The sequence below is a fragment of the Entelurus aequoreus genome, linkage group LG24, assembly GCF_033978785.1.
Source record: "Entelurus aequoreus isolate RoL-2023_Sb linkage group LG24, RoL_Eaeq_v1.1, whole genome shotgun sequence".
Taxonomy (NCBI): Eukaryota; Metazoa; Chordata; class Actinopteri; order Syngnathiformes; family Syngnathidae; genus Entelurus; species Entelurus aequoreus.
Genome location: NC_084754.1, coordinates 26,699,593 through 26,771,681, shown reverse-complemented (window position 1 = coordinate 26,771,681; position 72,089 = coordinate 26,699,593). Strand labels below are relative to the sequence as shown.

Here is a 72,089-nt window from a genome sequence, read left to right as displayed (position 1 = left end):
ACAGTTTTTTTAAAAAGGGGGGGAAAAGGCTGGCTTCCGCTGGAGAGACATGTGTCTGCTAGTTTGAGCGCCCCCACTTCTCCCAGTGTGGCGAGTCCAAGTACTGCAGAGGCATTGAACTGCAAGTTGACAATATATCGCCCCCTACCATGAGGCAGAGGCACTTACTGCCTCATGGCCTGCCTTTTCCCCGTGGCAACAAGCACACGCCCCCTCGCACGCACACGCTTAATACACTTTGTGTGGGGCCGTGGAGGCACCACCTGTGTCTGCCTCACTTCTCTGCCGCGTTATTTTCATCAGGAAACACGGAATTTCCGCGATTTTGACCTTGAAAATGATCAAAATATACAGGAACCACACCAAAATCACATAGAAAGCATAGACCAAAATAGAAATATTCAAACTTATTTTATTACTTCGTTTTTGAACATCTCGTGGTTAAGCCACCTGGTGGCAAAGTGAGGCACTGCCTCACTTGCCTCTCCTGACAGCACGTCACTGCATTGTATGCATTATGAATGAGAATATTCACAGGCATTGTTTATGCATTATATTATTACAGTGCAACCTGCTTATCTCGACAATGCTCAGACTGGCTGACCAAGTCATGACATGGCCAAATTGAAACCAAAACAAACTTGCCTGCATGTTTACTCCAGAGACACAAAGATAAATATTGTAGCAACGGAGTATCATGTGTGGTTCTGAGTTGTGATTCATGGGTTTAGCTTAAGGGGCAGTGGCGCTTTCCAGCTAGTTAGAGCGACCAGCCCAGGAGAAAAGATTTGCCAAACCACACTTTTGGCCACGTTGTTGTGTGAAGTGTGTCTTTCTGTGAGGTATACAGCGCTGTCTTTAGTGCCAATAAAAAGCTGATTTGTGCAGTCATTCCACCGACACTAAAATATGTTATACTCCTATCTAAACAGAGCTACTGTGGTAATTTAGTTGTATGTATACAATGACAAAGCCTCTATCCATCCCATCCATCCATCTTCTACCGCTTGTCCCTTGGTCAAGGAGTGGCTGGAGCCTATCCCAGCTGGCGGGGCGGGGTACACCCTGGACAAGTCGCCACCTCATCAGAGGGCCATAAAGCCTCCATACGTGCCCAAATCATCCCAAAACTTAGAATACGCAGACTTTGTTTTCTGCGAGAAGGCTTCAATAGAGCGCACATGAGATCAGTGCTAACTTTGGGTGATGCAGCTTGTTGTATTGTGCTGTGGTCTGTGTTTGGAGGGAACAGCGGAGTACTGATGGAGAGAGATGGCTGAAGGAAAAACGACAAGGGGGAATAAGAGCAATGGACCCACAGAAAATGAGAATTGTTGTCAAAGGTTTTGCAATCATTTAAAAGTAAGACAGACATTGCATTGAAATGTTTTTACTGTCAAACGGAGCCAGCATTTTACAACAGCATTAGATACATAATGCAGCACATACCGAGAAAGCATGCTTTATATTTAAAGACCAGCAAACAACCAGAAACATATTACAAGTCTATTTTGGCAGCTAATACCATCTCGTATGTTTGACTTGCATAACAAATGTTTTATTCAAGCACAGGCATGTGTGAACATGTTAAGATCTACAGTTTGTATGTTAATACAAATTACCGTATTTCCTTGAATTGCTGCCGGGAATATAGTATTCGCCTGCCTAGAATTACAGCCGGGTCAAACTCGTTCCGCAAAATAATTAGCGCATGCTTGGCACTTCCGCCGGGTCAAATATGAGTCATTAAATGACTCCCGCCTCCTGGTGGTAGAGGGCGCTAGTGATCCTTCTTGCGACTACCGGTACTACAGAAGACCGGTGCTGCAGAAGAAGACAACAAGCAGCAAGCGTGAGCAGCGATCGTTTGCTTGCACTTTTAACATGGAGGATTACATATCTAGAATAAAACAGTTTTCTAAACTGGACTTTCAATCGAAGCAGGAGGTAATAATTAAAGGAATATCTCCAGAGACTTTTAAAACTGAAGAAAGATAAGGAAGACTGCCTTTGATCAGAAGCAGCTGCACATGTACATCATTTATAAGTAAAGGTAAGACCATAATAACGTTTTTTTTTTATTAAATGTGCTTTTCATGATAAGGTAAGCGCCGGAGTGAGAAGATGTTTTAAAATAATTAGCGCATGCTTGCCCATCCCGCATGCTTTTGGTAAGCGCAGGAGTGAGAAGAGGTTTTAAATTAATTAGCGCCGCTGCAGCTATTCAAGGAAATACGGTAGTTGTTTTTCCAAAAATTAAACACTGCTCCCCTTTTAATAATTTTCCAAATGTATGAGTATGTGTTAAAATGGTAAATACATTGTACCTCGATTTAGAGTAAGTATGTATATATCAAGGTTACAGAATGTGGTTTCTTCTTATTCAACAAATGTGTGTCAATTTAAAAAAATAAAAACATAGAAATTAATTATATATACGTATATATACACTACCGTTCAAAAGTTTGGGGTCACATTGAAATGTCCTTATTTTTGAAGGAAAAGCACTGTACTTTTCAATAAAGATAACTTTAAACTAGTCTTAACTTTAAAGAAATATACTCTATATATTGCTAATGTGGTAAATGACTATTTTCGCTGCAAATGTCTGGTTTTTGGTGCAATATCTACATAGGTGTATAGAGGCCCATTTCCAGCAACTATCACTCCAGTGTTCTAATGGTACAATGTGTTTGCTCATTGGCTCAGAAGGCTAAATGATGATTAGAAAACCCTTGTGCAATCATGTTCACACATCTGAAAACAGTTTAGCTCGTTACAGAAGCTACAAAACTGACCTTCCTTTGAGCAGATTGAGTTTCTGGAGCATCACATTTGTGGGGTCAATTAAACGCTCAAAATGGCCAGAAAAAGAGAACTTTCATCTGAAACTCGACAGTCTATTCTTGTTCTTAGAAATGAAGGCTATTCCACAAAATTGTTTGGGTGACCCCAAACTTTTGAACGGTAGTGTATATATACACATATTAGGGCTGGGCGATATGGCCTTTTTTTAATATCTCAATATTTTTAGGCCATATCGCGATACACGATATATATCTCGATATTTTGCTTTAGCCTTGAATGAACCCTTGATACATATAATCGCAGCAGAATGATGATTCTATGTGTCTACATTAAAACATTCTTGTTCATACTGCATTAATATATGCTCATTTTAAACTTTCATGCACAGACGGAAATCACAACTAAGTCAATTGACCAACGCTTTATTCATTAAACAGTTATTAAGCAGTGGCACAAACAGTCATGTCATTTCCAAAACAGAAAGTGCAAAATTGTCAGTCATTTTAAAACAAGCTATTAATGCACTTTTGTGCATGATGTCACTAAGATGACATACAACAACACTAAATTAAAGTGCACTTTTTGTACAGAACGCCACTACAATAGTTTAAAACAAATAAAGTGAACTTTTGTGCATGATGTCACACAAGATATTTCAATAACTGTCAAATAAAAATTAGCTGCATAATAGGAAATCAAATTGTGTACGTCCTTCACTATGTGGTAGGTTCCTGCGGACGTTATCTCCTTTTGTTGTTGACATTTTTTTTCATACGGTGTTGATCTGAAAATGTTTGCCTTGGCATTTTGATGGTGTGGGCGTGTGGCACCGAACGGAGATGTTGACATGCGGAGTAAGCACTCTTCATTCTCTAGCAGGGGACTTTTCAAATGATGCTACATATTAGCAGTAATGCTACTTTTTGTAGCAATGCTTTTTCCCCACACTTGACAAATTACGTTTGTCTGTTCGACATATTCCCACTTGAAGCCAAACCACCGCCAGACGATGGACTCCCTGCTGTTTTTCTTGGGAATTAATTATTCCTTCATTTTTTACCAGATTCGCACCTTCTTTCTCTCGTATTACCGCTCGCACCACTCCGCTAGCATCACAGCTAACGTTACCCATGCTGCTACCTCTCTGCTCCGCGAGGGCGTATACGTATGTGACGTATGACGTGACAGTATGTGACGTGTGTAAGAAGGTGCGCTTGCTGTCTGTGAGAAGGACAGACAAGAAAGAGTGAGAAGAGCCTGTTGTGTAATGCCCGCAGCTAAAAGCAACTGCGTGAGAACGTATACTCGAATATCACGATATAGTCATTTTCTATATCGCACAGAGACATACCCGCGATATATCGAGTATATCGATATATCACCCAGCCCTATCATACTTAATCAGAGAATCTTTTTTATATAGATTGGTTCTTTATTTTCAATTACCTGTTTTTTAGGTTAGACTTGTAACTATAACCTTTTAAAAAAAATAACATAGACTGCTTTTCAAAAGGTAAATGTGCAATTTCAATTGTACGTGCATTTAAAAGAAAAATAATGAAGGTCATCAGAAAAATCCTTGTTTATTTCAACAGTTTTTCCTATAAAACACATAGAGGCTATAAAGTGTGTTTTAGTTGATTACTCAATTAAATTTACTTTTTAAATGAATTTTTGTTGACCTAATTTATGACTTAATAAATAATAATGGGGTTGTATTGTGTGCAATAAATGAAGGAAACATCCATTTTGTTTTGTTTTATTAATAACAAAACAAAAATAACTACAGTGTTTCTCCTAAATCGTTACATAGGGTCTATTGCCGCTCGGTGTGTCAAGTTAATCTAATTAAAATATTTTCTTTTCAAGACCAGCTCACAGATACAACAGGTCTCTCTCTACCTTGTCTTATTATTAAACAAACTAAAGAGAAAGATTAAAGATTAAAACGTGACAATATTTCTTGTTTAAGAGAAAAGCTGTAGGGCATAGGGCAAAAGCTTTGGGCTAAACTTTTCGAGTCACACACAGGGGCAAACATAGCTGAGGTTTTACAAACAGCTTTCACTGACTTGAAACCATGGCATCGCTGATAAAGCACGTAATATGGAATGGGCTTGGATGGATTATACGTGTAGCTACTTTGTTCCCAAGTAGCAGCTACTGCAGTGTTCATGTCGAAGCGGAAGCAGCTACAACTGCTAATACATACATTAATCGAGATCATTAAGACGCGACAAAACAGCATTTTGGATATAATGGTTCATTACCCTGAGGGGAAACAGCAGTTTACAACAGCTCAGAAATAAGACAAATTGCCCAAAGTTTTGATACACTTGACAGCTGCGATATAAGAGATGTCTAAGACCTTGTGAAGCTGCAGCGTTGTGTGAGAATACAAGCCCCACAGTGTAGTTCAATGCGCTACTAAAGAGCATAGGAAATAACTTTAGTTAAAAGCGCATGATTAAGTCATATATGCAAAGTTACAAAACATTTCAAATTGCACTTGCATTGTTTTGTGACTCAATAAAATAAAAAAGCACAAAAATCCAGACATTTTGTCATTGTAGTTTTCTTAAGTCATAAAATATTGTCAAATTTTTGTAAACCCTATATCGTGTATCGTCTCGTCTTGTAAGCTGAGTATATTGTCAGACCCCTACTTAATAGCCTTATTTAATTTATCTCATTTACAACCTACATGTCATTTTTGTCCCTACATAGTCACACATTTACAGTTTTCCTCTGTTCTCAATATCAGGCTTGGCAGACTGCAATAATCACATGACACATCTTTAGAGGAGAAATGTACTCCAAGTGTCTTCTATTTATGTTTTTATTAAGAAAGTGAGGGTTATCATGTGTAACTGAAAAGGACAGATTGCAGTGCTGTCATTCTATTCCTCAGCTGCATTGCTCACATGTACACAGTACAGTGGACAAGCCTAAAAAAGGAGGAAAATTATAACTTTTGAGTCTGTAATGATATGAAAAATGCATCACAGTATAGCTTTTGCCAAATGCCAATGTGATGTTTGCAAACCCCCTGATAACTATAATGCAGACAGGAAATAACCAGTATATACAATGGACACTACATTTAGGGAGTGTACCTTACAGTATGTTTCCAGTTTTACTCAGGTTCTGTGTTTATTGTTCTTCATTTTCCTGTAGTCCTCCTCTTTTAGAGACTAGACAAACCAGTTTTTTCGTCTTCTTGGCTCTTTATCTCTCTCCCACACACCCCTCTTGAATCATTAATTTACACCACTACAACCCCACACATATACACCCACCCACCCATCCCCCGTCTGACAGGTCTACCATATCACCAGTGCGCCCATCCCTGTTCCTCTTTGACGTTACAAGAGTGTCAATCCAGATCCCTCCCTGTGTTTCCTTTCACCAACACTTCATTCACTCCCCTACAATCAATAGAAACTAGGAAAAGGAGGAGAACAGGTACCTGCTCCCTGCCGCCTTGCAAGAAACACCCAGTAAAGTAATGTGTTTGAAGTCAAGGACCTTGAAGGACGTTGAAGGACATTGAGGCTTGGCTGCGTTTAATAAGGAATTTGGAACGCCGTCCATTGCCAGATGTTCAGGTGTTATTGTGGCTTGCTATCTTATTTACCCATTTTATTTTGTTGCCCCCATGTCTATCGACACCTGGCGCAGCAATGCACTTTGTGACTGGGGAAAGTACTAGCAAGACCGATTTTAGACTTGTATCTGTGGAATAACATTTGTATACTTGTTACTCAACAAACAACACATACAACCACACAAAAGTCTTTAAAGGCCTACTGAAACCCACTACTACCGACCACGCAGTCTGATGGTTTATATATCAATGATGAAATCTTAACATTGCAACACATGCCAATACGGCCGGGTTAACTTATAAAGTGCAATTTTAAATTTCCCGCTAAACTTCCGGTTGAAAACGCCTTTGGATGATGACGTATGCGCGTGACGTAGCCAGTGAAACAGAAGTATGACTCCCCCATTGAAGCCAATACAAAATAGCTCTGTTTTCATCTCATTATTCCACAGTATTCTGGACGCCTGTGTTGGTGAATCTGTTGCAATTTGTTCATTGCATTATGGAGAAAGAAGCTGAGCAAGCAAAGAAGAAAGTTGTCGGTGCGAAGCGGAGTATTTTGCGAGGCAAGTCAGCAACACAACACAGCCGGTGTTTCATTGTTTACATTCCCGAAAGATGCAGTCAAGCTCGAAGAACTCGGACAACAGAGACTCTTACCAGGAGGACTTTGACTTCGATACACAGACGCCTGTAGAGAACTGGGACAACACAGACTCTTACCAGGATTACTTTGATTTGGATACAGAGACGCAGACGCGGTACCGTGAGTACGCAGCTGCGCTTCCAAACATTTGATCACTTGCCCGCACGTGCGTGTCACGTACGTAACTTTGGGTAAATATATAAGCTTTATGAACCTTGGATTAGGTGAACGGTCCTTTGGGCTGAGTGATTGTGTGTGTTGTGCAGGTGTTTGAATTGTATTGGCGGGTTATATGGACGGGAGCTAGGAGCTAGGAGCTAGCATAACAAACACCTGGGTGTTTGTTATGCGGGATTAATTTGTGGCATATTAAATATAAGCCTGGTTGTGTTGTGGCTAATAGAGTATATATAGTCTTGTGTTTATTTACTTTTGTAGTCATTCTCAGCTGAATATCAGGTCCCACCCGCCTCTCACAGCATCTTCCCTATCTGAATCGCTACCACTCCCCACTAGTCCTTCACTTGCACTTTCCTCATCCACAAATCTTTCATCCTCGCTCAAATTAATGGGGAAATCGTCGCTTTCTCGGTCCGAATCGCTCTCACTTCTGGCCGCCATCACTGTAAATAATAGGGAACTTTGCGGAAATGTTCAACTGACTACGTCACGCTACTTCCGGTAGGGGCAAGGCTTTTTTTGGTCAGATACCAAAAGTTGCGATCTTTATCGTCGTGGTTCTCTACTAAATCCTTTCAGCAAAAATATGGCAATATCGCGAAATGATCAAGTATGACACATAGAATAGATCTGCTATCCCCGTTTAAATAAAAAAAAATCATTTCAGTAGGCCTTTAAGCTGATACTGGCACACTAAAAACACTTACTAGCCTGTTTAGATGAATATTAGAAAGTAGGCCACGCCAACTGTTGTTCCAAACATACTTTTTTTTTTCCTTAGACAGGGTGAAGACTTTACAAAACTTGTTTTTCAGCCTTTGCTTTGAGTTTGTAAAGCCTTGTCTTGGCTTGTCTGTTGTTAGGCATGGGCATTCGACCAAATTTCCTTGTTAAAACTGAAAATGAACAATTGTTTTTAAATATTAATTCTAAATTGATATGGGAAAGTATTTTTCGTAATGTTTTGAAACACTGTTACTAACATATTGTACTGTGGAAAAATAATGCTTCTAAGAAGAGCTGACAGTCTATCAAGCTTATGCCATGCAGTTCTTCTTCAGACCATGATCCTATTAAGACTGACTTAGTAATGGCTTTGTCCCCTCACATAAGTCTGTTAACAAAACATTCAGGAATAACTTCACATATCACTCCATGTTTCAGAAAGACCTGACGATCACAATATTATCCGCTTCCTATTTTCCTTTTTAATCGTGATTTGCAATCAATCACGTCTGTCCCTGCCCTACTTCTCAGTGTAAACGCACTTATGCACTCAAAATCCCAAGTATGAAAGTGTAAGAATTGAGAATTTTTTTTCCAGAAAACAAGGACTTTCAATTAACATGACTTTGCACATGTGGAGAGATTATATTTGATTGAATAATGTATACAATTGTATGTATACAATTTTGCAGGCCTTAGATGATGTGAAGACACGAATGCCTTCTAATGCGCTTAGAAGCATGCAAACTATTCTGGTCTGGACTAAAAAAGTAACCTGGTGTGGGCTGGGCGATATATTGAATATACTCGATATATCGCGGGTTTGTCTCTCTGCGATGTAGAAAATGACTATATTGTGAGTATTCCAGTATACGTTCTCACGCAGTTGTTTTTAGCTGCGGGCATTACACTACAGGCGTTTCTCACTCTTTCTTGTCTCTCCTTCGCACAGAGACATAAAACAAGCGCACTTTCTTACATACGTCACATAATATTGCGCGTGCAACGTCATACGCCCTCGCGGAGCAGAGAGGTAGCGGCATGAGTAACGTTAGCTGGAGTGCAAGCGGAGCGGTGCGAGTGGTAATACGAGAGAAAGAAGGTGCAAATCTGGTAACATGAAGGAAGAATAATTAATTCCCAAGCAAAACAGCACGGGGTTCATCGTCGGCGTTGGATTGGCTTCAAGCGGGAATATGTCGAACAGAACCGTAATATGTCAAGTATGCGGCAAAAGCGTAGCTACAAAAAGTAGCAGCACTACTGATTTGTAGCATCATTAGAAAAGTCACCCGCTAGAGAATGAAGAGTGCTTGAAACTCCGCATGCCAACATCTCCGGCCGGTGCCACCAACAAAATGCCCAAGCAACCAGCACTGACCCAATTAAGGCTGCAGCTAACGATTATTTTTCTATCGATTAATCTATAGATTATTTTTTTCGATTAATCGGTTAATCTATAGATTATTTTTTCGATTCATCTATAGATTATTTTTCCTTTTACCGATTATTTTTTTATTTAAAATGAAGATGAAAAAATAAATGTAGGCCTGTTTTTTCAAAAGGCATGGCTTTTATTTACAAAAAAAAAGAAGTATGGCCACTCAGTCAACATTGACAACAACATGACAAAATATTCTGTAACAATGTAAACATTTAAAACTTTTAACATTTAACAAAATTAAAAGTAGCTTATTTGCTTTTTAATGTGCAAATATAAAAGTAAACATCCAGTGCAAATCTTAATATTCTGCAATAGTATAAGCATTTCAAAAGTAAAAGTATTGCTTATTTTGCTTTAAAATGTGCAAAAATAAAGATAAACATCCAATACAAAAAAGTGCAAAACGAAATATTCTGTAACAACAGTGTAAACATTTCAACAAAAGTGAAAGTATTGCTTATTTGCTAAAATGTGCAAAAATAAAGATAAACATCCAATACAAAAAAGTGCCAATCTAAATATTCTGGAGCACTGTAAACATTAAGTATTGCTTTTAAAATGTGCAAAATAAACACCCAGTCCAACACAGTACACAATAACCAATTCTACTCATTCCAGTGAGTGACCAACAGTTGTAATGAAGAAAGGTTAGCATGTCTCCAAGCTTTGGTTCTTTTCTTGTTTACAATATTCCCAGCAGCTGAAAATAGGCGCTCAGAAGGGGTCGATGTGGCTGGAACTGAGAGGTAATTAGCCTTCACCTCAAGCCAGGACTGCGAGTGAGCTGAGCTCCAGTTTATATTTCTAGAAAGTCAACGGGCTCATAGTGATGTTACTAGTAGTTGACTGGGAGGTGTTTATTATCATTTGGGGAGAGTCCGCTGCCTGATGCTCACCTGCTAAACACCTATCTGCTCCACGCTGAAGCGCTGACTACATGCGCTCTGAATACGCACTGCTGATTGGCTGATAACGCTTTGTATAACGCTTTGTGTGTACCAATCAGATGGTTGTGTGGGTGGGACAATGCTGCGTGCCGAGACACAGGCAGCCGCAGAAGTAGCAAAGCAGCTTGTTAACACTTTAGCAGCTAAAGTTAGCTTTAGCTTAGAAACTCGTTCGGTACACCCCCGTACCGAACCGAAAGCCCCGTACCGAAACGGTTCAATACAAAACACGTACCGTTACACCCCTAGCAGATACAAATGACACATTCATGTTTTTGTGTAATGATGACAACGTATACTCGCGCGGACGATTGACTAGTTGATGGTTTACTTTTCAAATGTTCGTTCATAGCCGTTGTGCTCCTATGATAGGCCATTTCCGCTCGACACAGTGTGCATACAACATTATTAGGCCGTGTATTGAAATACTCCCACACTTTTGACCACTTTTGGCGTGATTTTTTCCCCCTCGCTCGCACAGTCTGCTTTGCGCTCCGCCATGACGGTAGTGTGACGTAAATATGCGACGCGTCGACGCACAAACACGGCGTCGACGTATTTACGTAACCGATGACGTCGACTACGTCGACGCGTCGTTTCAGCCTTAGACCCAATTGAGCCTGGCGTCTTCCATTTCCACATCAACACCGTATGAAAAAAATCGTCAAAAACAGGTGATAACGTCCGCAGTCACCTGCCACATAGCGAAGGACGAACACTATTTGATTTCCTATTATGCAGCTCATTTTTATTTGACAGTTATTGAAATATCTTGTGTGACATCATGCACTAAAGTGCACTTTATTTGTTTTAAACTATTGTAGAGGCGTTCTGTACAAAAAGTGCACTTTAATTTAGTGTTGGTTTTGATATGTCATCTTAGTGACATCATGCACAAAAGTGCACTAATAGCTTGTTTTAAATGTCTCTGACAATCTTGCACTTTTTGTTTTGGAAATTACATGAATGTTTGTGCCACTGCTTAATAACTGTTTAATAAATACAGTTTTAGTAAATTGACGTAGTTGTGATTTCCTTCTGTGTTTAAAATTAGCATATATTAATGCAGTATGAGCAAGAATGTTTTAATGTAGACACATAGAATCATCATACTGGTGTGATTATATGCATCAAGTGTTAATTCAAGGCTAAGGCAAAATATTGAGATATATATCTTGTATCGTGACATGGCCTAAAAATATCAAGATATTAATAAAAGGCAATATCGCCGTGCCCTAACCTAGTGTCATTTTAGTGCAGTGTGGTTTGCACGCTTATATTTTTGTCAGCGGACCAAATACTGCTCTCGGTTAAGTTATGCAAAAAATTGTGCCTCGATTGGACTGTGGATGTGATGTGTACATTATCCAATGATCTCACCCACCCTAAACCATCATGACGTCATCCGGGTTACATACCTTTTCAGGACTTCCCGTTTTAAGGCAATGTGACATTTTACATGTGAAGATGTAAAGAGGATATATATTGTATGTTCCTAGAAATGTACTGCAGAATGATTTGTAACGACTTCATCGGAATGCAATGAGCAACACTTTATTGAATAGAGTCAGGTATGATAGGTTGATTGGCAACACTAAATTGGCCCTAGTGTGTGAATGTGATTGTAAATGTTGTCTGTCTATCTGTGTTGGCCCTGTGATGAGGTGGCGACTTGTCCAGGGTGTACCCCGCCTTCTGCCCGATTGTAGCTGAGATAGGCTCCAGCGCCCCCCGCGACCCCGAAGGAAATAAGCGGTAGGAAATGGATGGATGGATGTTTAACTACTCGCACTGGGTGACATCATATTTAGTTTTTCAGTCAGATGGTGTGGTCGTCATTCAGACTTGCCTCACACAGGACTCAGGACTAAAGCCCACTGGTTTCACAGCCCAAAACTCATGTCTCCAGCGGTCTTGGTCCACCTGTTTTAGTTGGTCCTGGATAGGGATGCACGATAATGGAAATTTTAACAAATACCGATAACAGATAACTTACAGACCTTTACAACCGATAGCGATAACCGATATTTATGTATACATATATTTACACAAGACATTGTGAAATTAGAAATTAAGTACAGTACACAATTTGCCCAAAATGTATACACTCTAACAAAACTATACAAATATACTGTAGAGATAAGGATAATGTCAACTGATATATTTAACTTAACCAAAACTTGAAAACAAATACACTTCCTACTATAACTGGATTTATACTGTTATCAGCAAATCTAATGTAATGCTTTTTATGCCACTTAAAAAAAATTAATGCCCATGTCCAACTGCATATGGTTATTTTATATAGTCAAAAGCTTGCAATTGTCTGTTTATACACAATTGTAAGCATTTGACAATGACAATGTTGAATAGCTGAACATTTTACAATAACTGTTACTATCTAGTGAATTAGAAATGGCTCGCAAGACTGTTTCATCTGAGAATTTATTTTTATTTATTTATTTTTTTGTAGTGGTAGAAGCAGCTGACAGTTGTGGTGGAGACAGCAGAAGTGGCTTTGTTGGTCATGCCAAAGAGATTTGGCAACGTTAACTTCTGCCTGCCTTTCATAGCTGACTTGTGATTAGCTAATGGCATGTGTGTGATTTCACAAAGTTGATGCCCATTGAGCAAAGTTTGGAAGTCTTTTTGCACATGTTGCAGAACGCCAGACTCTGGGTTTACACTTGACAGGCTTTAACCAAGTTTTGAAAAGTTATCCAGCTCACCACTTTTGCTTTAACTTGCAGTTTCTTAGTTTCTCAACATGTATTAATGTTCTTGCATTCGCCACAACATAAGCATGTTCACAGGATGTAGCATCAAAGCATAAGGTGTTCTGACTTTGTGCAAGGCGGTAGACAATAGCCAATTAAAGGATTCCGCCTGACAATCATCACACTGTGCTGTCAATCAAAATGATTATTGGAGAACTGCACTTAAAACCTCTAAACATCAAATTCTGAATTAGTTGATCAATTTAATATACTCAGAAGTAATTTTTTTAAATTGTATCTCATTAAAAACTTGCTGTAAAAATGAGTATTCTCTGAAAATATGCCTTACAGTAGTCACAAACTGGAGGATACTTTTTTAATCAGGATACAATTTTCGAAAGGTTTTATGGAATAATAAATGAACATCATCCTAGGAATTCAAATGATGCATGTGGTCGGAAATGAATCACTGATTTAAACATTTTAGAAAAACAAGTCATAAAATGATAATTGGAAAAATGCCAAAAAGCCCTTTGGATGCATTAGAAATAGTCTGACTCAAATAAACATCTTGAATATATTTTATTTTACACCCTCACAGTTGTTTAAAATGGGTACAGTTGACGGCAAGTTATGTATAACGTGTCAGGCAGCTAAGGAACTATTATTCAATTACTGCGGGCATGTGAGAAAATGAGTTGTCTGTTGCGAAAACTGCATTGTTTGTCCATCCTGGGCCACCGTAGGTCACGTGAGGTGCCTGCCTCACAAGAGTTGCTAATATTAGCCAAGTTAGCTTATGTGCGTTGAACTGGAGACTGAAATAATGAAGTCGTGTATGAAACAAGCTCAGCTTTCTCATTAACTCATGTTAATGAGAAAGCTGAGCTTGTTTCAGAGCTAAGGACTAAAGACAAAAGACTGGCAGGGCCATTTGATTTTGCCGTCCAGCGGAGTGGAGGCAGCACTTATAAAGCTTTCGGACTTTACCAGACCTCTTACACCCAGTTTGAAAGCCAGAGACGAAATAAAGAAACACACAGACAAACCAATTTATTAATAACTTCAACATTATTAAGATCATTTTCATTTGCCGTTTGATTGATTGGCGGATTGACTATCGGTTCAGTCCTACTATCGTATTACATTGTTTATACCTCGTGACATCCTATTTATTGTTTTTTAATGCCATTTAGGCCTTAATTTTTGCAAAATCCATTAAATTACTTTTAATGCTTTATATTGCCTCGCGGAAACCCTGTGTAATTTTTCATCCATGTAGACAGTTAAAATAATTACGTAGAACAAAAAAATACTGGAATTTTTTAATATTTCAACCTTTCAATTAATTAATTGATAGACAAACAAGCAACAACAACACTAATACAAGTGGAGTCACAACTTCTGTTGAGTGACAAAAATGAAATAATAAAACTATATCTTTACCTGGCAGTAACAATAAAATAAAATAGTGCAATGAGTGCCTGCCCCTTAGAAAAGCAACATGTAATTGTAGAACACAGGTAAATCAGAGTTAAAATGATAAACTGCATTTTTGCCACTAAGATATTATAAAAAGTTAACTAACAATTACCTGTGACTCCAGATGAACCATGAAGTTAAACATAAAAAACTACTCATTTTGTTGTTAACTTCTTTAGTCTCGGCCTGGGCGATGTGGCCTAAAAATAAAATCCCCAATTTAAAAAAAAAAAATGCTTTACTTTACTTACTTTTTGCTAAATTCTAATTTAAATAATGTTGTTCTTTTTAGATCGGATATCAATTGTACTTTATATTTAATCATTTTTAATCAACTGAATTAAGAAAGTAGCCACGCAGCAGCACAAGCCACAACAGAGAGACCAACGACAAACACGAAAGTGATAAGCCTTTATTATTACCGGCTCATTTTATTGGTACATTTTTTATTATCGTTATCATTTACATTATCGATGTGACGTCATAATTGCCATTATCGGTCGATAATTATCAGCCGCCAATAACATCGTGCATCCCAAGTCATGGCCCTTTTTACACTTGACCCAACGAAACGTTCTCGCAGTTTTAACCAAACCATAAATTACACATGTGTGAACGCACCCTTAGGCAAGAGGCCTCAGTAGATGTGGCAGAGGTGAACACTTGTCACACGTGCGACAGCAAACAAGACCTTACATTCCAATTTGGTGATACCATTAACCTGAAAATCAAGAATATGTCCTCTATCAATCAAAATTCTGATTTTGATTGGCGGAGCCATACCTCGTGGGATGGCGTAACTCATATGCAATAGGACAGTAGATTTTTTGATCTGATCAACGAGACCGTAAAGTTGATAAAAGCTGCGCCAATCAAAACAGTGTTCCAGCCATTGACAATACTTAGAATACTTAAATAATTTCCCCCACCTCCAAGTTTGTATAGACCAGGGGTGTCCAAACGTTTTCCAGCAAGGGCCACCTACATCAAAATAGAAGGATGCGGGGGGCACTTAATACATATTTTATATTAAAGATACTAAAATTAATTAATTGTAGATCAATGTATGGTAAACTATCTAAATACATTTTTCATAGTACAGAAAAAATTTAGGAGCAATGTGAAATGTGTTCAATATCCATCCATCCATTTTGTACTGCTTGTCCCTTTTGGGGTTGCAGGGGGGTTGCTGGGGGAGGGGGGGGGGGGTGCTGGAGCCTATCTCAGCTGCATTCGGGCGGAAGGCAGGGTACACCCTGGACAAATCTCCACTCATCGCAGGTCTTCAATATCACAATTTCATTATTGACACTCAAACAATGAGCACATCACCCATATACTAGCGTCCCTTCACTGGCTCCCTGTGTGTTACCGAATCAATTTTAAACTCCTACTATTTGTTTTTAAATGTCTAAACAACCTCGCTCCAACATATCTCTCCGACCTCCTTCAGCCTTACTGCCCCACCCCCCCAATCCTTAAGATCAGCCGATCAGCTGCTATTGACGGTCCCTGACACAAGGCTGAAGCTTAGAGGTGACAGAGCTTTCGCCGCTGCTGCTCCCAAGCTCTGGAACGACTTACCTTTGAGCGTTAGACAGGCCTCCTCTCTTCCTTTTTTTAAATCGCTCTTAAAAACATACTTTTATTCCATGGCTTTTAACACTGAGTGATCTCCATCCTGCTATGGCGTCCCACAATGCACCTGCTGTGAACCTGTTTTTATGTTTTATTTTTTATTTTATTTTGTGTTTTATCGTGCTCTGTTTGTGTTGTGGTGTGCTTGCTGGTTTCTCTTGTGTTATCTTTTAACCTGCCCATTTTACAGCACTTTGGCCACCCCTGTGGTAAATTTTAAATGTGCTTTATAAATAAAGTTGATTTGATTTGACATGTGCACTCATACATAAAAACCCAATGCCATCATAAGGCCTACTGTAAAGCTCAATTAAACCCAGAGAACATCCTTTAACTGTGCTAGCACTGTCGCTAACACGAGTGTAGGGCTGGGCGATATGGATCTAAACTCATCTCCCATAAACTAACCCATGAATGGAAATATCCATTGAAGTAACTATACATCACCACCCTGCCTTTAAATTTTGCAGGACTGATGGGGTTCCAAAATAAACAAAAACAGGTACCAACAAGTAAGAAAAGTAGGTTTGGCATAATTGGTTCCAAAGTTAAGAAAATAGAAAAATCCTTGAATATAATATAAGAAAAGTCAAATATTATCTCCAATCCTCTTTTAAAAAAACAAAAAACATTTCGCTATAGAGTACTCAATTCTTCAGCTAACAAAAACACAAAAGAACAAAATGTGACATAAAGTGCCCTGGTTTAAGAGGACATGTTTACATGTCAGCAGCAACATGAAAAAAATAATTGACCTTTTACAATGGTGTTTTTATAGGTAAACATTAAAATAAGATATACATATAAAGATTTTAGCCAGGAACACCAACCTGCCAACTGCTTCACGATGCTGTGTGAAAAGGCTATGTTCTGAAAATTACTTTCAAAAAGTAATGTATTACTTGTTACTTTACAAAATAATTTAATTAGTAACGGAATTACTCTTTAATGAATGCAATTAATTAATAGGGAAAGTTATTGATGAGATGGCGACTTGTCCAGGGTGTACCCCGCCTTCCGCCCGAATGCAGCTGAAATAGGCTCCACCACCCCCCGCGATCCCAAAAAGGGACAAGCGGTAGAAAATGGATGGATGGATGGATGGAAAGTTATTAATTTGTTACTTTAAAAAAAAACCTTAAATGTCTGGGATAATGCAGTTGAGATAAGTCAGAGCAGTGTGTGTGTCTGTGTGTGCGCCTGTGTGTGCCATTAAAAGTTGGGCCTGTTGCCTAGTGATGTCAGCGAGTCCGTGCTAAGACTCTTTGGCTTGAGCTTGTTAGCTTAGAAGGCTAGTAGCAGCAGTTTGTCGGCTGTGACGGCAGCTCATTTGAATTTTTCAGTGGTTTGCGTTACCTCTGCTTAATAAATAGCTTGAATGTGATTTCATGGCTGTATGTTCTTGTCAACAAACAGGGTATTGTTTGGATGGCAACTTAGTAAGTTTGTCACTTAAATCGTTGATTTGTTGTTCAAATCCCCTTCAACCCTCGAAGTTACCAGCGCTCAGTGCAGTTTGTATCAAGTTTAAGGTGGTGAAAAAAAATGTGTCTTTCACTTAAACAAGAAAATAATAAATGCGGTGTAAATATCAACAGAAGGTTAATAGGAACCGTGTTACAGCAGAGTGATCAGTCAAGAAGAATAAATTAGTAAGAAGATTAATAAATCAGGAAAGACAAAAATAAGAATTCAGTCCGGCCGCATAGGAACTTCTCGGGATCCCCCGCGAGGAGCTGGACGAAGTGGCTGGGGAGAGGGAAGTCTGGGCTTCTCTGCTTAGGCTGCTACCCCCGCGACCCGACTTCGGCTAAGCGGAAGAAAATGGATGAATGGATGGATGGATGGACAAGTTAAATCAAGGATGCCTGCTTGCCAAGTGGGGACATTAATTTATTGTTTCACTTAGCAGTATACTACAGTTCTCACATATCTAGTCTTCCATGTATATATCAATGCTGCGCACACTACGTAAAAAAAACTGAAATGACGCATCACTGCATACGGTTTGTAGACATGTTCCATCCATCCATTTTCTACCGTTTGTCCCTTTTGGGGTCGCGGAGGGGGCTGGAGCCTATCTCAGCTGCATTCGGGCAGAATGCGGGGTACACCCTGGACAAGTCGCCACCTCATCGCAGGGCCAACACAGATAGACAGACAACATTCACACTCATGTTATTATTCATTTAACAGTAATACATTTAGAATATATAATAATAAAATACAATATAATAATAGTAAGGGACAAGCAGTAGAAAATTGATGGATGATAGACAACATAATAATTACACATTTATAAATAATTTATTTGAAATCAAATCATAGCCCCTGAATCGTAATCGTAATCGAATCATGAGGTGCCCTGTATTCCCACCTTTGGTCACCACCATGGCAGAAAATTAATTAAGTTTTCTCCGAGTATCATTACCATTGGAGGACTAACGGAAAAGGAATGACTCAGCATGCTACACACACCGAGCAGAACGAGACAAGAAGCTAACCCAGGGGTCGGCAACCCAAAATGTTGAAAGAGCCGTATTGGACCAAAAATACACAAAACAAATCTGTCTGGAGCCGCAACAAATGAAAAGCCTTATATAAGTGTTATAATGAAGGCAACACATGATATGAGTGTCTATATTAGCTATGTTAGCCTACTATCAAAGGCTGACGCAAAATCTTTGTTGACAGAAATGTTGTATTTTAATTTTTATTCTACACATTTGTGCAACATTGGAATCCATTAGTAAAATGGAGGCTTCTCACAGGATTAGATAACTTCTGGAAAGTACTTGTTTAGAATGGCCAAAGGTATAGATGTGTGTGTCCAAGTGTAAGGAAACGGCAGGCTGTCTTCTTCTAATGGATTTATTACAATCTTTGCAAGCTGGGTAACGTTTGCTGTGGTCCGGAACAACATGGCACACAAACATATATAAATATAAATTAAATACATAGAGTACATAAGTAAAGGATATTAAATGACCTCAAATATACCTACAAATATGTACATACAGCTAGCCTAAATAGCATGTTAGCATCAATTAGCTTACAGTCATGCACTGACCAAATATGCCTGATTAGCACTCCAGCAAATCAATAAAATCAACAAAGCTCACCTTTGTGCATTCACGCACAGTATAAAACGCTTGGTGGAGAAAATTAGACAAAGAAAGAGTGGCATAAAACACGTCTTTCTGTGGCAGCATCGTAGAAAGTTGTACATGTCAACAAACTACGATGAGTTCAAGGATCGCTGAAATTAGTAGGACAAAACGGTGCTTGCCAAATACTCTCATCAGTGAAGTATGCTTAATATAAACAGTGGAATTTCTAACAATTAGGAAGGTTTGTGTCATGTTTGTTCTCCTACAGAAAATATATTAAAACAAAACTTTTTTTTTTTCTTCATCTTTTTCCATTTTCACACATCTGAAAGAGGTCCAGAGAGCCACTAGGGCGGTGCTAGAGCCGCGGGTTGCTGACCCCTGAGCTAACCGCAAAAGATTCAATGTTAACCACTGTTAGACCAGCTCAGTGGCCTAGTACAGTGTTTTTCAACCTTTTTTGAGGCAAAGCACAGTTTTTTCATTAAAAAATTCGGAGGCACACCACCAGCAGAAAACGTTAAAAAATGAAACTCCACCAGGTCGTCGTGCCTTATTTTGAGTTTGTTGGTGTTTTCTTGTGTGTAGTGCTTTGGTTCTTGTCTTGCGCTGTTATTTTGGTGGCCCTTCCTGTTTTGTTCATGTTTTCCTGTAGTAGTTTCATATCTTCCTTTGAGCGCTAATCCCTGCCCCTGCTTTGGGTTAGCAAGCAATACTATTTAAGTTGTTGCTATCCTTCTTTGTGTGGACATTGATGATTGCCAAGTCATTTACGGATGTACTTTGTGGACGCCGTCTTTGCTCCACACGCTGAAAGTTTTTGCTGTCGTCCAGCATTTTGTTTCTGTTTACTTTGTAGCCAGTTCAGTTTTACTTTCGTTTTGCATAGCCATCCCTATGCTTCAATGCATTTTCCTTTCTCTTTTGTTCATTTTTGGTTTAAGCGTTACATACCTTTTTACCTTTTGCATATTGGGTTCACGACAAACCGTCATCATCTCACCCGACACATTCCGACTTTTACAAAGCAATTAACTACCTGCTGCCACCTACTGACGTGGAGTATTACATGGTTACTCTGCCGAGCTCTACACAGCACAGACACTAAGGAACGACACATTATTTGCAGATTATAAATTTTGATTTGCAAAAAATAATTGTTGGACCAATTAGGTGAAGTTGCATAATTTCCCACGGCACACCAGACAATATCTCACGGCACACTAGTGGCCTAGTAGACCAGCTCAGTGGTTAGAGTGTCCGCCTTAAGAAGTGGGAGGTTGTGAGTTCAAACCCCGGCCGAGTCATACCAAAGACTACAAAAAATGGGACCCATTGCCTCCCTGCTTGGCACTCAGCATCAAGGGTTGGAATTGGGGGTTAAATCACCAAATGATTCCCGAGCGCAGCCACCGCTGCTGTTCACTGCTCCCTTCACCTCCCAGGGGGTGAGCATGGGGCTGGGTCAAACGCAGAGGATAATTTCGCCACACCTAGTGTGTGTGTGACAATCATTAGGACTTTAACTTTAAGTTGGGGCAATCAATCCAGATGTACAGCATGAGCACATAAAGGATACTAAAGTGATTAGATCAATATTTTTATTTTTCTACTTTTTATTTTCACAAAATAAACAAAAATTGTTTTTGTTGTTTACAAACTAAGGTAGTGGGTCTCTGGATACAGGAAGGCTTTGATGGCAAAACCCAAATTATTTATATGGGAGCCAGTAGTAGTTTTTTTTTTTAAAGTTTTTTTTAGAGTGTCCGCCGTGAAACAGGGAGGTTGTGAGTTCAAACCCCGGTCGAGTCATACCAAAGACTACAAACATGGAACTCATTGCCTCCCTGCTTGGCACTCAACATCAAGGGTTGGAATTGGGGGTTAAATCACCAAATGATTCCCGAGCGCAGTCACCGCTGCTGCTCACTGCTCCCCTCACTTCCCAGGGAGTGTACATGGGGATGGGTCAAACGCAGAGGATAAGTTCACCACACCCAGTGTGTGTGTGACAATCATTGGGATTTCAACTTTAAAGGCCTACTGAAAGCCACTACTACCGACCACGCAGTCTGATAGTTTATATATCAATGATGAAATCTTAACATTGCAACACATGCCAATACGGCCGGGTTAACTTATAAAGTGCAATTTTAAATTTCCCGCTAAACTTCCGGTTGAAAACGTCTATGTATGATGACGTATGCGCGTGACATCAATTGTTGAAACGGAAGTATTCGGACACCATTGTATCCAATACAAAAAGCTCTGTTTTCATCTCAAAATTCCACAGTATTCTGGACATCTGTGTTGGTGAATCTTTTGCAATTTGTTTAATGAACAATGAAGACTGCAAAGAAGAAAGCTGTAGGTGGGATCGGTGTATTAGCGGCTGGCTGCAGCAACACAACCAGGAGGACTTTGACTTGGATAGCAGACGCGCTATCCGACGCTAGCCGCCGACCGCATCGATGATCGGGTGAAGTCCTTCGTCGCTCCGTCGATCACTGGAACGCAGGTGAGCACGGGTGTTGATGAGCAGATGAGGGCTGGCTGGCGTAGGTGGATAGCTAATGTTTTTAGCATAGCTCTGTGAGGTCCCGTAGCTAAGTTAGCTTCAATGGCGTCGTTAGCAACAGCATTGTTAAGCTTCGCCAGGCTGGAAAGCATTAACCGTATAGTCACAGGTCCATGGTTTAATATTATTGTTGATCTTCTGTCTATCCTTCCAGTCAGGGGTTTATTTCTTTTGTTTCTATCTGCAGTTAAAGGCCTACTGAAAGCCACTACTACCGACCACGCAGTCTGATAGTTTATATATCAATGATGAAATCTTAACATTGCAACACATGCCAATACGGCCGGGTTAACTTATAAAGTGACATTTTAAATCTCCCGGGAAATATCCGGCTGAAACGTCGCGGTATGATGACGTATGCGCGTGACGAAGTCAGAGTAACGGAAGTTATGGTACCCCGTAGAATCCTACACAAAAAGCTCTGTTTTCATTTCATAATTCCACAGTATTCTGGACATCTTTTGCAATTTTTTTAATGAACAATGAAGGCTGCAAAGAAGACAGTTGTAGGTGGGATCAGTGTATTAGCAGCCGACTACAGCAACACAACCAGGAGGACTTTGTTGGAGCGCTAGCCGCGCTAGCCACGCTAGCCGCCGACCTCACCTTGACTTCCTACATCTCCGGGCCGCCAAACGCATCGGGTGAAGTCCTTAGTCCTTCTGCCGATCGCTGGAACGCAGGTGAGCACGGGTGTTGATGAGCAAATGAGGGCTGGCTGGCGTAGGTGGAGAGCTAATGTTTTTAGCATAGCTCTGTGCAGTCCGGTTGCTAAGTTAGCTTCAATGGCGTCGTTAGCACAGCATTGTTAACCTTCGCCAGCCTGGAAAGCATTAACCGTGTATTTACATGTCCACGGTTTAATAGTATTGTTGATTTTCTATCTATCCTTCCAGTCAGGGGTTTATTTCTTTTGTTTCTATATGCAGTTAAAGCAAGCTGCTATCACGTTAGCTCGTAGCTAAAGCATTTCGCCGATGTATTGTCGTGGAGATAAAAGGCACTGAATGTCCATTTCGCGTTCTCCACTCTCATTTTCAAGAGGATATAGTATCCGAGGTGGTTTAAAATACAAATCTGTGATCTACAATAGAAAAAGGAGAGTGTGGAATCCAATGAGCCAGCTTGTACCCAAGTTACGGTCAGAGCGAAAAAAGATACGTCCATCACTGCCTCTCAAGTCATTCACTGTAACGTTCCTCATCTACGAATCTTTCATCCTCGCTCAAATTAATGGGGTAATCATCACTTTCTCGGTCCGAATCTCTCTCACTCCATTGTAAACAACGGGGAATTGTGAGGAATCCTAGCTCCTGTGACGTCACGCTACTTCCGGCAAGGCTTTTTTTTATCAGCGAGCAAAAGTTGCGAACTTTATCGTCGATTTTCTCTACTAAATCCTTTCAGCAAAAATATGGCAATATCGCGAAATGATCAAGTATGACACATAGAATGGATCTGCTATTCCCGTTTAAATAAAAAAAAATCATTTCAGTAGGCCTTTAAGCTCGATGCTATCACGTTAGCTCCGTAGCTAAAGTGCTTCGCTGATGTATTGTCGTGGAGATAAGTCACTGTGAGTGTCCATTTCGCGTTCTCGACTCTCATTTTCAAGAGGATATAGTATCCGAGGTGGTTTAAAATACAAATCCGTGATCCACAATAGAAAAAGGAGAAAGTGTGGAATCCAATGAGCCCTTGTACCTAAGTTACGGTCAAAACGAAAAAAGATACGTCCTGCACTGCACTCTAGTCCTTCACTCTCACGTTCCTCATCCACAAATCTTTCATCCTCGCTCAAATTAATGGGGTAATTGTCGCTTTCTCTGTCCGAATCGCTCTCGCTGCTGGTGTAAACAATGGGGAAATGTGAGGAGACTTTCAACCTGTGACGTCACGTTACTTCCGGTACAGGCAAGGCTTTTTTTATCAGCGACCAAAAGCTGCGAACTTTATCGTCGATGTTCTCTACTAAATCCTTTCAGCAAAAATATGGCAATATCGCGAAATGATCAAGTATGACACATAGAATGGATCTGCTATCCCCGTTTAAATAAAAACATTTAATTTCAGTAGGCCTTTAAGTTGGGGCAATCAATCCAGATTGATTAGTGATTAGATCAATATTTTTCTTTTTCTATTTCTTATTTTCACCCCCCAAACAAATTGTTGTTTTTGTGGTATACAAACTAAGGTAGTGGGTCTCTGGATACAGGAAGGCTTTGATGGCAAAACCCAAATGATGTTAATGGGAGCCAGTAGTAGTTTATTTTTAATTTTTATATTATTATTATATTTATAAAAAACGATTTACAAATGGCCTTATAGTCCCACTTTCCACACCTTTGCTGACATGCAGTGTTTCCTTGTTTCCGTATGACACATGAAAGAAGTGCTAGCAAGCAGTTGAAGGGTTGGGAAATGACGTTACATGGTAAACAATGAGTTAGTCTGTGTATTTAGGCCCCAAGTCCAACACACCTGTTCCTTTTCTAAAGGAAAAAAGGCTGACCTATTGGGCCAAAAGTTACCCATATTGTTAGCTTTGTTTGCTGGGGTCAAGCTCTTGGGGACAACCGCTGCTTACCTGAAGTTTGTCGCTGTCACTGTCTTGGTCCACTTCCCCGATGTAGTACTGCTCCATCCACCGCCGGGCGTTCTCGGAGTGCCGATGGGGGGGTCCCTCCATCTCCCTGCTCACATCTTTCCCCGACCGGCCGAGTATCAGCGCTTGTCCCCCGGGGTGCCGCCGCAAGAAAGCCGTCACGTCGTACACTCTCGTGCCCAACAGCACCCAGCAGGAGTCCTCCGTGCAGTGGCGGGCCACCTCCCGCTCCGTGAAGAACCGGGGGGATGTGGAAGGAGACATGCTGACAGCGCGGATGCGGAGTCCACCTGTACCGAAGTTTGAAAGGAGGAGAGGAAATAGAAGCTCCACGGGTGACCAGGCCAGGACTTGCCGTTGAGGCTGTTAACACCCAGAATTGCGTAAAGACAAAGTACACACTGGAGGAGAGAGCGGAAAGGCGGGGACTGTGATGCGTTCAATAAATCGGAAGAATTCTCACTCATACATAACGCACAGTACGTGTGCGCCAGTTATGAGCTTATATGTCGCTAAAACAATTAAAAATACAATAAGGTTTTATTTGAGTTGTAATTAATTTTGTACGATTTGTCTTTCACCTTTCACGAGGAACGGCGCTATTTTACACTAATTTGGATTTTTACTAAAGACCTGACTGTCATTAAACGCCGCATCACATCCCGCCGCACCTGTTGCTCGGAAGGCAGCAACTCATGTGGAATTTGACGAGAACGCCTGCCGATTACGTATGGCTATAATTTTCAAAAAGTCTTAGTTGTAAGTCTTATCTCGCATTAACCTTTTAGCTGTTATTATGAATGCACTTCATAATAACATTGCTGATGATAAAAATAACGTTCTCTTTAATGATTAGTGTGTACTCTCCTTCAAAAAAAGATTTTATATATGGTATCAATTATAATGTATACAGTTAAACGTTTTATTCATACAGCCAGTGCTGTGTGTGTTTGGTAAACAGGGCGCGTATTTGTTTTTTACACATCTTATCTTTACCGCTCCTGGTGCTGCCTTCAGGTTTCTGTCGGAATTTGGAGTTTCCCCCAGTGGCTCTGTATTGAAGCATTGCAATCTTTTAGAAATTTACTTTTCGTTCCCTGTAACGTTTCCTACAAAAGGCTATCATAGCAACATACATTGTTTTTGGTTCTGAAAAATCATGTTAAGTGCCTACAACGTCACTTATTAGACTTGCGCTGATGTTACCGACAGCACTGGAAAGCAACATTCTGGCTCCAGCACTGGTTCACGAGCGTCCCCTACAGAGCTGTTATGTTCATGGACATCATCCAGGAACTAGTGAGACCAGCGTTCATTTAACAGTATGTGAATACCACTGCCTTCAGGGCACATTATTTTCATGTATAAAACCCAAAACCAGTGAAGTTGGCACGTTGTGTAAATCGTAAATAAAAACAGAATACAATGATTCACAAATCCTTTTCAACTTATATTCAATTGAATAGACTGTGAAGACAAGATAATTAATGTTCGAAGTGAGAAACTTCTTTTTTTTTTGGAAATAATCATCACCTTAGAATTTAATGGCAGCAACACATTGCAAAAAAGTTGGCAAAGGGGCATTTTTACCACTGTGTTACATGGTCTTTCCTTTTAACAACACTCAGTAAACATTTGGGAACTGAGGAGACCAATTTTTTAAGCTTTTCAGGTGGAATTCTTTCCCATTCTTGCTTGATGTACAGCTTAAGTTGTTCAACAGTCCGGGGGTCTCCGTTGTGGTATTTTAGGCTTCATAATGCGCCACACATTTTCAATGGGAGACAGGTCTGGACGACAGGCAGGCCAGTCTAGTACCCGCACTCTTTTACTAAGAAGCCACGCAGTTGTAACACGTGGCTTGGCCTTGTCTTGCTGAAATAAGCAGGGGCGTCCATGAAAAAGACGTTGCTTGGATGGCAACATATGTTGCTCCAAAATCTGTATGTACCTTTCAGCATTAATGGTGCCTTCACAGATGTGTAAGTTACCCATGCCTTGGGCACTAAGACACCCCCATACCATCACAGATGCTGGCTTTTCAACTTTGCGCCTAAAACAGTCCGGATGGTTCTTTTCTTCTTTGGTCCGGAGGACACGACATCCACAGTTTCCAAAAACAATTTGAAATGTGGACTCGTCAGACCACAGAACACTTTTCCACTTTGCATCAGTCCATCTTGGAGGAGCTTGGAACCAGTGAAGCCGGCTGCGTTTCTGGGTGTTGTTGATAACTGGCTTTCGCTTTGTATAGTAGAGTTTTAACTTACACTTACAGATGTAGCGACAAACTGTAACTACTGACAGTGGTTTTCTGAAGTGTTCCTAAGCCCATGTGGAGATATTCTTTACACACTGATGTCGCTTTTTGATGCAGTACCGTCTGAAGGATCCAAGGTCCGTAATATCATCGCTTACGTGCAGTGATTTCTCCAGTTTCTCTGAACCTTTTGATGATATTACGGACCATAGATGGTGAAATCCCTAAATTCCTTGCAATAGCTTGTTGAGAAATGTTGTTCTTAAACTGTTGGAAAATTCGCTCACACATTTGTTCACAAAGTGGTGACCCTCGCTCCATCCTTGTTTGTGAATGACTGAGCATTTCATGGAAGCTGCTTTTATACCCAATCATGGCACCCACCTGTTCCCAATGAGCCTGTTCACCTGTGAGATGTTCCAAATAAGTGTTTGATGAGCATTCCTCAACTTTCTCAGTCTTTTTTGCCACTTGTGCCAGCTTTTTTGAAACATGTTGAAGGCATCAAAAATTCCAAATGACCTAATATTTGTAAAAAATAACAAAGTTTACCAGTTCGAACGTTAAGTACCTTGTCTTTGCATTGCATTTAATTGAATATCGGTTGAAAAGGATTTGCAAATCATTGTATTCTGTTTTTAGTTACGATTTACATGCCAACTTCACTGGTTTTTGGTTTTGTACTTCCTGAACACCGACCACAAGCCCTTTAGCAAGGCACTGACCCCGACCAGCCTCAGATCAGCGCTTATCTTACATCTCCGTGCATGCTTGGTCCTGTGCAATTCTTAGAGTAAACATCAGAGTTTTCTCGTGGTGTAAAAAAACAAAAAAATATCAACCATTAAGACTGGACATAATATCACATACAATGTAAACATTATTAACCAACCCAGAGGTACTGTCTCCCATGTCCATGCAATGAGGCCCTGTGGAACTCCGGGCGGCTTTCATCCACCCCTTGGGGCCCTGCCACGGAGGAGCTTATTAATCACCTCGGCCACTCCACCCCTCAGTACACCCACTCTACTTTCTTAGTATGAAGACATATTTGAGGAGGTCTTGGAAGCACTCCCCCACCCCCACCGACCCACAATGTCTAAATTATCACTGTCAATTTCATAGGAGCGGCTTCTTTCACATAATCAAGGATGTTTAATCTTTATCCTTAATGATGTTTGCGGCAGTTAAGCAGCTTGGACCAGTGTGGTGATAAGCATTTCTCTCCTTTCTGAGCATTTTTGTTGTCATCTAGTTTCATTTGGTGGCCAGCGGTGGGTAGTGTCACGCATTTACTCTGTTACATTTACTTAAGTTACATTTACTCTGGTACATTTACTTAAAGGCCTACTGAAATTATTATTTTTTATTCAAACGGGGATAGCAGATCCATTATATGTGTCATACTTGATCATTTCGCAATATTGCCATATTTTTGCTGAAAGGATTTAGTAGAGAACATTGACGATAAAGTTCGCAACTTTTGGTCGTTGATAAAAAAAAGCCTTGCCTGTACCGGAAGTAGCGTGACGTCACAGGTTGAAAGGCTCCTCACATTTCCGCATTGTTTACACCAGCAGCGAGAGCGATTCGGACCGAGAAAGCGACGATTACCCCATTAATTTGAGCCAGGATGAAAGATTCGTGGATGAGGAACGTGAAAGTGAAGGACTAGAGTGCAGTGCAGGACGCATCTTTTTTCGCTCTGACCATAACTTAGGTACAAGCTGGCTCATTGCATTCCACACTCTGTCCTTTTTCTATTGTGGATCACGGATTTGTATTTTAAACCACCTCGGATACTATATCCTCTTGAAAATGAGAGTCGAGAACGCGAAATGGACATTCACAGTGACTTTTATCTCCACGACAATACATCGGCGAAGCACTTTATCTACGTAGCTAACGTGATAGCATCGGGCTTAACTGCTGATAGAAACAAAAGAAATAAACCCCTGACTGGAAGGATAGACAGAAAATCAACAATACTATTAAACCATGGACCTGTAAATACACGGTTAATGCTTTCCAGCCTGGCGAAGCTTAACAATGCTGTTGCTAACGACACCATTGAAGCGAACTTAGCAACGGGACCTCACAGAGCTATGCTAAAAACATTAGCTATCCACCTACGCCAGCCAGCCCTCATCTGCTCATCAACACCCGTGCTCACCTGCGTTCCAGCGATCGACGGTGCGACGAAGGACTTCACCCGATCATCCGTGCGGTCGGCGGTTAGCGTCAGATAGCGCGTCTGCTATCCAAGTCAAAGTCCTCCTGGTTGTGTTGCTGCAGCCAGCCGCTAATACACCGATCCTACCTACAGCTTTCTTCTTTGCAGTCTCCATTGTTCATTAAACAAATTGCAAAAGATTCACCAACACAGATGTCCAGAATACTGTGGAATTTTGAGATGAAAACAGAGCTTTTTGTATTGGATTCAATGGTGTCCGAATACTTCCGTTTCAACGATTGACGTCACGCGCATACGTCATCATACATAGACGTTTTCAACCGGAAGTTTAGCTGGAAATTTAAAATTGCACTTTGCACAATACGGCCGTATTGGCATGTGTTGCAATCTTAAAATTTCATCATTGATGTATAAACTTTCAGACTGCGTGGTCGGTACTAGTGGGTTTCAGTAGGCCTTTAAGTTACATTTACTCTGTTGTATTTACTTCAGTAACTTTTTGGGTATATTGTAATTAATTAATTAATGGATTAGATTTATATAGCGCTTTTCTAGACACTCAAAGCGCTTCACAGAGAAGTGAGAACCCATCATTCATTTTTACAACTCATTCATTCATCATTCATTCTCCGGTGTGAGCGGCACCGGGGGCAAGGGTGAAGTGTCCTGCCCAAGGACACAACATATTGTACTTGTCACAGTAGTTTTAATGTCACCTTATTTTTTCATTTGAGTATTTTCATGAAAAAGAAAGTTTCATTCTGATTGCTACATGTGTTTTTAATCTATTGATCACTGTTTGCACATGAAGAAAAGGACAATGATTCGCAGTCAGACCAGGCAGCAATACTCTTCAATTAAGAAAAAAAGCCTTACAAACTAAGAAAAACAACAACAATGTCATATTTGTCAGGAGAAATGTTCACATTTCAGTCTACAAGAATTCCACTTCTAACTAGAGAAACCACGTTGCAGTTAGTTGTAGATGTAGACACTAGCTCTGTTATGACATCATTAGTGACAGTAAAATGTGCATCTTTTGTAGTAAATACTGTTGCAGTCTCTCTCTCTCTCTCTCTCTCTCTCTCTCTCTCTCTCTCTCTCTCTCTCTCTCTCTCTCTCTCGCTCTCTCACAGACACACACAAACACACACACACACACACACACACACACACACACATACACATTCTTGTATTTGTTACCTTCTTGAGACCTCCAAAAAGTGCCTCCCTCTTTAGGACCACCCTCTCTAGATATATAAAGATTTGTATTTACAACATTAATAATATATACATACTATGCCAATATAAAAAAGCTTGTTGTGAAAAATGAGTTGGAATTTCACAAGAAAAAGGTCACAATTTCACAAGAAAAACTTAGAATGTTGGCAGTATTATAATAAAAGTCATCATTTTAGACTCAACGCAAGTGAAAATTTTACAAGAAAAACTGAAAATGTGTGCAATATTATGATAAAAGTTGGAATTTTACTCAATAACAGTCGCAATTTTACAAGAAAAGCTTAAAATTTTGGCAATTTTATGAAAAGAGTCGTAATTTTACTCGACAAAAGTCACAATTTTATAAGAAACCTTTATAATGTTGGCAATATTATAATAATAGTCGGAATTTTGCTTGGCAAAAAGATGACAAAAGTCATAATTTTACTCAAAAAATTTCACTGTTTTACAAGAACAACAATAAAATTGGCAATATTGTGATAAAACTCAGAATGTTAGATGACAAATGTCACCATTTTGCATTAAAACGTAATAATTTTACATAAAAAAGTAATAATTTTAAGAGAAAATATTGCAATATTACAGAAACAGAAAGAATATGAGAAATTGATCCCAATTTTATAAGAAAAAAGTTGACACATTGTGAGAAAAAGACTGCTTTTAGTTCATTTATTTTTTGGGGAATTTTTTGTTTGTAATTGGTTTTTAATCTTCATTACTTACTTAAAGATATTACAGTTTGTCTGTATATACATATTTATTAAATTGTTTTTATTAATTTTGGCCAAAGGGTGTGCCTTTCAATTTCTTACTCACATTTAACAAATATGTAAGAAATGTAAATGCGCCAGAAGGGGAGCACTTCAAATTTTCACACACACTTGTTATTTCATATGTTGACCAGAGGGGGAGCACTTTTAAAACCGACACAGAGTCAATTTGAAAAATCCCTCCTTTTTGGGACCACCCTAATTTTTAATAGATTTCACCACCAGGAGTGAAAATGACACATTCTCTATTAGATGCAACGGTTTTCCGTATTGGGACCATGATTTATGTCCTAACTTGTTCACTGGTCCTCATATGGAAGGTACTTTTCCTTGTTGATGTCTCAAGAAGGGTAGAAATACAAGAACACACACACACATACACACACACACACACACACACACTTACTTACCAACTATACGGCCGTAGTGCAAGTACCACCACTTACTCAGTAATTGAGTAGTTTTTGACTCAATACTTACTCACACCCAAGTAATGTTTGGTTGACTACTTTTTAATTGTACCTTTACTCTACAGCAGGGGTCTCCAAACTTGTTCCACTCTGACACATTTTAAACATTAAAGATGATCAAACCAAATCAATTTAAGTAAAGAAGTACAGAAGTACTGCAGAGGGCAGTGAAATATTAAAAAAAAAACTTTTTATATTTCCCCCCGCAAATTTTTCCACAAATGTCGTTAGATCAGTGGTTCTTAACCTGGGTTCGATCGAACCCTAGGGGTACGGTGAGTCAGCCTCAGGGGTTCGGCGGAGCCTCCGCCGCGGTGGTCAAGACGCACCTGACTCATCGTGTAAATAAAAACTTCTCCCTATTGACGTATTATAGATACCCCCAAACAATGTTCCCTCTAATTTTCCATATGCGTGAGCAAACGTAAAAATTAATTGAGCATTCAGTGGAGCACATGTGAGCGACGTCAGACGTGCACATGCACTGTGGCCACACCAGCAGCACACCTGTCCCAAACCTGACTAAATAACAAGTTAAATGTTTTATTATTATAATCAAATGACAGCAGTCATTTCCATGAGATTATTTCGTAATATAAGTGTTTTGGCCCACTTACAATGACAATAACACAAAATATTGTTTTTCATGAGCTGTGTACTTGTATTGTATGTCTGGGTGGGGGTCCTGTTTTGGAAATAATTTGTACCCCTTTCAGATATCGCATTTAGTTCCCACTAAAACATTCACATGTTGCACAATGAGATGTAAACATGGGATTATGTGTACATTCCTGTAACTTTCTGTTTGTAAAATATGTCTTTGTTAGTATTTCTTTAAAATAATAACATAATTTCATGATTAATATTTATAAATTAAGATTAAATTAAAGAAAAAAACATTTTATTTTTCACTAAAGAAGGTGAATGCGCATATGAAACTGGTGGGGTTCAGTACCTCCAACAAGGTTAAGAATCACTGCGTTAGATACACATGAACATTGAGCCAGTTGAATGTGAAAAAAATCATAACAGAGATAAAGATAGCTAGCGATCAGCGCTCTAGTTGTCAGCTAGCGATTGGTGGACTAGTTATTAGCCAGCAATTGCAGTGTTAGTTGCCAGATAGCAATTAGCGCTGTAGTTGCCTGTTCGGGATTAACGCACTGGTAGCCAATTAGTGATTAGCACACTAGTTGCCAGCTGGCGATTAGCGGCACAATATTATTATTTGAATATTGTTAGTATTGCACAATAACAAGGTACAGTATACCTCTAGGACCGGTTTCATGTAAAATTCAATCACAATTTCATACAAAATATACAAGCCCCAGCTCATTCTTCCCATCAATTTGGGGGTCTTTGGCCTGAAAATGTTGAAGACCGCTTTGCTAAGCTATTTCCAAAAAAATTGTTATCTTAGATTTTGTGGTGTATAGATGACCAAGCAAATAGTTGTTATTGTTATATCTGATATACCGGCAGCACGGTGAAAGAGGGGTTAGTGCGTCTGCCTCACAATACGAAGGTCCTGGGTTCGATCCTGCGCTCGGGATCTTTCTGTGTGGAGTTTGCATGTCCTCCCCGTGACTGCGTGGGTTCCCTCCGGGTACTCCGGCTTCCTCCCACCTCCAAAAACATGCACCTGGGGATAGGTTGATTGGCAACACTAAATTGGCCCTAGTGTGTGAATGTGAGTGTGAATGTTGTCTGTCTATCTGTGTTGGCCCTGTGATGAGGTGGCGATTCGTCCAGGGTGTACCCCGCCTACCACCCGAATGCAGCTGAGATAGGCTACAGCACCCCCCGCGACCCCGAACGGGACAAACGATAGAAAATGAATGGATGGATGGATCTGATATACCTAATTAATAATGAATTCATTAAATTTTCAGAACAATAAAAAAACAGCTGTAGGTCGAAATTGGCCCCCCGCTCTTCAGACAGTCTGCTGTAAAATAACAGGTTTTTTTATCCGAGTACAATTTTTGGATACTCTACCCTCCTGTGGTGGTGACTTTCCGCCACACTGCCAACTGAGGAATTATTTTACCCTATGCTTGGTACTGCCCAACATCTTTGCAAGCATTTCTCTGACAAAACGCTAGGGGGTGGTGTTTCCCTGAGAGTGAGTTGTTGACTAGCTTGTGTTGCGACCTGTGTAAAAACAGGAAAGCCTACACACAGAAAATTATCCATCCATCCAGCCAGCCATCCATTTCTACCGCTTGTCCCGTTTGGGGTCGCGGGGGTGCTGGAGCCTATCTCAGCCGCATTCGGGCAGAAGGCGGGGTACACCCTGGACAAGCCGCCACCTCATCGCAGGGCCAACACAGATAGACAGACAACATTCACACTCACATTCACACACTAGGGCGGGGGTCGGCAACCCGCGGCTCTAGAGCCGCATGCGGCTCTTTAGCGCCGCCCTAGTGGCTCTCTGGAGATTTTTCAAAAATGTATGAAGAATGGAAAAAGATGAGGGGGAAAAAAAAATCAATTTTTTTGTTTTAATATGGTTTCTGTAGGAGGACAAACATGACACAAACCTCCGTAATTGTTATAAATCACACTGTTTATATTAAATATGCTTCACTGATTCAAGTATTTGGTGAGCGCTGTTTTGTCCTACTAATTTTGGCGGTCCTTGAACTCACCGTATAGTTTGTTTACATGCATAACTTTCTCTGACTTTCTAGGACGTGTTTTATGCCACTTTCTTTTTCTGTCTCATTTTGTCCACCACACTTTTAACCTTGTACATGAGTGCACAAAGGTGAGTTTTGTTGATGTTATTGACTTGTGTGGAGTGCTAATCAGACATATTTGGTCACTGCATGACTGCAAGCTAATCGATGCTAACATGCTATTTAGGCTAGCTATATGTACATATTGCATCATTATGCCTAATTTGTAGCTATATTTGAGCTAATTTAGTTTCCTTTAAGTCCTCTTAATTAAATTTATATCTCATGACACATGTAATATGGCTTTTAATTTTTTGCGGCTCCAGACAGATTTGTTTTTGTTTTTTTTGGTCCAATATGGCTCTTTCAACATTTTGGGTTGCCGACCCCTGCACTAGGGACTATTTAGTGTTGCCCAGGTGCATGTCTTTGGAGGTGGGAGGAAGCCGGAGTACCCGGAGGGAACCCACGCAGTCACGGGGAGAACATGCAAACTCCACACAGAAAGATCCCGAGCGCAGGATCGAACCCAGGACCTTCGTATTGTGAGGCAGACACACTAACCCCTGTTCCACAGTGCTGCCCCACAGAAAATTATGTTTAAAAAAAAAAAAAGCTGACAATTAACAGCTCTGTAATTAGATTTTTATTAGATATTATTTGACATATAAATGATCATAGAACCGTTTCATAATGAGTTACAAAGGCTCCTAATATAGCTGCTAACAAATATGGTTATATCATTTCGGGTTTTATTATTTTGTCAAAACTATTATTAATCTACTTTCTCATTTACTGTAAATATCCAGTTCTGCTGCTCAGTGGCCTTGTGGTTAGAGTGTCCGCCCTGAGATTGGTAGGTCGTGAGTTCAAACCCCGGCCGAGTCATACCAAAGACTATATAAATGGGACCCATTACCTCCCTGCTTGGCTCTCAGTAACAAGGGTTGGAATTGGGGGTTAAATCACCAAAATGATTCCCGACCGCGGCCACCGCTGCCGCTCACTGCTCCCCTCATCTCCCAGGGGGTGGAACAAGGGGATGGGTCAAATGTAGAGGATAATTTCACCACATGTGTGTGACTATCAGTGGTACTTTAGTTACTTTCTGATGTAACATGGTTCTATTTTATTTACACTTCTGTTAAAAAGTAATAAACTATTTTTCTGTTGCTTTGATACTTTCCATTAGTTATGAGCGATACTACAGATTTGTGTATGGATCCAATGCCAAGTAGTCACAGAGGCCGTTTTGGCCCTGCCAATTCCGATATTGATACTTACAATTGTCAAGATGATTGAATTATTAGATTTTTGATCACAATTATAATCAGACAAAACCATAAGGTGGAAGTTTAACCATATCAATTATAAATGATAAATGATAAATGGGTTATACTTGTATAGCGCTTTTCTACCTTCAAGGTACTCAAAGCGCTTTGACAGTATTTCCACATTTACCCATTCACACACACATTCACACACTGATGGCGGGAGCTGCCATGCAAGGCGCTAACCAGCAGCCATCAGAGGCAAAGGGTGAAGTGTCTTGCCCAAGGACACAACGGACGTGACATTAGAATATTTTTTCTACTATTGGCTCCGCTTTAAATCCTTTGATTAAAGCCTTCCTGTGTCCAGGGACTTTCCTGATTTTGTAAACAATGACAAAAATGACAAAAGATCTTTTGATGGTAAAAAATGTTTATTGAATCCCTGTAGTATCGACCATACACTGAAACTATACTTGTTACTGACAACATTTTTATGAATCCGCCCACTTCTGTTCATATTCAACAGCTCACATACTACTTAAATCCTCACACACACACACTACTGAAATCCTCTCACACACACGACTGAAATCCCCTCATACACACTGCTGAAATGTTTTTTCTCCCTCAAATACTACTGAAATCCTTTCACACACTCTACTGAATCATTTCATAAAAACTACTGAAATGTTTTTCTGTCATATACACTACTGAAATCCTCTCACACACTACTGAAATTATATCATACACACAATTGAAATCCTCTCTCTCACACACACACTGCTGAAATTCTCTCACACACACAACTGAAACTGAGAGCGTTTTATTCATGTGTGTGAGAGCAATCATTTTTCCGTTGTTAATTTGAAAGTGTTTCAGTAGTGTGTGAGAGGCTTTCAGTAGTGTACAATGAATTGATTAACGTGGACCCCGATTTAAATAAGTTAAAAAACTTATTCGGGTGTTACCATTTAGTGGTCAATTGTACGGAATATGTACTGTACTGTGCAATCTACTAATAAAAGTCTCAATCAATGCCTCTCTTCTGGCCCCTGGAGAGAGCTTGGTGTGAATGATGTCCAGGTGAGACATTACATAATAGCATTTGCTAACTTTTTACTATTTTCTTGCCATACTTTTATTAAAATACATTGTTCACACCTCAGGGCCTAACAAAGCAAGGGTGCTCCAACAACTGTGGCGTGTTTGTTTTGATGGTAAGACCAAATCAGCATGTTATGGCATTGCTGTTGTCTGTCAAAATGTTTGCTTGCTACATTAAAACCACATTAATTTGTATTGAAAAAAATGTATCCTTGGGAATACGCCTGACATTATATTAAGCAGTACCTCTTGGCTTACAGTACACTCTGTACATTGTAATGGGGGCCAATTGTGATTTCAGAGAGGTATGTGTAAATCGTGACACATTATGCTTAGTGTACAAGGTGTTATTTTTTTTTACAACATATTAACATCTCTGCGATGAGGTGGCGACTTGTCCAGGGTGTACCCCGCCTTCCGCCCAATTGTAGCTGAGATAGGCTCCAGCGCCCCTCGCGACCCCGAAGGGAATAAGCAGTAGAAAATGGATGGATGGATGGATATTAACATCTTCCTGCATTTCCTTCTTCAAAGGAAAACATGCTTCAAATTAGGAGATGGTGGTGTCTCGCTCTCCTGCAGAACTTCCCCATGCCGTAAGTGCTTTGAATATCACAAATCACAAAAAAAATGTTTTACTCACGGTCAACAGACCAACATGAATGTTTTCATAGTGAATGTATGTTGTCATTAAATCACTAAGGTCTGAAGAAGACCGATTGCAGGACAGAAAACGGCGACGAGTGCAAGGAGGGCTACAGGTGAGAGGTCATGTGATTAATTAGTCTTGTAGTCAACTATTGCTAGACTAAAGCGTAATTCCTCCACTTATTTCAATTACCTTAGTTTTACATCTTGCATTGTTATTGTGCCTATAAGAACCGCAATCTGTTTCCTTTCTAGAGAGTGGAAAATGAACAGAACTGGAAACAGGGAACAGGGTTGCTTGTTATGGGCCAGAAAAATACCTAGATACTTGCCATTGTTAAACATTTATGGGAGCTTAAGGAATGTATTTGGCTAGGCTACAACATTTTTTTTTCTTTACAGATCAAACATTTTTAGCCTGGGGTGAAAAATAAAATCAATGATGCAAAGTCTTCTGTCTTTGGTTTATTTGACTTTGCTAATATAATTGAGTGTGCAAAATAATATGTGTCTATACTCTTATGGAAATGCTATGGTTTAGATATATATTTTTTTTAATTGTTTTTTCATGGTAAAAAAAAATACATTTGACAAGTTAAAAGTAGGAATGTCTAAGTCTATCAAATACATGAACCTTTTTCCATACTATGGTTTATATATATATTTTTTTTATTGTTTTTTCATGGTAAAAAAAATACATTTGACAAGTTTTTTTTGTGTTTTTTTTGGCAAATATTTGTATTGTATTTTACAGTTAAAATCACATTTAACAGTCATACTTTGGTCACGCAAAACCTTCATACAATCGCACATCCACTCATACCCACTCACATGCACACTTGAGGAGAGAGGTGCACTTAAACTTTAACAATTCAAGGTTTACAGTATAAACAGTATTAGAAAAGATACCCAGATATTGTATATATATATATTGTATATATATATATATATATATATATATATATATATCCATCCATCCCGCTCTGGCTCAGGATCAGCTACAGGCTATCCAGACCATAGTGGATGAACATTCCTCGGCATCAAGGATCCTCAGGAAGTGATCCCAAGATCACCTCTCGAGGACCTCTCCACCGTTCACACTTAAAAAAGAAAAGGAAAGTCACAGAAGTTGATCAGATGTAAAACAATACAAAATAAAAAGACACAATAAATAAATAAATAAATAAGCAAGTAAACCGTGGCAAGGCCATATCAGAAGTAACAAAAAAAACAATAATAGTGTAGGATCAATACAGAAAATAATGAAGATAATAAAAAAGGAATAAAACTACAAAAAAGATGGCAGATACATTTGACAAGTTAAAAGTAGGAATGTCTAAGTCTATCAAATACATGAACCTTTTTTCATACTATGGTTTATATATATATATAGTTTTTTTTAATTGTTTTTTCATGGTAAAAAAAATACATTTGACAAGTTAAAAGTAGCTTTATTGACGTTTGAGAATGTGTGCTGCCGGATCTCCGCCACCAGATGGAGCCCGCAGGCTCAACGTTGAGACCCGCCCACATTGAGGGAAAATAAGCCCCTCCTCGATCTGGGGCTGCAGCCAGGGGCACTTGGACAACTTGGCTTTAAAAAAAAATAAAAAATACTTGTCTGAAAAGGGGCGGGGATTATACCGGAACCGGAATGCAACATCGCTCACACACACCAGTAAGATGCTCTTACACATAGTGGTAAAATGCTCGTATGGGTGAGGGCGGACCTACGTCACTTCCGCCTACCAATCCCCTAGCAACCGGGAATTCGTTGAAAACAAACCAGCTCACAGCGAACACAGCATTGACAGAAAAAGCATTTAACGAGCGTTGTGGCTTGGAAGTCGGTGTTAAATCCTTCATTTACGCATTTTTACTTATTCGCATATCGTGTGAAAAAACGAAAATGTATTATTTGCGTCAGACTCGTCTCAGTGAACTTTAAAGGCCTACTGAAAGCCACTACTACCAACCACGCAGTCTGATAGTTTATATATCAATGATGAAATCTTAACATTGCAACACATGCCAATACGGCCGGGTTAACTTATAAAGTGACATTTTAAAATTCCCGGGAAATATCCGGCTGAAACATTGCGGTATGATGACGTATGCGCGTGACGAAGTCCGAGTAACGGAAGTTATGGTACCCCGTAGAATCCTATACAAAAAGCTCTGTTTTCATTTCATAATTCCACAGTATTCTGGACATCTTTTGCAATTTTTTTAATGAACAATGAAGGCTGCAAAGAAGACAGTTGTAGGTGGGATCAGTGTATTAGCAGCGGACTACAGCAACACAACCAGGAGGACTTTGTTGGAGCGCTAGCCGCGCTAGCCGCCGACTTCACCTTGACTTCCTACGTCTCCGGGCCGCCAAACGCATCGGGTGAAGTCCTTCATCCTTCTGCCGATCGCTGGAACGCAGGTGAGCACGGGTGTTGATGAGCAAATGAGGGCTGGCTGGCGTAGGTGGAGAGCTAATGTTTTTAGCATTGCTCTGTGCAGTCTGGTTGCTAAGTTAGCTTCAATGGCGTCGTTAGCACAGCATTGTTAACCTTCGCCAGCCTGGAAAGCATTAACCGTGTATTTCCATGTCCACGGTTTAATAGTATTGTTGATTTTCTATCTATACTTCCCGTCAGGGGTTTATTTCTTTTGTTTCTATATGCAGTTAAAGCAAGATGCTATCACGTTAGCTCGTAGCTAAAGCATTTCGCCGATGTATTGTCGTGGAGATAAAAGGCACTGAATGTCCATTTCGCGTTCTCGACTCTCATTTTCAAGAGGATATAGTATCCGAGGTGGTTTAAAATACAAATCTGTGATCTACAATAGAAAAAGGAGAGTGTGGAATCCAATGAGCCAGCTTGTACCTAAGTTACGGTCAGAGCGAAAAAAGATACGTCCATCGCTGCCTCTCAAGTCATTCACTGTAACGTTCCTCATCTACGAATCTTTCATCCTCGCTCAAATTAATGGGGTAATCATCACTTTCTCGGTCCGAATCTCTCTCGCTCCATTGTAAACAACCGGGAATTGTGAGGAATACTAGCTCCTGTGACGTCACGCTACTTCCGGTACAGGCAAGGCTTTTTTTTATCAGCGAGCAAAAGTTGCGAACTTTATCGTCGATTTTCTCTACTAAATCCTTTCAGCAAAAATATGGCAATATCGCGAAATGATCAAGTATGACACATAGAATGGATCTGCTATTCCCGTTTAAGTAAAAAAAAATCATTTCAGTAGGTCTTTAAAGCTTCTCAGGCTTAGCTTAGCTTGCTAGTTAGCTTAGCCTGTGCGCTACTAAGAAAGAGACGCAGAAGTTATCAACAACAAGATCAAGTGTTAGTGTATAAAATATTGAGAGATTTGAGGGCTACATGTATTGAATGGCAACATGAAAATTATAGGGTATATTGGTTTTTAAAAACCCAACTGTTAAGTGCAAATTTAAACGAAACCGGTTTTCGAAAATAGCTAGCTAGGCTATAGACTATATAGTATATTACTTACTTAACTTAATCCTCTTCTTCCCGGATGGGAAATAAGGCTTCGACGACTCGACGCCATTCATCTCGCTGCTGTGCTCGTCTCTGTGCCTCGCCCCATGTAAGCTTCATCTCTTTCAGCTCCCCTTCAACTGTTCTTCGCCAGGTGTTCTTTGGCCGCCCTGGCTTACGTTTTCCCGGTGGTGTCCATCTTAACGCTGCCTTTGGTATCCTCTCGTTGTCCGGTTTTCAAAAATAGCTAGCTAGGCTATAGACTATATAGTATATACCGCATGTTATTTTTGTACAACAACAACTTCAGCTGTCGAACGTTATAAGGTACAAATTCAACAAGTACAACATTAGCATGGACGTATAGCCAAGTTGTGGTTAAGAATGTGGATTTTTGTTCCTTATATTTACCAGAAACGAAGTGATCCGAACACACGACCCGGGACTTTGGGGGACTTCAGTGAGAACCGTCCTCGTTTTCCCAGTGTAAAGCTGCGAGCCATTTGTCTCGTCTCTGTGGGCTTTTATCACGCTTTGGCAGAACAAAATACAACCTTTCTTTTCCCTGTTTCCGGTTGTGGTTAGCACAACCAAAAACAACACAGTTTTTCGGCATTTTGGAGGCAGAATGACGGGTTTAACCAGCGTAGGTCGACAGGTTAAAGAGTAGTGGCAACGGTTTGTTTTCAACGCCAGTCTGGTTGCTATGGCTCGAAGAACCCATATGTAGCTCAGTTGCCCGGATGTCGGCCCTCACCCATACACAATGGTAAGATGCGCTCATACACATAACTGAAATCTTTGCACACATACTACTGAAATTGTTGTCCCTTACACACAGGTGTAAAAAGCACACACACACACGGGTCAAATCCGTTTATACATACTAGTGAAAAATAATTCCAGGTATGTGTGTGTGTGCGTGAGACAAAAACATTTCAGTAGTGTTTATAAGAGTGTTTCAGTAGTGTATGTAAGAATGTTTCAGTAGTGTTTATAAGAGTGTTTCAGTAGTGTTTATAAGAGTGTTTCAGTAGTGTTTATAAGAGTGTTTCAGTAGTGTGTGTAAGAGTATTTCAGTAGTGTTTATAAGAGTGTTTCAGTAGTGTTTATAAGAGTGTTTCAGTAGTGTTTATAAGAGTATTTCAGTAGTGTTTATAAGAGTGTTTCAGTAGTGTTTATAAGAGTGTTTCAGTAGTGTATGTAAGAGTATTTCAGTAGTGTTTATAAGAGTGTTTCAGTAGTGTATGTAAGAGTATTTCAGTAGTGTTTATAAGAGTGTTTCAGTAGTGTTTATAAGAGTGTTTCAGTAGTGTATGTAAGAGTATTTCAGTAGTGTTTATAAGAGTGTTTCAGTAGTGTATGTAAGAGTATTTCAGTAGTGTTTATAAGAGTGTTTCAGTAGTGTTTATAAGAGTGTTTCAGTTGTGTTTATAAGAGTGTTTCAGTAGTGTATGTAAGAGTATTTCAGTAGTGTTTATAAGAGTGTTTCAGTAGTGTATGTAAGAGTATTTCAGTAGTGTTTATAAGAGTGTTTCAGTAGTGTATGTAAGAGTATTTCAGGAGTGTTTATAAGAGTGTTTCAGTAGTGTTTATAAGAGTGTTTCAGTAGTGTTTATAAGAGTATTTCAGTAGTGTTTATAAGAGTGTTTCAGTAGTGTTTATAAGAGTGTTTCAGTAGTGTATGTAAGAGTATTTCAGTAGTGTTTATAAGAGTGTTTCAGTAGTGTATGTAAGAGTATTTCAGTAGTGTTTATAAGAGTGTTTCAGTAGTGTTTATAAGAGTGTTTCAGTAGTGTTTATAAGAGTGTTTCAGTAGTGTTTATAAGAGTGTTTCAGTAGTGTATGTAAGAGTATTTCAGTAGTGTTTATAAGAGTGTTTCAGTAGTGTATGTAAGAGTATTTCAGTAGTGTTTATAAGAGGGTTTCAGTAGTGTATGTAAGATTATTTCAGTAGTGTTTATAAGAGTGTTTCAGTAGTGTATGTAAGAGTATTTCAGTAGTGTTTATAAGAGTGTTTCAGTAGTGTTTATAAGAGTGTTTCAGTAGTATATGTAAGAGCATTTCAGTAGTGTTTATAAGAGTGTTTCAGTAGTGTTTATAAGAGTGTTTCAGTAGTATATGTAAGAGCATTTCAGTAGTGTTTATAAGAGTGTTTCAGTAGTATATGTAAGAGCATTTCAGTAGTGTTTATAAGAGTGTTTCAGTAGTGTTTATAAGAGTGTTTCAGTAGTATATGTAAGAGCATTTCAGTAGTGTTTATAAGAGTGTTTCAGTAGTGTTTATAAGAGCATTTCAGTAGTGTATGTAAGAGCATTTCAGTAGTGTTTCTAAGAGTGTTTCAGTAGTGTGTATAAAAGAAAAAGATTTCAGTTGGTTATGTGAGAGCATTTCAGTAGTGTATGTAAGAGGTAATTCTGAATAATGTCCCTAACGGCCCCTCATATGCATGTCTCCATATTCTCGTAACTTTGAACGGCTGCCTGTCTGCACTTGTCCATGTGATCGACTGGTGGCCAGTACAGGGTGTAGTCCTGCCTTTCCCCCAAAGTTCACTGGGATAGGCTCCAGCACACCTCTATCCCTAAACAGGATAAGCGGTAGAATTTAAATGAATGAATAAAAATAGCTCCGCATGTTTTTGCTGCAAATATAACTAATTAATATTTGTTTTTGACCAAAAACAAATTGTGGCCGATGAAGCACCTCGGCGTCTTTGATAAATGATCTTTTGCGTCATGACAACAGACGATATGTAACGCTTGATGCATCACTTTGTTCACAGACACCAGACACGTAATGACGCTTGCTTGCCTCAGCACCTTTAATCATCCAGTCCTTCTCAGCCCTCATCTTTCCCTCCATTCGGACTTCCTCCTGCCCTCTTTGTTGTCATCTGCAAGCGTCCCACATTCACCATCTTTGCTTTCTTTTTCGCCTCATTCCCCAAATTACAGCTGCTTCTAATTATAGACGTCACACCAAAAGACCTCTCCATTGCAGACTTTGTGCCAGCGGCTGTAACCTGAAGCAACAAACGTGTAAAAAGGTGTGTGCATGTGTGTGTGTCTGTGTGTCACCTCACTGTGGTGATAGGAGGTAGGCGGGGTTGCCTTGTGCGTTGTTGATTGTGATTGGCTGATCTTCTGCCCTGCTCTTATCTGTACGTACAAGAATCAAGTTCTATATCGTATTCTTATTGACTGCAACGCATCATCATGACTACCGTCGTCCATGTGAGTATACACGTACCTCAGCTGTAAGGCTATTAGATGGGAAGTTTTTCTCTTTCTGCTTTTCAAAATAAGTGTTTTGTCAAATGGTACCATACTTTCTGTCTTCATATTCATGTCAATTGCATGAACATCTAAGCAATTGTTGGTAGGCATCGTGATCAAGTGTCAGCCATGAAAAAAAGAATATGGGAGTTGAGGTTTGGGTTTCTGATGGAGATTAGGTCTAGGGCCTGCTCTATATATATATATATATATATATATATATATATATATATATATATATATATATATATATATATATATATATATATATATATATATATATATATATATATATATATATATATATATATATATATATATATATATATATATATGCATATATATTTGTATGTATATATGTGTGTATATATATGCATATTTATGTATTTGTATATATATATACTGTATATATATTCATATATATGTGTATATGAATATGCATATTCATATAAATGTATATATACATATATATTTATACAACTACATATACATATATAGTCAAGGTTTCTGTGGTTTATTTGTTATACAGTGCCCAATACCAGGGTAGAGCGGAATATACGTTAGGTCAGGAAAAAACACAGAGGCTATTTCATCCCTACTAGCCTGTTTCGCAGGTTTCACTGCGAAAATTACCTGAAGAGCGGGGAAACCTCCGAAACAGGCTTGTAGGGATGAAATAGCCTCTGTGTTTTTTCCTGACCTAACGCATATATATATATATATATATATATATATATATATATATATATATATATATATATATATATATATATATATATATTCATTGATTGTACAATCAGTATTTGTTTGGTATAAGATTTTATAGTACAGTATATTCAACAGCTATTAAGTAAGCCTGCTCAATTGCAATTATCCACAAAGATAATCATGCTCATTTTTGACAGACACTCTTAGGGAGGCTTTCTACAAATATGCGTATTGTTTTGAGTGCAGTTTGTAGTCGTTAACAATTTACAGATGCTTAATAAAAACAGTTAAACAAAGAACACCAAAATGCTCTTCATGCTGCTGTTCTAAAACACTGCCAACGACAAACTAAGGACAAGCGAAGCAATGATTTTACAGTATTTTCAATTATTTGTCATGTTCATTGTGATATGTAACATAGCAATGTTTTATTTCTGTAAAAATAAAAAATAAAGCTCACTTAGAGCAGCAAGACATAAAATAAAAGTACAAACAAAAAAAGATGTCTGATGCCTTGTAATATTGACATTTTTGGATTATTTGGCCATTTTTATGCTTAAAAATGCTTGATTTAGGACCAAAAAAAAAAAAATCCCCCCAAAATTCAGCACTTTTTGAAGCGAGATGTGGCAACTGTATTCTTATTATTATGATTGCAGCTTTTAGTAGTTAACAAATGTGCAAATGCTTAATAAATTGCTAAATAATGAACACCAAAATGCACTTTATGCTGCAGTTCTGGAACACTGCAGATGACAAACAAAGGACAAGCGAAGCAATGATTATTATTATCAGTGATATTATCAATAGTAGTTTATTATTATTTACAATTACTTGTCATGCTCATTGAGAAATGTAACAAAATAAAGATTTATTTCAGTAAAAATCAAGGGAGGCTCACTTGGAGCAGCAAAACACAGAAATAAAATGATGAACAAAAAAAGAAGGGAGGCTTACGCCTTATGGAAACTCAGCAAAAAAAATGTGCACAACGAGGATGCAAAAGGAAGCATCGAGCAAAAGTTGAATCCAAACAATTCAGAATAGCAATGACAACGTGGTCTAAAGCAAGACTATGGGCCTGTTTCACTAAAGGTTTGCTTGTATTAAAACATGTGCAAATTTGATAGCACATGCAAAGCTGATCTACTAAACGTGTGCAAAGTGTATTGCGTCTCTTAAGTGAGCAGAATAACGCGTCCAATCGTTTTTGGGTCTCTGTCTTCATGAATATGCAACATAAATGCAAATATCATTTTTAGCACGCGCAAATGTGATTTATCAACAGTCACCGGTTTTGCGAGCACTATTTTGTGTTTTATTTAGCACACGTCGGAAGGACGTGCAAACTGACATTTCCACACACGGCTGCAGGATCACTGCTCGCGCTGCACAGATGAGAATCCTTTGTCATACTTGTGTGTGTCAACATTTTGGTTGATCAGAAATAATAAATATATTAGACATACATACCGTCTATTCAGCGGCATCATTTTATAATTTTATAGCTGCTAGAGGACCTAAGTGGCAGATTAAAACAAATTCAATTGATGCGTTTTTGTCCTTTAGTCATTTTTAATGACGTTCATTTTTTTTCACATAGATTATATTTAAATATTTCTTATATTTAAAAAAAAAAAATTGAAGTATGCATTTTTTTGTGTCTTGAGCAGAGTAATGTGTATGTATATATGCATATATGTATATATTATGTATATATATTCATATATATGCATATATGAATATGCTTATTCATTTATATATTGTATATATGTTGTGTATGTATATATATATATATATATTGTATATATGTTGTGTATGTATATATATATATATATATATATATATATATATATATATATATATATATATATATATATATATATATATATATATATATATATATATATATATATATATATATATATATATATATATATATATATATATATATATATATATATATATACTCATTGATTGTACAATCAGTATTTTTTTGGTATAAGATTTTATTGTACAGTTTATTCAACAGCTATTAGGTAAACCTGCACAATTAGAATCATCCATCCATCCATTTTCTACCACTTGTCCCTTTCGGAGTCGCAGGGGGGTGTCCACAAAGATAATCATGCTCATTTTTGACAGACACTGTCAGGGAGGCTATCTACAAATATGCATATTGTTTTGAGTGCAGTTTGTAGTAGTTAACACTTTACAAATGCTTAATAAACAGTTAAACAAGGAACACTAAAATGTCACTGTCAATGCAATGCACGACTGCTGCTAAAATGCCCACAAAAAATGGTACATCTTTCCTGCTTGTATGAAAACATAACAAAAAGTCCCAAGTAGGAGCACGATAACATGAATGTGCAGTAAATGAGAGTGTCTCCGTGGCGATGCCCTGTATAGTGCACACAAAATCCTCATTTAAATAAGGCAGTCTGCACCACTTCTTATTTGCACACGCAGTGTTAGTAAATCACACTAATAGTACATGCTATTTTATAGATTGCACTCGCTGCTTACCGCGTGGTGTTTGGATGTTAGTAAATCAGGCCCTACAAATCCATAATTATATGATGTATAGTAAATTTAAGCTTGATTTGATTTGTTTCATGTAATTTAGAGTTAATAACAAACATACAGAATGTAAATATGTAGAATTGTGTCCCTGTCATTTACTGTAATCCCTCGTTTATCACTGTTAATTGGTTCCGGACATGACCGGGATGAATGAAAGTCTGCCTAATAGGAATCATTAATTATAAATCAAAAAATGTTATAGCTAGAGCATAAACAAACCTTTTTACTACCTTCTGAATGTGTTGGGGGTTTTTTACATTATGAGAGCTCTCTCGACATGAAATAACAGACTTTAGTCACCTTTACGCTTGCTTAACCCAATATAAAAATGCTGTCTACCAGTAGCCACGATAGTGAACCGCATGATCTTATTGGTTTGGTCTCATTTAGTGGCCAATACTACTGTAGTGTTAAGACGTTTAGTCTAATTAGCCATATTTATGCCTAAAAATGCTTGATTTAGGAAAAAAAATTGTAGAATATGATTAAAAAAACAGAATAATTAGAAATGTGGTGAAATCGCAGTATTTGTGGCCAGGGATGACTGTATTTGTATATTTTTATAGTACAATACAGTGAAAATGGGCATATTTCAGACATTATGGAGATTAATCAAAATGAATTCATATACAAACCCCGTTTCCATATGAGTTGGGAAATTGTGTTGGATGTAAATATAAAAAGAATACAATGATTTGCAAATCATTTTCAACCTATATTCAGTTGACAGCACAGCACGGTGGCAGAGGGGTTAGTGCGTCTGCCTCACAATACAAAGGTCCTGAGTAGTCGTGAGTTCAATCCCGGCCTCGTGATCTTTCTGTGTGGAGTTTGCATGTTCTCCTTGTGACTGCGTGGGTTCCCTCCGGGTACTCCGGCTTCCTCCCACCTCCAAAGACATGCACCTGGGGATAGGTTGATTGGCAACACTAAATTGGCCCTAGTGTGTGAATGTGAGTGTGAATGTTGTCTGTCTATCTGTGTTGGCCCTGCGATGAGGTGGCGACTTGTCCAGGGTGTACCCCGCCTTCCGCCCGATTGTAGCTGAGATAGGCTCCAGCGCCCCCCGTGACCCCGAAGGGAATAAGCGGTAGAAAATGAATGGATGGATGGATTCAGTTGAATATGCAACAAAGACAACATATTTGATGTTCAAACTGATCAACTTTTTTTTTTTGCAAATAATCATTAACTTTAGAATTTGATGCCAGCAACACGTGACAATGAAGTTGGGAAAGGTGGCACAAAAGACTGATAAAGTTGAGGAATGCTCATCAAACACTTATTTGGAACATCCCACAGGTGAACAGGCAAGTTGGGAACAGGTGGGTGCCATGATTGGATATAAAAGTAGATTCCATGAAATGCTCAGTCATTCACAAACAAGGATGGGGCGAGGGTCACCACTTTGTCAACAAATGCGTGAGCAAATTGTTGAACAGTTTAAGAAAAACCTTTCTCAACCAGCTATTGCAAGGAATTTAGGGATTTCACCATCTATGGTCCGTAATATCATCAAAGGGTTCAGAGAAACTGGAGAAATCACTGCATGTAAGCAGCTATGCCCGTGACCTTCGATCCCTCAGGCTGTACAGCATCAACAAGCGACATCCGTGTGTAAAGGATATCACCACATGGGCTCAGGAACACTTCAGAAACCCACTATCAGTAACTACAGTTGGTCGCTACATCTGTAAGTGCAAGTTAAAACTCTCCTATGCAAGGCGAAAACCGTTTATCAACAACACCCAGAAACGCCGTCGGCTTCGCTGGGCCTGAGCTCATCTAAGATGAACTGATACAAAGTGGAAAAGTGTTCTGTGGTCTGACGAGTCCACATTTCAAATTGTTTTTGGAAACTGTGGACGTCGTGTCCTCCGGACCAAAGAGGAAAAGAACCATCCGGATTGTTATAGGCGCAAAGTTGAAAAGCCAGCATCTGTGATGGTATGGGGGTGTATTAGTGCCCAAGACATGGGTAACTTACACATCTGTGAAGGCGCCATTAATGCTGAAAGGTACATACAGGTTTTGGAGCAACATATGTTGCCATCCAAGCAACGTTACCATGGACGCCCCTGCTTATTTCAGCAAGACAATGCCAAGCCACGTGTTACATCAACGTGGCTTCATAGTAAAAGAGTGCGGGTACTAGACTGGCCTGCCTGTAGTCCAGACCTGTCTCCCATTGAAAATGTGTGGCGCATTATGAAGCCTAAAATACCACAACGGACTGTTGAACAACTTAAGCTGTACATCAAGCAAGAATGGGAAAGAATTCCACCTGAGAAGCTTATAAAATGTGTCTCCTCAGTTCCCAAACGTTTACTGAGTGTTGTTAAAAGGAAAGGCCATGTAACACAGTGGTGAACACGCCCTTTCCCAACTACTTTGGCACGTGTTGCAGCCATGAAATTCTAAGTTAATTATTATTTGGCAAAAAAAAAAAAAAAGTTTATGAGTTTGAACATCAAATATCTTGTCTTTGAAGTGCATTCAATTGAATATGGGTTGAAAAGGATTTGCAAATCATTGTATTCCGTTTATATTTACATCTAACACAATTTCCCAACTCATATGGAAACGGGGTTTGTAAAAACATTGATTAATCGGCTGTTTTTTAAAATCATGTAACAGACCTAGTATGATTGACATTTTCTACCTTCAGGGATTAGAAAAAATAGTAAATACTGTAAATAAATATCAAATAAATACAAACGAGGAGTTCGCATTGTCACAAAAGCAGGAATTAGTTTTTATTGATTTATTAAGTTTTTTGGCAGGGCCACATAAAAAAGTTGGATAAAGGTTTTCTCTATTAACAACAAACTACTCTTTTACCCCCTCTCCTTCTGACAGTGTGCATCTTGCTACGCGCACAGCAGCGTTCAGCCCCTGCAGATGTTTGGCAAGGGGCCCAACGGGGGCCACTATCTGTCCCTTCTCACCTACAGGGGTCCCTGCTGCGCCCCTCGGCCCCGCCTGATGCCTCGCCATGCTCCTAACATGACGCTGCGGCAGATCTTTCGCATGCTGAAGCTGCTGAAACAGGTCAGGAAGCGAGAAGCTGCTTCTGCTGCTGTCAGGTTAGCAACTTTAGTATTGGGTCACATTTTTGATGGCAACAAAACCTGCCAAGAAGTACATTTTGTCAATGATAATGATGGTACCGTAACTCAGAGATGATGCAATGTCATACAGAAACATTTTTAATATGTTTCATAGTACATGGATGACAGATCACCATTTATTTGCTCAACACTTGTTAATGTCATGTCTGTGTTAATCATGTTTTTGTTTGGCCATGTTTTTGTTTCATTGTTCATAGTTTCTGCCTTTGTGCAAGTTTTGTTTTCATAGCCAAGTTTTTGTACTTCCGCCATTGTGCGCGCCTTTTGTTTGCTTTCCTTTTTTGTAGTTTATTAGTGTTAAAATAAATCATGTATTTAAATTCACGCCTTGCCCGCGCCAATTTTCCGTTGCCTTCTGAAAAAACAAAACCCCAGGACCAAGTCATGACAGAATGTCACCAGCATAAATGTTTTTTCGCACGTAAGTTGGACGAGTTGGACAATTTGGATGAGGCTTCTTGGGAGGTGCTGCGCGCCATGGAGATCGAGACGCTGCGCTTTTCCCCCAAGGAGCGCAGGGGGATGATGTGGGGGAATGGAGGCAAGCTGGTGCCGATCGGCGCGTCGTTCCTGTCCCGGAAGCGTCGCCAAGGACGAGGAAAGACTTCCGCGAGCCGGCAGGACACGCCGCTCCCACAAGCCCCTCCCCCTCCGGGCGGAAGCAAGCAGCAGCCAGCCCGGCTTCGCCCTGATGACGTCACAGACCAGGATTTTTTTTGTCAATACTTTTTCTTTTGATCACTCACCTCCAGCAAAAGACTCTAATCCCATAAACATGATAAAACACTATCAGAACATGCTTTTGGACATTAGAGCAAGTCATCCCAAGCCACCCAAATTCCATGCCCCGCCCCCCAGGACTCAAGCCACGCCCAAGTCACAATTTTTTTTTTCACCCAATAAAACCCAGGTAGAAGAAAAAAGACTTTGTGGACAATTTAAAGTGGAGGATTCGGCCCCCCTCCTGACCTCCCTCCACCCACCCCAAAAGACGGTTCCAGACCGCGGGGAGCGCGTCTGGTATCTGTTCCTTGAGGGGGGGGCTAGGGCTGGGAGCTGTTCAGGTGGGGTCGCTCAGCGTCATGCCATGCCACAGCCTCTAGTACGACCGCCACCACCAGTCTTTCAGCCTGCTGGGCCGCAACCTCCGGTTCGCCCACCACCACCGGTCTTTCGGCCGGCTAAACCACAACCTCCGGTCCAGCCACCACCACCGGTCTTTCGGCCTACCAAGCCGCAACCCCCAGCTAGGCCACCTCCACCTGCACCACGTCAAGTTCCCCCACGCCAAGCACCACGCCAAGCTCCGCTACCAGCTTCACGACGCCGAGTGCCGCCAGTCGCAGCTTCACGACGCCAAGTGCCGCCAGTCGCAGCTCCACGACGCCTAGTGCCGCCAGTCGCAGCTCCACGCCGCCTAGTGCCGCCAGTCGCAGCTCCACGCCGCCTAGTGCCGCCAGTCGCAGCTCCACGCCGCCTAGTGCCGCCAGTCGCAGTTCCACGCCGCCTAGTGCCGTAGTCGCAGCTCCACGCCGCCTAGTGCCGCCAGTCGCAGCGCCACGCCGCCTAGTGCCGCCAGTCGCAGCGCCACACCGCCAAGTGCCGCCCGTGGCAGCCCCACGCCAAGACCAAGACCCTCGCCAAGACCCTCGCCAAGACCAAGACCAACCATGCCAAGACCAAGACCAACCATGCCAAGACCAAGACCCTCCAAGTGACCAAGACCCTCCAAGTGACCAAGACCAAGACCAACCATGCCAAGACCAAGACCAACCATGCCAAGACCAAGACCCTCCATGTGACCAAGACCAAGACCAACCATGCCAAGACCAAGACCAACCACGCCAAGACCAAGTCCAAGACCAACCACGCCAAGACCAAGACCAACCACGCCAAGACCAAGACCAACCACGCCAAGACCAAGACCAACCATGGCCACGCCAAGCTTTGCCACGCCAAGCTTCGCCACGCCAAGCTGCGCCGTCCGACACGCTAAGCTTCGCCACCCGATGTTCCACGCCAAGCTTCGCCCCCTGCTTCGTCGCCTGTTTCGTCTGCTGCGCCGGTTTCATCGGGTGCTTTCACGCCGGCCACGATGACGACGCGCCTGCCTCCTCGTCGGCCACGAATGTGGCCACTACCTGGTCGTCCGCCACGCCAGGTACGCCGACCTCCTCGTCGGCCATGGATGTGGCCCTTCCCGGGTCGCCCACCTCGTCAGGTACAGCGCCGGTCTACGCGTCGCCGCCACCTGATCCTGCCCCGGTGGATTCGGGGACACGTGGTCTGGCGACCCACCGCCATGTCCCCCTCCCGCCCTCACATGACTCTTGTTCATTTTTTTGTGTTGGGACATCTGGGATCTGTCCGTAACACATGTATGTGTTAATCATGTTTTTGTTTGGCCATGTTTTGCTTGGTTTTTGGACTCTTTTTTGTAGTTCCTGGTTTCACTTCCTTGTTTTGTTTGGTTTCCATGGTCACCCATTAGTTTTCACCTGTCATGTCGCGCACCTGTTTCACGTTTTGAGTCTCGCACCTGTTTTCACTGATCATGTCACTATTTATATCTGTCTGTTTCTGTTGGTCTTTCTGGCGACATCACATTCACACTCCTGCCACTCTGTTCACCCTCATGCTGATGAATCTCCATGCTGCTTTTTCATGCTTTTTCTCATGCCAAGTAAGTTTTTGTTTATTAATGCCACAGTTAGTGTTTTGGTTTCATTGTTCATAGTTTCTGCCTTTGTGCAAGTTTTGTTTTCATAGCCAAGTTTTTGTACTTCCGCCATTGTGCGCGCCTTTTGTTTGCTTCCCTTTTTTGTAGTTTATTAGTGTTAAAATAAATCATGTAGTTAAATTCACGCCTTGCCCGTGCCAATTTTCCGTTGCCTTCTGAAAAAACAAAACCCCAGGACCAAGTCATGACAGTTAACAGTATTATCTAAAGTCCAATCTGGTTGTAATTTAAATCTAAATGTGTCTCCTCACTCATCTTTGCACTGCCAAATTCATTGACCTTATCACTGGCCCTATAACAACCAACGCCGCCTTTTAGGTAAATATTTGACATAAATGTAAAGGAGCGTGTGCGCGAAAAAAAGCTAGTGTGAATAATCTGCATTGATATATATATATATATATATATATATATATATATATATATATATATATATAGTTTAAATGAAAGATAATTATATTTTACTTATATATATATATACTCATTTACACATACATATATATATATATATAGATATATATATATATATAGATATATATATATATATGTATATAAGTAAAATATAATTATCTTTCATTTAAACTATATATATATATATATATATATATATATATATATATATATATATATATATATATATATAGTTTAAATATATATATATATATATATATATATACTCATTTACACATACAATATATATATATATATATATATATATATATAGTTTAAATATATATATATATATATATATATACTCATTTACACATACATATATATATATAGTTTAAATGAAAGATAATTATATTTTACTTATATATATATATATATATATATATATATATATATATATATATATATATATATATATATATATATATATATATATATATATGTATGTGTAAATGAGTATATATATATATAAGTAAAATATAATTATCTTTCATTTAAACTATATATATATATATATATATATATATATATATATATATATATATATATATATATATATACATACACACATATGTCTCTGTCGGTGTTGTATGAAAAATATTTGTTGAATACAAAACATTATGGCCATTAGCAATGAAAAATCCATAAATTATCCGCACAGTTTTATAAGCCGCAGGGTTCAAAGCATAGGGTAAAAGTAACAGCTTATAGTCCGGAAATATACAGTATATATATTATGTATATACTATTTACATTATTTGTGACTAATCACATGCGTTAACTGGTTAAATTTGACAAGCCCTAATATACATATTTTTAACTGTTTAGTATACAGTCGGAGAAATAGGTCATTATTCTCCCTTACAGAGACCTGAACAGTCCAGAATTGTTGTCGTCGTTTCAGAAAAATTTGGAAGAACAGCAACAAATAACATTAAATAGTGTGTTTTGATTAACTGCATTTTATTGCGTGAAATAAGTATTTGATTGCCGCGATACGTCACGTCACAGTACGGTATGCTGTGCTCCAATGACGCACACAAATTAGTCATTTTCTTTCAAGGGAAGAACTCCTAAGCTCAACTTGATAGAAACAATCAGAAACAGAAAACGTTTTCTCCACTTTGGGCAGAACCAAAGAGACCCAAGGGACAAGATTGCACAAAACTGGAATGGACTACAAGATCATCTGCAAGAAGCTTGGTGCGAAAGAGACATAATCAGATGAAAATGTAAAAAAAATACAAGATAAGTCGCCCTCGCCCTGGATCCCAGAATAGGGGAGGGTTCATGATCCTGGGATCACAATCCCCAATAAAACCATTGGTTACGGCTTCCCAAGACCGGACTGTGATCACACCTGTGCTTGTCTCTGTGCAAGCCAAGGCAGCATGCAGTGAATAATTGAATGGTCTCTTTCTTGTCACCACAACAAACATTCAATCACGCCTGCTCCTCTAATTTCTCTCCCTCTGTGTCTGGTTTCTCTTTCATTACAGGAAACAGGGTTGTGCTCCTGCGGCACCACGTCGGAGAGGAAATGCATCCCCAGCTGTATCAGGCACAAGCGCAATGTCAAACGTGCCCGCTGATCCACCTGCCCTAGTTGGCCACACGTGACCTATTTAACCTTGTTTTCCTTTTACCTCCAAAAACAGCCCAGTAATGTACAAATCATATTGGAAAGTCAGGTTTATTTTCATTATGAACACATTTCATCCTACAAAAAGGTATCACGCCCGTGCAGTGATACACATCAACCCAAAAAGTTCAAAACTAACTGGAGTATACATGAAATCAACTGACTCATAATGAATATTATGACGACAATATGTTCATTTACACGTTTTCAGTCACTTGTTTTGTTTACAAACTATTTCCACTGCCTTTGAAAATGTACCAATATTCCAAATATCCGCAATTCTGCCGGTTTCTGGATGAATTTATAAGCTAATAACAAGTGGCAACCATCTTTGATATTTTTGCATGCAGTGTTGTCTTGGTCGGTCAAGTGTGCAAAGTGAATGATGCAATAAAAACAATCTCCGATTACAAAATAAACGTCTCGTTTTTCTGTTTGCACAAATCAGAAACTGATTGCAGAGAAAGCGTCATGACATTATTTTAATGGTAGCTAGGCCAAAAATGCATTAAAGAAGAAAATAAACATGTACTTGTAATTGGTGGATTTTGCAGCGATGAAAGACAAGAATAAAGAAAAAGTAAAAAAGATTATAAAATAAAAACGGATGAGGGAATATAAGCGTGAATACGGCATACCAAGGGACCCATTACCTTCCTGCTTGGCACTCAGCATCAAGGGTTGGAATTGGGGGTTAAATCACCAAAAATGATTCCCAGGTGTGGCCACTGCTGCTGCTCACTGCTCCCCTCACCTCCCAGGGGGTTGATCAAGGGTGATGGGTCAAATGCAGAGAATAATTTCGCCACACCTAGTGTGTGTGTGACAATCATTGGTACTTTAACTTTAACTTTTAAATATAGAAGTGAAATGAAACAAAGAAAAAGTAGGGGAAAAATAACTTTTAAAAGAGTGTTAGAAAATCAACAATAATTCAACTTAGATGGATGTTTACATAATAAAAATATACATACATAAAAAAAAATCTAATTAAAATGGCTGAGTAAATATGAGATTGAATAAATAGATTTAGAAATAAAATACAAAGAAAAAAAGCAGGAGGGGCATAAACGTGTTAGAAAATCAACAATACCAGTTATTTAATGTATATATAATTTACATGTACGTTTGCAGAATTTCAATGACCAATAAAAAATACATACAAATGAAAATGGATAAGTGAATAATTGTGGGAGAAAAAGAGAAATAGGTGAATATATACAGTATATTTTTTAAATCCTAGTAATGGGGCTGCACGGTGGAAAAAGGGGTTAGTGCATGTGCCTCACAATACAAAGGTCCTGGGTCTGATCCCCAGGCTCGGTGTCTTTCTGTGTGGAGTTTGCATGTTCTCCCCGTTGACTGCGTGGGTTCCCTCCGGGTACTCCGGCTTCCTCCCACCTCCCAAGACATGCACCTGGGGATAGGTTGCACCCCCTGCGACCCGGAATGGGACAAGCGGTAGAAAATGGATAGATGGATGGAATCCTACTAAGGAAAAATATTCTAATACACATGAATGAAACTAATGTCTAAAGAGAGCAAGTCTGCATGTCTCCCTGGACTCCCTCACCTGTCCCTGATTGGCAGCCTGGCACACCTGCTTGCAATTGCCAATCAGGCTACTATTTATGCCTGCCTCGCCCTCCAGTCAGTGCTTGATGATTGTATCCTGTATACCAATGGTCCCCAAACTACGGCCCGCCTGCGTCCAAAATCTGGCCCGCGGGAAGTCCCAAGTAAAAATATATATATATATATATATATATATATATTATTTATATATAGTCAAGAAAATAAGTATTTGAACACCCTGCTATTTTGCAAGTTCTCCCACTTAGAAATCATGGAGGGGTCTGAAATGTTCATGGTAGGTGCATGTCCACTGTATGAGAGATAACCTAAAAAGAAAAATCCAGAAATCACAATCTATGATTTTTTAACAATTTATTTGTGTGATAAAGCTGAAAATAAGTATTTGAACACCAACATTAATATTTGGTAGAGTAGCCTTTGTTTGCAATTACAGAGGTCAAACGTTTCCTGTAGTTCTTCACCAGGTTTGCACAGACTGCAGGAGGGATTTTGGCCCACTCCTCCACACAGATCTTCTCTAGATCAGTCGGGTTTCTGGGCTGTCGCTGAGTAACACAGACTTTCAGCTCCCTCCAAAGATTTTCAATTGGATTTAGGTCTGGAGACTGGCTAGGCCACTCCAGAACCTTGATATGGTTCTTACGAAGCCACTTCTTGGTTTTCCTGGCTGTGTGCTTTGGGTCATTGTCATGTTGGAAGATCCAGCCACAACTCATCTTCAATGATCTGACTGAGGGATGGAGGTTTTTGGCCAAAATCTCACAATACATGGCTGCAGTCGTCCTCTCCTTAATACAGTACAGTCGTCCTGTCCCATGAGCAGAAAAACACCCCCAAAGCATGATGCTACCACCCCCATGCTTCACAGTAGGGATGGTGTTCTTGGGATGGTACGAATCATTCTTTTTCCTCCAAACACGCATAGTGGAATTATGACCAAAAAGGTCAATTTTGGTCTCATCTGTCCACAAAACTTTTTCCCATGACTCCTCTGGATCATCCAAATGGTCATTGGCAAACTTAAGACGGGCTTTAACATGTGCTGGTTTAAGCAGGGGAACCTTCCGTGCCATGCATGATTTCAAACCATGACGTTTTAGTGTATTACCAACAGTGACCATGGAAACAGTGGTCCCAGCTCTTTTCAGGTCATTGACCAAGTCCTGCCGTGTAGTCCTGGGCTGATTCCTCACCTTTCTTAGCATCATTGAGACCCCACCAGGTGATATCTTGCATGGGGCTCCACTCCGATTGAGATTGACCGTCATGTTTAGCTTCTTCCATTTTCTAATGATTGCTCCAACAGTGGATCTTTTTTCACCAAGCTGCTTGGCAATTTCTCCGTAGCCCTTTCCATCTTTGTGGAGTTGTACAATTTGTCTTTGGACAGCTCTTTGCTCTTAGCCATGCTGAATGTTTGGGTCTTACTGATTGTATGGGGTGGACAGGTGTCTTTATGCAGCTAACGACCTCACACAGGTGCATCTGATTCAGGATAATACAGTGGAGTGGAGGAGGACTTTTAAAGGTGGACTAACAGGTCTTTGAGGGTCAGAATTCTAGCTGATAGACAGGTGTTCAAATACTTATTTTCAGCTATATCACACGAATAAATTGTTAAAAAATCATAGATTGTGATTTCTGGATTTTTTTTTTTAGGTTATGCACCTACCATGAACATTTCAGACCCCTCCATGATTTCTAAGTGGGAGAACTTGCAAAATAGCAGGGTGTTCAAATACTTATTTTCTTGACTGGTATATATATATATATATATATATATATATATATATTTTATTTTTTTTTAATTTATTTTTTTTGGACTATATATATATATATATATATATATATATATATATATATATATATATATATATATATATACATATATATATATATATATATATATATATATATATATATATATATATATATATATATATATATATATATATATATATATATATATATATATATATATATATATATATTATTTATTTATTTTTTATTTTTTTGAAAATATGTCTTTTCTAATCCATCTTCTACCTCTTATTACTCTCTGTGTCTCCTAGCCGCTCAGGCAAATCATGTTGTCTAAAAATGCATTTTCCCATCGATAACGTGACATCCTCACGCCGCAGTGTCGGGCGAGCGTGCGGCAAGTGCGCGCTCTTTCAATCAATGCGCGAGGAATATACACTACCGTTCAAAAGTTTGGGGTCACATTGAAATGTCCTTATTTTTGAAGGAAAAGCACTGTACTTTTCAATGAAGATAACTTTAAACTAGTCTTAACTTTAAAGAAATACACTCTATACATTGCTAATGTGGTAAATGACTATTCTAGCTGCAAATGTCTGGTTTTTGGTGCAATATCTGCATAGGTGTATAGAGGCCCATTTCCAGCAACTATCACTCCAGTGTTCGAATGGTACAATGTGTTTGCTCATTGGCTCAGAAGGCTAATTGATGATTAGAAAACCCTTGTGCAATCATGTTCACACATCTGAAAACAGTTTAGCTTGTTACAGAAGCTACAAAACTGACCTTCCTTTGAACAGATTGAGTTTCTGGAGCATCACATTTGTGGGGTTAAGTAAACGCTCAAAATGGCCAGAATAAGAGAACTTTCATCTGAAACTTGATAGTCTATTCTTGTTCTTAGAAATGAAGGTTATTCCACAAAATTGTTTGGGTGACCCCAAACTTTTGAACTTTTATACATATACACTATATTGCCAAAAGTATTTGGCCACCCATCCAAATGATGAGAATCAGGTTTCTTAATCACTTGGCCCGGTGTATGAAGTCAAGCACTCAGGCATGGAGACTGTTTCTACAAACATTTGTGAAAGAATGGGCCGCTCTCAGGAGCTCAGTGATTTCCAGCGTGGAACTGCCATAGGATGCCACCTGTGTAACAAATCCAGTCATGAAATTTCCTTGCTCCTATATATTCCAAAGTCAAGAGAAGTGATTATAAGAAAAGTGAAGAGTTTGGGAACAACAGCAACTCAGCCACCAAGTGGTAGGCCATGTAAACTGCTGAAGCGCATAGTGCAAAGAGGTCGCTGACTTTCTGCACAGTCAGTTGCTACAGAGCTCCAAACTTCATGTGATCTTCCAATTAGCCCACGTACAGTACACAGAGAGCTTCACGGAATGGGTTTCCATGGCCGAGCAGCTGCATCTAAGCCATACATCACCAAGTCAAATGCAAAGCATCGGATGCAGTGGTGTAAAGCACGTCGCCATTGGACTCTAGAGCAGTGGAGACGCCTTCTCTGGACTGATGAATCCCACTTTTTCATCTGGCAATCTGATGGACGAGTCTGGGTTTGGAGGTTGCCAGGAGAACGGCACATTTTGGACTGCATTGTGCCGAGTGTGAAATTTGGTGGAGGAGGAATTTGGTGGAGGTTGTTTTTCAGGAGTTGGGCTTGGCTCCTTAGTTCCAGTGAAAGGAACTTTGAATGCTCCAGGATACAAAAACATTTTCGATAATTTGAAATAATTATATATATATATATATATATATATATATATATATATATATATATATATATATATACAGCCCGGCCCACGGACAGATTTTTTTAACCCAATGCGGCCCCCGAGTCCAGAAGTTTGGGGTATACTGTTGCCTGTCTCCTGGTTCCTGTTTTCCCTGCATTTTGACATTAAAGTCATGTTTTCCTGCGCTACGCCTGCCATCTCTGCATCCTGGGGTTTTGTCAGCAGCAGTTCCTGACAAAAAGGCTGTTAAAGCAGCAAAAATCACCTCTTTTTTCTAGTCTTGTGTCTAACAATAGCCACAAACCACAGGTGCTATTCAACACTTTGAACTCGCTCATTAATCCACTGAACTCCAACAGTGTGGGGCCTTCTTCCACTCTGTGTGAACAATTTTTGACATTTTTCACAGAGAAAATATCCATGATTAGATTGTCCCTTCCTGCTGCAGTGGAAACTTGTCTCCCCTGCATTTGAGTGTTTTGAGCCAGTGTCCCTCCCTGACGTAACAAAAATAGTCCAACAGATAAAACCCTCTGCATGTCCACTGGACTTTATCCCATGTCGGCTTTTCAAAAATGTTTTTAACTCTATTGGGCCTCTTATTGTCCATCTAGTCCAGGGGTGTCAAACTCATTTTAGATCGGGGGCCGCATGGAGAAAAATCTACTCCCAGGTGGGCCGGACTGGTAAAATCACGGCACGATAACTTAAAAATAAAGACAACTTCAGATTTTTTTTTTGGTTTAAAAATAGAACAAGCACATTCTGAAAATGAACAAATCATAATGTTGATGGGGTTTTTTTACACATACATGTTGCAGTTAATAGTATTCTATCTTTATTTGTCGTTACTTATACTTTCTGAATAAATGATGGGATAATGTTCATCAGTCAACTCATAGGTGTAATTTTCAATCTATTAAGATAAAAAAATATCAAAATCAAATTACAGGATGTTATTTATGTAGTTTGCTCATTTTTCTCAACTGGTGCACTAAGATCATGTGTTTTTTTTGGTTTTTTTTACATGTGTAGCATCATCTAAAATTATACAAAGAATTGCTATTGCGACATCTAGTGGACACATTTAGAAGAGCAGTTTCTTTCATTCCAAAATTTCGCAAACTCATCCCGCGGGCCGCATAAAACCTCTTCGTGGGCCTGATCCGGCCCGCGGGCCGCACGTTTGACACCCCTGATCTAGTCAATAATTCCCTGAGTCTTGGATGCTTCCCAACCTCCTTGAAACATGCTGTGGTCCAGTCACTAATCAAAAAGAATAACCTTAACCCCAGTATTTTGTCACATTTTAGACCAATCTCCAAGATGCCATTTTTATCCAAAGTCCTATAGAAGGCTGTTTATGATCAACTTCTTTCTTATCTTATATGTATGTATGTATGTATGTGTGAATGTGTGTGTGTGAATGGGTGAATGTGGAAAATAGTGTCAAAGCGCTTTGAGTTCCTTAAAAAGGTAGAAAAGCGCTATACGAGTACGACCCATTTACCATTCTATCTTAACTCAAATGATATTGAGAGGAAATATCCAGTCTGGTTTTAAATCACAACATAGCACAAAAACCCTTTCAAGAGTTTTTAATGACCTTTTAGCTGTGGACTTAGGTCAGTGTGCAGTTCTTCTGCTTTTACATTTGACTGCTGCTTTTCATACGGTGGACCACAGCATTCTTTTAACTGGCCTTGAGTCTGGTGTTGGTATTAGGGGGAACAGCACTAAAATGGTTCATTTTTGACCAGCAGGAGTTTTTCTGTAAAGGTCAGCAATCGCGGCTCCAGAGCCACATGCGGCTCTTTAGCGGCGCCCTTGTGGCTCCATGGAGCTTTTTCAAAAATGTATGGAAAAGGAAAAAAATTGGGGTGAAAAATAAGTTTTTGGTTGTAATGTGGTTTCTGTAGGAGGACAAGCACGACACAAACCTTCCTAATTGTTAGAAAGCCCAATGTTTAATAGGTTTGTGTTTATGCTTCACTGATGAGAGTATTTGGCAAGCGCCGTTTTGTCCTACTAATTTCAGCGGCCCTTGAACTCACCGTCGTGTGGCCTGAGACTAAACAGTTTGTTTACAAGTACAACTTTCTCCAATGCTGCCACAGAAAGACGTGTTTCATGTCACTCCTTCTTTGTATCATTTTGTCCACCAAACGTCTTATACTGTGCGTGAATGCACAAAGGTGAACTTTGTTGACATTATTGACTTGTTGGAGTGTTAATCAGGCATATTTGGTCAGTGCATGACTGCAAGCTAATCGATGCTAACATGCTATTTAGGCTAGCTGTATGTACATATTGCATCATTATGCCTTGTTTGTAGGTATATTTGAGCTCATTTAATTTTCTTTACTTATGTCCTCTGTAGGGATGTCCGATAATATCGGACTGCCGATATTATCGGCCGATAAATGCTTTAAAATGTAATATCGGAAATTATCGGTATCGGTTTCAAAATTATCGATATCGGTTTCAAAAAGTAAAATGTATGACTTTAAAACGCTGCTGTGTACACGGACGTAAGGAGAAGTACAGAGATCCAATAAACCTTAAAGGCACTTCCTTTGCGTGCCGGCCCAGTCACATAATATCTATGGTTTTTCACACACACAAGTGAATGTAACGCATACTTGGTCAACAGCCATAAAGGTCACACTGAAGGTGGACGTATATACAACTTTAACACTGTTAAAAACATGCGCCACACTGTGAACCCACACCAAACAAGAATGACACACACATTTTGGGAAAACATCCGCACCGTAACACAACATAAACACAACAGAACACATACCCAGAACCCCTTGCAGCACTAACTCTTCCGGGACGCTACAATATACACCCCCCGCTACCCCCGCCCACCTCAACCATAATGCACTTTGTGACTTCAATAATAAATATGGCAGTGCCATGTTGGCATTTTTTTCCATAACTTGAGTTGATTTATTTTGGAAAACCTTGTTACATTGTTTAATGCATCCAGCGGGGCATCACAACAAAATTAGGCATAATAATGTGTTAATTCCACGACTGTATATATCGGTATCGGTTGATATCGGAATCGGTAATTAAGAGTTGGACAATATCGGAATATCGCATATCGGCAAAAAAGCCATTATTGGACATCTCTAGTCCTCTGTGTATTTAATTTATATTTGCATGTCTCATACATTGTCTGTATGTAATATTGGCTGCATTTCTGATAGTTGTTTGTGTGCCATGTTGTTCCAGACCACAGCAAACGTTACACAGCTTGCAAAGATTGTAATAAATCCATTAGAAGAACACAACCTGCCGTTTCCTTAAACTTGGACACACACATCTATACCTTAGGCTATTCTAAGTTAGTAATTTCCAGAAGTTATCTAATCCTGTGAGAAGCCTCCATTTTACTAATGGTTTCCAAAGTTGCAAAAATGTGTAGAATAAAAATTTAAAATACAACATTTCTGTCAACGAAGATTTGCATCAGCCTTTGATAGTAGGCTAACATAGCTAATATAGACACTTACATCATGTGTTGCCTTCATTATAACACGTATATGAGGCTTTTCATTTGTTGCGGCTCCAGACAGATTTTTTTATTCATTTTTGGTCCAATATGGCTCTTTCAACATTTTGGGTTGCCGACCCCTGTCTTCACCAAGAAGCCCCGCCCTATCTTATTGAGCTGCTGCAGCCTTATTGTCCCAGCAGGAGCCTGAGGTTTTCAGACCAGCTCCTCCTGCCTTTCCCAAAAACTAGGCTAAAACCAGAGGAGATAGAGCCTTCTCAGCAGGGTTCAGACTATGTAACAACCTTCCATTATCTATTAGATCAGGACTGGGCAATTATTTGGACTCTATTTTGAAAAATATGTGTCTGGGGGCCAGTATTTCTATTTTTAGGAACACTAATACAAAACCTTACAATAATGTCTGATTGAATGCTAAAAACGTTATGACAGACCGCCTTAAAAAACGTAATGACATTTTATATTTTTTTTACTGAATGAGACACCCAGAATGTACACGAAAATAAAGAATGTGGGATTTACAATATTAACTATGAAGGATAAAACACTGAATATTGACAACATATGAACGTCACACCCTCTCGACCGACATATTTTACAATCAAGCGAAATGCAACAAAAATGCAACAAACATCGAAATATGAACGCAAAGGGTAAAAAAAAACCCACCTACGATCTAATACATCTGATATATCACTAAGCTTTAGAACTTTGTTGTAAAAAATCTCCTCCCGCGTCTGTCCCTGAATCCCGCATTTCAGACTGGCCGCTGTGGAAACAAACCACGCCCACACTGCTTGGTGCCTCGTCTGATCTGCGGTGATGTAGATTACCATAGTAACTCATTCGATTACCATAGTAACTAATTAGATTACCATCGTAACTAGTATATCATGCAAAAGCGCAGCTTCCAACCATTGAAATACTTTGTGTAGTTCAAGACTTACGGTCCTTTGAAAACATCACTGCACATCATAATGGCAGCTACACTTTCCATCTTAAAGATCTAAAAAAAATTATTTGGGAATGTCCGGCGGGCCAGATTGAAAAGCTTAAAGGCCTACTGAAATGAATTTTTTTTATTTAAACGGGGATAGCAGATCTATTCTATGTGTCATACTTGATCATTTCGCGATATTGCCATATTTTTGCTGAAAGGATTTAGTATAGAACAACGACGATAAAGATTGCAACTTTTGGTATCTGATAAAAAAAAAGGCTTGCCCCTACCGGAAGTAGCGTGACGTAGTCAGTTGAACATATACGCAAAGTTCCCTATTGTTTACAATGATGGCCGCATAAAGTGAGAGAGATTCGGACCGAGAAAGCGACAATTTCCCCATTAATTTGAGCGAGGATGAAAGATTTGTGGATGAGTAAAGTGCAAGTGAAGGACTAGTGGGGAGTTGAAGCTATTCAGATAGGGAAGATGCTGTGAGAGCCGGGGGTGACCTGATATTCAGCTGGGAATGACTACAACAGTAAATAAACACAAGACATATATATACTCTATTAGCCACAACACAACCAGGCTTATATTTAACATGCCACAAATTAATCCTGCATAAAAACACCTGCGTGTTTGTTATGCTAGCTCCTAGCTCCTCTGCTAGCTCCTAGCTCCATAGAACACGCCAATACAATTCAAACACCTGATCAACACACACAATCACTCAGCCCAAAAGACCGTTCACCTAACCCAAGGTTCATAAAGCTTATATATTTTTAAAAAGTTACGTACGTGACGCGCACGTACGGTACGGTACGTGTTATGCTAGCTCCTAGCTCCTATGCTAGCTCCTAGCTCCATAGAACACGCCAATACAATTCAAACACCTGATCAACACACACAATCACTCAGCCCAAAAGACCGTTCACCTAACCCAAGGTTCATAAAGCTTATATATTTAAAAAAAGTTACGTACATACGCAAAAAAAAGTTGCGCACATACGGTCAAGCGATCAAATGTTTAGAAGCCAAAGCTGCATACTCACAGTAGCACGTCTGCGTCTTTGTCATCCAAATCAAAGTAATCCTGGTAAGAGTCTGTGTTGTCCCAGTTCTCTACAGGCGTCTGTGTATCGAAGTCAAAAGTCCTCCTGGTTAGAGTCTCTGTTATCCGAGTTCTTCCATCTTGACTGCATCTTCCGGGAATGTAAACAAAGAAGCGCCGGCTGTGTACTGTTGTTGCTGACTACGTTCGAAAAATACGTCCATTTCGCACCGACAACTTTCTTCTTTGCTTGTTCAGCTTCCTTCTCCATAATGCAATGAACATGATTGCAACAGATTCACGAACACAGATGTCCAGAATACTGTGGAATTATGAAATGAAAACAGAGCTTTTTCGTATTGGCTTCAATGTAGAAGGCATACCCGTGTTCGCCGGTCTACGTCACGCGCATACGTCATCCTCAGAGGCGTTTCGAACCGGAAGTTTAGCGGCAAATTTAAAATGTCACTTTATAAGTTAACCCGGCCATATTGGCATGTGTTATAATGTTAAGATTTCATCATTGATATATAAACTATCAGACTGCGTGGTCGGTAGTAGTGGGTTTCAGTAGGCCTTTAACGGGCCTTAATTTGCTCAGGTCTGTATTAGATCCTCCCACTCTCTGAGCCAATTTAAATCTAGGCTAAAAAACATATTTTTTACTCCCTGGCGTTCAAATCCAGTTAGGCAGGACATCTTAGTTGTTTATATTTCTTGATTTATAAAACATTTTTTACTACATTTTAGTATTTTAGGTGATATATTCTGCACTTCTTTGAAGGTATATTTTCATACTTGCCAACCCTCCCGTTTTTAGCGGGAGACTCCCGGTATTCAGCGCCTCTCTCGATAACCTCCCGGCAGACATTTTCTCCCGACAAACTCCCGGTATTCAGCCGGAGCTGGAGGCCACGCCCCCTCCAGCTCAATGCGGACCTGAGTGGGGACAGCCTGTTCTCACATCCGCTTTCCCACAATATAAACAGCTTGCCTGCCCAATGATGTCATAACATCTGCGGCTTTTAGAGAGTAGAGTGCACAACTGCGCACACAACAAGACAAGACACAACAGACATGGCGACGCAGTCGACGAGCAAGATGAAGAAATACGCTTGCAAGTTCCAAAACGAATGGAAACAAGAATTTCAGTTCACCCAGGACAGTTCGAAGGGGAAGGGGTATGTATGTTGCCTGTACATTTTGTAGAACAGACTTCTCCATTGAACACGGTGGACGAAATGATATACTCATTCATGAACGGAGAAGTTAAACAGGACAATGCTGCCATCTACTGGATAGCCTCCGGAACACTGAAATTCAAGTATTTATTTTATTTATATGTATAATAAAATAAATAAAATAAAAAAATAAAAAAATATATATATATAGCTAGAATTCACTGAAAGTCAAGTATTTCATGTATATATATATATACACAACACAATAGTAAAATATAATATTTTACTATTGTGTTGTATTCATCCTTCTGTGTTACCATGTAAATGTGACACTATGTGCACCTTTTTTTTTGTGCAAATTGTTTACGTCTGTACAGCACTTTGGCCAACTGGGGTTGTTTTTAAATGTGCTTTATAAATAAATAAACTTTATAACTAAATAAACTGAACTAAATGGAATGAAAATGGTAGCTGGTAGTTAATGCATGAATAAGGAGAGGCAGTAAATACGTTTGGATATGAAAAACCTAATCATTATGTATTTTTATTTATTTGTTTTCATTGTGAATGGATGGATGGATGGATATTTGCACTTCAAGGCCTACTGAAACCCACTACTACCGACCACGCAGTCTGATAGTTAATATATCAATGATGAAATCTTAACATTGCAACACATGCCAATACGGCCGGGTTAACTTATAAAGTGCAATTTTAAATTTCCCGCTAAACTTCCGGTTGAAAACGTCTTTGGAGGATGACGTATGCGCGTGACGTAAACAGTGAAACAGAAGTATCGGTACCCCATTGAATACAATACAAAATAGCTCTGTTTTCATCTCATAATTCCACAGTATTCTGGACATCTGTGTTGGTGAATCTTTTGCAATTTGTTTAATGAACAATGAAGACTGCAAAGAAGAAAGCTGTAGGTGGGATCGGTGTATTAGCGGCGGACTACAGCAACACAACCAGGAAGACTTTGACTCGGATAGCAGACGCGCTAGCCGACGCTAGCCACCGACCGCACGGATGATCGTGGTGAAGTCCTTCGTCCTTCCGTCGATCGCTGGAACGCAGGTGAGCACGGGTGTTGATGAGCAGATGAGAGCTGGCTGGCGTAGGTGGAGCGCTAATGTTTTTATCATAGCTCTGTAAGGTCCCGCTGCTAAGTTAGCTACAATGGCGTCGTAGCAACAGCATTTTTAAGCTTCGCCAAGCTGGAAAGCATTAACCGTGTATTTACATGTTCATGGTTTAATAGTATTGTTGATTTCCTGTCTATCCTTCCAGTCAGGGGTTTATGTATTTTGTTTCTATCTGCATTTGAGCCTGATGCTATCACGTTAGCTCCGTAGCTAAGTTAGCTTCAATGGCGTCATTAGCAAAAGCATTTTTAAGCTTCGCCAAGCTGGAAATTATTAACCGTGTATTTACATGTCCACGGTTTACTAGTATTGTTGATCTTCTGTCTATCCTTCCAGTCAGTGGTTTATTTATTTTGTTTCTATCTGCATTTGAGCCCGATGCTATCACGTTAGCTCAGTAGCTAAAGAGCTTCGTCAATGTATTGTCGTGGAGATAAAAGTCACTGTGAATGTCCATTTCGCGTTCTCGACTCTTATTTTCAAGAGGATATAGTATCCGAGGTGGTTTAAAATACAAATCCGTGATCCACAATAGAAAAAGGAGAGAGTGTGGAATCCAATGAGCCAGCTTGTACCTAAGTTACGGTCAGAGCGAAAAAAGATATGTCTTGCACTGCATTCTAGTCCTTCACTCTAACGTTCCTCATCCACGAATGTTTCATCCTCGCTCAAATTAACGGGGTAATCGTCGCTTTCTCGGTCCGAATCTCTCTCGCTGCTGGTGTAAACAATCGGAAAATATGAGCAGTCCTTCCTCCGGTGTCGTCACGCCACTTCCGGTAGGGGCAAGGCTTTTTTTTATCAGAGACCAAAAGTTGCGAACTTTATCGTCGTTGTTCTGTACTAAATCCTTTCAGCAAAAATATGGCAATATCGCGAAATGATCAAGTATGACACATAGAATGGCTCTGCTATCCCCGTTTAAATAAAAAAAAAATCATTTCAGTAGGCCTTTAATTGTATTGTTATTATGATTATTTTCTTTATATCTATTTTATTTTGTATTTGTTTTCAACATAGTTACTACTGCAGAGCTGAACATTGCCGTTCAACAAAGGACAAGGGCCAGAATGACTCGAAGAGAAAAAGATGTATGTGTGTGTGTGTGTATTGGGGGGGGGTCAAGCTCACTCATAAATGTGTAATAGCTAAAAAGTAAGCCAGTGTTGTGTGTGATTGAGCACAGCTGAACGTGAGCAGGGAGTCAGGTTGTAGAAAAGGAAGCCAAAAGCTCTGGTTCCTTTTACTAGTGAAGACGATACTTTGGTCTCACACTGACGACAGCGACAACTAAAGTGTGATGACCCCTGCAAGACTGACATGTTGAACATCGTAATTAAGCATCCATGACGGGCCGTGTAAGTATTCCTTTCCATCAGCATCACAGCGTTTGCATTGACATGATTAATATACCAGATATGGCACAAGTATGTTCAGATTGTCTTGGCAGACGTGCCACCTCTCAACTGAGCAGGCTTCACCAGTTCATGCTCACATACTTAGGACAGCTTTAGTCCAAGGGCCTGGTGCAGGAGCCTTGCTATTTATCCTCTAATACAATGTTTTCAAACACAAGTGTGCCGTGGGAGATTATCTAATTTCACCTATTTGGGTTAAAAATATTTTTTGCAAACCAGTAATTATAGTCTGCAAATGTGTTGTTGTTGAGTGTCGGTGCTGTCTAGAGCTCGGCAGAGTAACCGTGTAATGCTCTTCCATATCAGTAGGTGGCAGCAGGTAGCTAATTGATTTGTAGATGTCGGAAACAGTGGGAGGCAGTGTGCAGGTAAAAAGGTATCTAATGCTTAAACCAAAAATAAACAAAAGGTGTGTGCCCCTAAGAAAAGGCATCGAAGCTTAGGGTTGGCTATGCAGAACGAAACTAAAACTGAACTGGCTACAAAGTAAACAAAAACAGAATGCTGGACGACAGCAAAGACTTACTGTGGAGCAAAGACAATGCACATCCGAACATGACATGACAATCAACAATGTCCTCACAAAGAAGGATAAAAACAACTGAAATATTATTGATGGCTAAAACAAAAGTAGATGCGGGAAATATCGCTCAAAGGAAGACATGAAACTGCTACAGGAAAATACCAAAAAGAGAGAAAAAGACACCAAAATAGGAGCGCAAGACAAGAACTAAAACACTACACACAGGATAACACTTGCAACAACGACTTTTGACTGTCAACTTGAGTTTCATTTTTTACTGATTTCTGCTGGTGGTGTGCCTCCGGATTTGTGTGTGCCCTGGCTCAAAAAAGGTTGAAGAACACTGCTGTAATAGTCCGTACATTGGATGGTTTTGCTCCATTGTGCTGCAAAAACACAGTTGTTAAACTAGACCCCTGGCAGCACAACAACAGATGTTGAAGTGAGACCTCTGCCAGCACAACAACAAGTTTTAGGATGTAAAAAATACATCATCAGATGAAGTATTCTTTTTTTAAAGGCAGCATTAAAAAACTGTGTGAGACCTCTGTCAGCACAACAACAAGTTTTAGGATGTAAAAAATACATCATTAGGTGAAGTATTCTTTTTTTAAAGGCAGCATTAACAAACTGTGTGAGACCTCTGTCAGCACAACAACAGTTTTATGCTGTAAAAAATACATTATCAGATGAAGTATTCTTTTTTTAAAGGCAGCCTTAAAAAACTGTGTGAGACCTCTGTCAGCACAACAACAGTTTTAGGATGTAAAAAGTACATCAGATGAAGTTTTTTTTTTAAAGGCAGCATAAAAAACTGTGTGAAACCTCTGTCAGCACAACAGTTTTAAGATGTAAACAATCCATCATCAGACGTTTTTTTTTTTTTTTTTAAAGGCAGCATTAAAAACTTTTTGTGAGACCTCTGTCAGCACAAAAACATAAAATGATGTGGAACCTCTGCCAGCACAACAGTATATGTTAGGATGAAAAAGAAAAAAACATCATTCGATGAAGTGTTATCTTTTAAAAAGGCAGCATTATTAAACACTTTTATTGTATACTAATTTGACCGCCAGTATTAATTCCACATTGTAAAATATGCACCTATAAATTGTTTATCAGTCTGGTGCAGGATTCTAGGTATTCATTCTCTAAAAGTGGGGGCGGTTTTCATCCATTGTGGTGCCAAAACAGTTGTTAAAGTGATATCGCTGCCAGCACAACAACAGTATGATTAACAAAACATCATCCAATGAAGTATTATCTTTCAAAAAGGCAGTATTATTAAACTGTTTTATTGTATTCTAATTGGACTCTGGTGGAAGTGCATTTCAAAACCCAGTATTTATTCCACATTGTAAACTATGCACACAGGAGTGCTTTATTGGTCTGTTGCTTTTAGGGCTTAGTACAGGATCCTAAGTATTCATCATGTAAAAGTGGGGACATTACCAGAAAAAGGATTGTTTTGCACCACGGTGGTGCCAAACACAGAAGTTAAAAAGAAACCAGCACAACTGTTGGGTGGGAAAAAAAACATCATCCTGTGAAGTATTATCTTTTTAAAAAGCAGCCTTATTAAACCTTTTCATTGTATACTAATTTGACTGTTGTGGAAGTGTATGTCAAAACTCAGTATTTATTCCATAATTAACTATGCACACAGGAGTGGATTGTTGGTCTGTTGTTCTGAGGGCCTGGTGCAGGATCCTGGGTATTTATCAAAGTGGGGACCTTCCCAGACAAGAATAATTTTGCTCCGTTATGCTGTAAAACATAGTTCTTGAATTGTTGGAAGTGAGACAGTTGTTAGGATGAAAAAGAAAACAAAAACATCATCCAATTTAGCATTTCTTTTTAAAAAGCAGCATTATTAAACTTTTTCCTTTACATATATATACATACATATGCATATATATATATACACATATATATGTATCCATCCATGTTCTACTGCTTGTCCTTTTGTGTGTATATATATATATATATATATATATATATATATATATATA

At 39.5% G+C, this 72,089-nt stretch overlaps 2 protein-coding genes across 3 annotated transcripts in view; one reads left to right on the top strand and one right to left on the bottom strand.

The window, feature by feature from the left end:
- fa2h (fatty acid 2-hydroxylase) overlaps nt 1-24,877 on the bottom strand; it is a 73,626-nt gene extending 48,749 nt beyond the window's left edge. The window contains exon 1 of the mRNA XM_062035458.1: nt 24,471-24,877. Within this exon, the coding sequence (XP_061891442.1) occupies nt 24,471-24,752 (282 nt within the window). The 5' untranslated portion in view covers nt 24,753-24,877. The remainder of the gene's footprint in view (nt 1-24,470) is intronic.
- Nucleotides 24,878-34,084: 9,207 nt separating this feature from the next.
- LOC133641650 (uncharacterized) lies at nt 34,085-55,575 on the top strand. 2 transcript variants are annotated; one of them, XM_062035525.1, is made up of 7 exons: nt 34,085-34,197; nt 36,441-36,465; nt 36,549-36,599; nt 37,021-37,082; nt 37,190-37,247; nt 50,072-50,298; nt 55,033-55,575. In XM_062035525.1, exons 1-7 carry the CDS (start codon nt 34,184-34,186, stop codon nt 55,151-55,153), a joined length of 558 nt encoding a protein of 185 aa, XP_061891509.1. In that variant the 5' UTR covers nt 34,085-34,183; the 3' UTR covers nt 55,154-55,575. The 2 variants fall into 2 exon arrangements, with proteins under 2 accessions (XP_061891509.1, XP_061891508.1); XM_062035524.1 differs by lacking the exon at nt 34,085-34,197 and having other exon boundaries at nt 35,322-36,465.
- Nucleotides 55,576-72,089: the final 16,514 nt, after the last annotated feature.

Excerpts from the sequence above, each read along its gene's own strand:
- LOC133641650 (XM_062035524.1), top strand. The coding sequence starts at position 36,376 with ATGTACTGTACTGTGCAATCTACTAATAAAAGTCTCAATCAATGCCTC. Across the intron at positions 36,466-36,548 it reads TTGGTGTGAATGATGTCCAG|GGCCTAACAAAGCAAGGGTG; the intron begins GTGAGACATTAC and ends TTCACACCTCAG. Across the intron at positions 36,600-37,020 it reads GTGGCGTGTTTGTTTTGATG|GAAAACATGCTTCAAATTAG; the intron begins GTAAGACCAAAT and ends CCTTCTTCAAAG.